We start from the raw sequence: 71,402 nt of genomic DNA, 5'->3' as shown, positions 1-71,402 counted from the left end.
GTCAAGGCATGGAAATCACTTCTTCGACTCGCTTCTTTGGCATGTCCACAAAGATGTGCAAAAGCTGAAAAATTTTTCTCCTTTGGTTTTCCGTGGTGGAGATGACAGTGTTTCATGCATTATCTCTGGTATCCGTTTTCTGAGATGTTTATGAAAGACATCTACAGCACCTTGTACACCGTCTTCATTCTCTATTGCCTTGGAGAGCTCTATGGCTTTCTTCTTCACCTGCTCACCAGATTGTCCAACCATTTCAAGGGCAGTGCCAACGTCACTGTCAGAACAGAGGTTTGGTTGCTTTGAAGAGTAGGCAAGGCAGTAAAAGTAACTACTGAGTACAGATAGCAATACTGCAAAGTTAAGGAGAATAGAAGTCATAAATTACGTAATCTGCCGTATTTTACGATGGGTGTAGCGTCATCGGCATCCAAGTAATGTACTTATGGAAGGACATGATAAGACATACCTCAGGTTTCACCATGAAATTGATGGCATCAACAAGCTTCTCAACAGAGAAATAGTCGACTGGAATAGGCTCTGGCCCCACACCTCTCGCATGAATCTGTTTCCCCCAAAAAGGCTGGTCCCCAAAAAATGGCACCACTGTTGTTGGACACTGCATTCAGTCACCAGGGGTGTTATTCTCATCATCTATCCGCTTGATTATTGCCTAAGATGCGAAAACAAAATTCCCTTCACAGGTTTTCAGCTACGTTAATTAACTGCCTTCCATATGACTCATCTCAAATAAGAATTCCCTTGTGAATGACCATTAAAAAAGAAAAGAAAAAGAAGAAGGAGCTAGAAACAGCGTTTCTGTTAATAGAGAGCTCAAACAAGATAACAAACATCTGTTGAAGTATAGAAGATGGTGACGGAGAGTATGGTTACCGCAGCTTTCAGACCTGCTGCCACTGTACCCGCACCACCGTGGTGAACCTGTCAACCCCGCCCAGGAGAAAAATATAACCATTAACACTTCAAACTTTACATATGATCTCATCATCCAAAAAATCCATTAGATGTATGACAAAGGTAATAGAGGAGTTCTTAAATCACTCATTAAAAGGAGACGCACCACAGCTGCGCACCGAGGGAAAAGCCAATCATGGGGACAATCCTTCACAAGATACACGAAGTCCAGATGTTCATCCACTGGAAGAGAAATGGAAGGGCATTGTCAGCGAAATTGCAACCTAGTCGATTCAAAATCTGTAAGTATAATATATATTCTTGCGATCGCGAGATAAAAGCTTGTACATAATCATTTATTATTACTTCAACACGCGATAGCTCAGAATACATCCCACCAAGTCAAAGCTACTCGATGCACAAAGTAGAAATAAAATAGCATTTTAAGCTACGAAACTAAAGTTTTCATAGTTGGAAATTCAATGTGAAAAGAATAATTACTAGCTTTTACAACCACAGCGTCAAAGACGTACCATTGCCCAAGCCGCCCCATCCTTCGTTGATTATTCCACGCTGTTTCGTTTGTCTAAGTGATTCAATGATACTCCTCGTCATCCCTTTTGGATCTCCGAGAGGCTGAAACAACAAAAAAAAGACACATTGCCCCATTTTACCCAAAGCAAAGCCAACATCAGTTTCCTTTCAAAGTCTCACATTGGAAGAGAGAAAGAAGAAAAGAACATGGACAAGATATCTGGTTACCACGAAGTTACGTACATTAGTGCTCTACTCATTTCTGAGCTTGTAGTATTCCGAAGCGAGAAATGAAAAACAAGGAAAAGTATCCAGCACTGAAGGTCTCAAAACGAAATAAACCTTAACGTCGAACATTCAGCTGATGGATCGTTAGGTATGATATAATTCTGAGGAAAGCTGTAGACATCTCAAAAAATTGACAACTTACAAGACTTCCAAAGCCGATATAAATCGGTGCTGGTCCTGCTTCAAGCCACTTCACCAAGTCTTCGGGAGGCTTGTATTCATCAGCTTGATGATAGAAGCAGAATCCTACTACATCAATTAGAGGACCCCAATCTGCGAAAACAAAGTTGAAGTGTGGCGTTAGTACAATACTTCACTTTGTTATGGTGGTTCATATCCAATTGATGTTCTAAAATTTTGTACCAAATCGGAGAACTATTGGAATAGTTACTAATCCTCCCCGTAACTAGCAACTTTACAAATATTTCTTCCTGTTCCAATTTACACGACGAATCACTGTGAACTTCATCACAAAAAAACCCCAAAGGATTCTCAGTCCGAAATTGGGGATTTAAGGTAAATAAATCATGATATTCACGGACGCGCTGGTCCAATTTTTTCATAAAACCGCAAAGAAAATAGTTGTAGAATATCAAGGGTCTGAGGTTGTAACATACCGTCAGGTTTTGGTACAAGTGCTGGACTCCACAGGTAACCTGTTGGTAAATCGGTCACAGAACCTTGGGAGCTAAAATAGGGAATGGGGTGAAGCTTCAACTTCTTCTTGCGAAAGTCATTGATGATGCTTCTAATTCCCAACCAAATCGCTGAGTCTACCACTTGATACGATAACTGCAGCTCAATTAGAACCCAATTATTATCTGATTGAACAATGTTTTGTATGTTATTATCGAGGTACAGCATAAACCTGTGTACGAACTCATAAACTCCAGGTTTGCAAAGAGGAACTAAAATATTTAAAGAAAGGAAAGGAAAAAGATAAAACATTTCACTTACTTTGAAACCAGCTGGTTTGTTTATACGTGATAAGGGGTGTGGAAATGCCGAAGTTGGTCTGTTTAAGTAAAACAAAAGAAAAAGAAAAAGAAAAAGTTATCATTGAAGAGTTTATTGGTGGAAAGGCAAAGACAATCAAGAGTATGCTAAATCATCTTCTAAGAACAACTGAAAACCAAGGAAAAATTGTCATCTGCATCACACTCCGACAAATGAAAACCGTGCGAGTGATACATATCGACTATGATCTCCCAAGAGGACAACCTCAACATTTTTCAAGCAAGAAAATTATCAAGTTGACAGAAATATTGATAAATGAAATAAATATTGATAAAATAAAATAAAAGGAGTCAAAAAGTATACGCACGTCCACGGCATTGTGAAAAAAATGTGCAAAGGAACCTTGAGATACTCTGCAACGTGCACATGACCTGTGTGATACCACGCACAGATTATAATGATGACACAGTCAAGATTACTTCATCTGTTCCTTGAAACATTCTGATGACAAATCTACTTCAATTTCTTCAAAGTCCTGCATTGATGTTTTTCCTGTATGAAATGAAAGGGTTGAAATGCACCATAAGCTGGAGGATTGGCGATGATCACTTGCGCCTTGAAGGGAACACCAGAATCCATATCTGGCTCTATGCATGGTGCCAGGAGAGAATTGACGATTGATTTTATCTGTTTTCTTTGTGTTCTGACTTCCTTGGGTCCTGTAGACAGAAAGCCCTTGTTCTTCACCATATCTGATGTCAAAAATAATATCTCAGAACATGCGTGTGCAATCACTAATCTAAATAAACAAAACAGCAAACCCAATGCTTAGCATAGAAACTTTACACGGCTCAATAGAAGTAGACGTCGAATAAATGAAATATTAATGCGAAATATATTTACAAAAAGTACCCACAAGGTTAGCCATAAGAGTAACAATATAACCATGCCGCAAAAATATTGATTAATAGAAGAATATGGGAGCAAGCAGAGCAGGTCTGAAAATCGGCAAGAACATACATGCAGCGAGAACCTTTGAATCACCTCCCAGGGGGAAAAACTCTAAGCCTGCTGATTTAACAAATTCTTTAAAATTAGCATGCGTCGCTAGCCTCACTTGATGTCCATACTCCTGTAAAACATACCCACGTCAACGTGAAATAGAAATTCATGCACTAGACACACAAACTAAAATAATTCAACTGTGAGGATTCCGGGCACTAACCAATATCATAATCAACAGGATAATTCAAACAAACACAAATTTAATGAGTAACACCTAGTACTATTGGTAATTCTACTGTATGTGAGTCACAAAGAGCTGACCAAAGAGCAAGACTTTATGACGTCAACAGGTTCACGAAAGATCTCAAAGAGAGGACCTGCATCTTCCTTCCAATGGCCAGAAATGGCTGAACATCACCCCGAGTGCCAACAATTAACATCACAACCTTCAGTGAGGGAATTTGCTCCCATATTCCATCGTCTTCATCCTCTAAGTACTCGTCTTCAGCTGGCCCTCGTGCCTCAGGCGCAAACACACCCTCAGCAATTCTACTACTTTCGTCAACATCAAAGGCCAACGTACCATCGTCCTGAACCCTAGTTAATTTCTTCATGAGCCTTTTCTGTCACATACATGATAGCACGTGAGAGTCAATACATCATGAAATATTACATTATAGACTGCTATATCCTCAAAAGACGTATGGTTCTAATCAACTCGTACTGCGTACTGTTTAGTTTTTCCGCAGCATCTTAAGTTGCCGTGTAATCATGAACTTCATATATTAGGAACATAGGTTCCGGAAGAAGGGAACCTCAATGTGTTACTCATGTGATACAACTAAACGTAAATAACCCCCAAATGTTGCAGATGTTTGACTTTCTTTCACAAAGTTTAACTCATAGACTACTGATAAGATCTTGTTTGAAATAGTACCTTCTTCCTATGTGAAATTTTATTACCAGCATTGCGAATATTGGAATTCTCGGTGTTCTTCTTTTCTCGCCTCTGAGTATCATTGTTGTACGGAAGACGATGAGCGGCGTCAGGAGATGACACGCTATTCAAAGACTTAGTTGCACTGAGCTTGTTATCTGTGCTCACAAAATCCACAAAATTTCAGAACATCGTTTGGCTTACAGGTAAATTTTCCAACCTTCAATCTTCTTGTATAAGGGCGAACTTATATGAATTCAACATCCCACAAACCTTCTCAAGAGTTGGATTTCGAAAGATTAGTCGAGTCACAAAATGGGTATGGGTCAAATATTCAGAGCTCATTTAATTGCATGTCCAACCATGCCAACCAGTGCAGTAATTAGTCAGACAAATAAAAGCAAGAATGTCATTCTAAAACAATGGTAAAAATCCCGTACTCGGTGGACTGTAGGCCTTGTCAACGTCATCCCTGAGCTTATGCAAAGATATATCTCCCATTTTTTCCAATACTTGCTCCTCGGCATCCTCACTGATCGTTGTTGCAACCACCGACGGCATCCATACGGGCATGGATTGAGTATTTTGCAGTGGGTGATGTTGATTGTCGCTGATTTTAGCATTATCAGACAACCTCGGATTCAGGGACTGAAAATTTGATGCAGCATCATCAGCTTCTGTCTTGGGCAGGCTTGCGTAATTAGCGTCGGTAGAGTTTCTAGCAACCATCGTCCTCAAATCGGGAGGCGACAGTCTGCCTGTGATCTCTTCAGGGCTGTTGTTCTTGAATCCTGTTACGGCGCTTCTTTCAGATTGCAACCAGGATGGTATCTTACTTATCGCATGCAAATCAACCTTATTCTTGTGCCCAGGAATATCTCCATTTTCTTGACCAAAACTGCACAATCCCGAAGATTGAGTTTCGAGCTATTCAAATGTAAACAGTCATTACAAATGGGAGAGTAAAATTCGATCAGAGTCATTTCTCTAGAATGTGCTCAAATAGACAATAGCAACAACATTTACAGTTACAAATCCATTCCTAATTTGAATCCACTCGCCCCAGAATTCAAAAAGAACGTATGCCAATTCCAAGACGAGGAGGCACCAGCACACCTTGAATCGGTGTCGCTCCCCATTTGTAATTCCAAAAGTGACTATCAATCCTGCTTTGTTTCAATCAAAGGCTCAACAGATCGGCTCGGGATACCACTGACATCAAATTCTAGCGTCTATGGTTGCACACCTGTCGCAAGGGGTACCACTTGCCAATGTCAAAATTCAATCCCAACGACGCAACCCTCGCAATTCAACACATTGTTTCTGTGCCTTGAATACGTCTACTGCATAATGCTCGACGATTTCAACGATGCTCTCTATTAGTATACACCCTCCGAAACTAGTCTTTAGCAGATTCGATCATGACTATTTTACCATCTTTCCACAAAATTGCAACGAATACCCTCTGCGGCGCCCTAGCCATTACGTGGTTTGAAAGTGAAGCTTCCGCAGACCAGATGTTACCCCCATGTGAATCTAAATACGAAATTAGGTTGCTATCGTAAGAACTGATGATAGCTCAAGAATGAAAACCAAGCCGTTCTTGAGGGTTCAAGAGAACGAAAGTGCAACACACAATCGCACACAGAAGCGAACGCATTACAACTCGAAAAAACACATGTGCGCAAAGACATGCACATTAGCAGCTCTAGATACAGTCAATTGCGACACCCTCGACACACAACCCACAAAGCGAATTATCGAAACAGAGAAGCGAGAAAGTGCTAAGAGCCCAGTGTCTATCCGACGTAATGGAGCATCGACGACGGGCCCAATGCAAAACACGCTACACCGGTAGATATCATTCGCATATCCTCACGATAAAACTTGTTTCAAAGCTCATAACCCCCCCTCCCCTCCCCCTCCAGAAAATCACGTAAAAACAGTAAAACATTCTCCCTCAAAACCACGCCCCTACTTCCCCCCCATCATCTGACAAGCACTCCGACCCACCGTCAATCTCTCGAGAGCTGCTGCAGCTGCTGCTTCCACGCGGATACGTCGATCCTGCAACGCAAGGACGTGCTGCTGCATGGAGAAAGCATAATTTTGTGGCGGTCACGAGCAATTCCAGACGATGAATCTCAACAATATGGAAATGGGGTTGGTGTTGTTCTCAGCCAGTGGAGGGCACCCCCAAGTAAGGGCGACGCCATCCTACATGAATAAATCTTTTCTGTCGTTATGTCGAAATCCAACAAAATCCCTGTTTTGTTGTGGGCATTCAACGATCTATCGAAGCAGCAGAAGCATTCTTTGAGCGACTTCGGCAAAAAGGCTCCGTGCAGTGGCATTCTCCGTGTTGCGATTTTGGAGGGAACTGTCAGACAAGTGGCGGAACATCCGTGGTGAAGACCATGCGGTTCCACGTGGCGTTTCAGCAAGGAGTCTGAAATGCTGACCTGTCAAATACCGTACCGTGCCGTCGTGGCAGAGCCTTTTCAATTTTTTTTTTTGCATGGGAGTCGTTTTCATGGGGGAAACATTTTGTGTGTTTGCATTTTTTCTATCTACGGAAATGTATATATATACGTTTGGATGAGTGTATGTACACACATATATATATATATAAATATATATATATTCTTGGAGATTTCTTTTCAAGCAAATAGAATATAATTTTGTCGATAGATTGACATGTGTGTTTGAACATTCTTTTGATGTGATCTTGGGACATGTTTCGGATTCTTTGGTTTAAACCTACCAATAACTGCATGTATTGGAAAAACTTAGAAATAGAAGATGTAGTTTTAAAACAGGGTTTATCAAGCAAGAAATAAATTGAAAATGGGTGTGGCTTTCAACAAACAAGTGCGGTTTTTCGTAACGGGAATTCCAAAAACAAGTTCATGGGAATGAGTGGCTTTGAATAATGTGTGGGTTTTATAAATTATTGTCTGAAATCCTGAGAGTATACACTAGAATACAGTGGGGTTTGTGCTGACAAGTCGTCTTAAGTCCCTTTCTGGTTTAGGCCTAAAGACACTTCACTACTATCATATGAGCTTAAAGCTACAGATCTTCAAATTTGACCAATAAAAAGTTGAATGAATAGCAGGAGTGAGCCATCCTGATTCAAGAACCGTTTTATCGTTTAAGGATCCGCACAAGTCGTAACACGGTCTGCAACCATTCGACAAGGATAATGAGTTTACACATGATTTACATGCCATGCAATTTACAGTAGTACTTTGTAGTAATAGGATTGACTGTGTTCAAGGGCTTGATGATCTACACTACTACAGGAATTCCTTAAATTGGGTCCAGGGTTTCATCTCACAGTGGACCGACTTCAAGGATCTAAACAGTTGTCTAATCCAGAGGCTTTGACTGGTACAAAACAGTCAGCTCATCTCAGTGTCAACATAGCCTTGAATTTCCTACAAACCCATATCGTCTATAGCATCAAACTCTTCTCATTATGCTTAACTAATTATTCCGAGTGCATAAAGTAAGACCCTTATTTATTCTACAATCTTAAGGGTTGTGGTTTCAAGTTGTAAAACCGATCACAATCAGCAATAGTTTCGAACGTTCTTAACTACACTAGTACCCTATGAATGAATCAGATGCCACTTCTAAGCATGGAATGACAGGGAAAATGCAATTGATATCACCACCTAACCGTGACAAGATGCTGTTGAAAAACTCAGAATCTGCTCCAAGATCAATCAGCAAAACCTACCTGCATTACAAACCAAGACTTTCAGTGTAAACAACGTCTCAACATTTACGTGCATGATGCAGCCCGAAATTCTACCACTGATGACACTCCACAAGCATCCAACTCCTCATATGATAGTAGTGAAGTGTGGTAAGACCTAAGACCTGATGATAACTTCCAAGTGCCTGTTCCGTTCCGGTGATAGGAACAAGCTTCTGAGTCTTAAGTGGGCGTACCTAATTCGAGTTGATAATGACTACATCATGCAGCAGAACTTGTAGAACGTGGTTGTTAACTGATACTCACGCTTACACAAGCAGGAAGATTAACAACCTTAGTATATGGGTCAAAGCAACGAACAGCAACAATACAGAGAGCAAATACTGCATACAATAATAGAGTCCAGTATATTGGTGAACCACGCAAAGTCAGTGTTTGGCAAACCTCTTGCACTAAATGAGTGAAACTAATGTTTTATGATCTAGCATCTATCGATCTGCATTGAACTTGAGAGCCAACCTAAACCTGGATTGCTCATACGAATCTTCTGAATACTTGTTACTTCTTGTCGCCCAAGCATTGATCTTGGAACAGTTACTTCGTCATTGCAGCCTCTATATTGAGTTTCCTTAGTTCCAGAACCAGATAATCCTACGACCGCGAAGGCCTCAATTACACTATCTAAAACATTTAGCACCTTATTTTTCCTTTTACTGCTATTTTTCTGAATAAGAGTCTCATTTGTAATTACATTCATGGTCTCTTTTGACGGACTAGTTTCACCATGTGGTGAACATGTATTGTTGGAGGTCCTTGGACTTACTAGTTCTGGATCTGGAAGGCGCATAGGCATGTCCTTTGCGTCAATGGGGGAATTGAAATAACTTTGATCATTGTCATCCTCATCAATTTCTCCCGCCAAGCTTGAGGCCACTTCTGCGCATTTCAATCCAGGAACCTCAGATAATTAAACATATAATTCACTAAGTCTTATACGGTGCTACTTGGATGGAATCACTGGGTGTTGCACGGGAAAAACATTTGTGGGGTTGCAAGGTGAAGTTACCGCTAAATTTAACAGTCGGAAACTAATTTTAGATGACATCCTGTAGAACATGATACTTAACAGCCCTTGTAAATTCCAGGTTCTAGCCTCGTGCTGGCCTTTGACAAAGGTCAGCATGATGCTAGAACTAAGATCTGCAATGATTAAGAGATGTTTTTGCCAGCGTTGCTTTCTCGAAGAACTCCATAGATCTTAAGTAATTTTGGCCCGAAGTAATTTCGGAGCAATTGATCTAATGACAATGAAAAGATTAAGTGGGAGAGTGCTGAAATTGGAGGATTAAACGATACACTGCACAGTCTACTATTGTTAAAAAATGGAAGTTGACTTACCACTAGTGCAGCTACACGGTTTTTGCTCACCGCAACTATTAGAGCTATTTTCACACAATCGAAAGCTTTTTTTTCGCGCCGGGCAGAACGTGTCAGCCTGAGACAATAGCGAAATGCTGTACAGTTAGATTAAAATGGGAACTTAGTGCAGAAATTAAGAATGTTCAAAGATGAAACTGGGCTTCTCACAGCTGTTCAGCAGTTCTTTAGAAATACAGAACTATTATCTGTAATGGTGGCGAATTACTCTGCATGAATTAGACATCCCCGAGGCAAATTATGCTCAAGATGATGAAACAACATAACTAGCAGTGCAAAGATTGTTCGGCACGGGAAAAAACACTCAAACGTCACCTCTTTGACTTCTGGGTTCGCGGAAGAATCTCTTCTGAAAGTTGGGGATACATCTTCCAGAAGAAAAGGAGTGTTCCCTCCAGATAAAAGTGGAGTTTCTCCTGGCAATAGTGGATCATCTGTTGCTCTGTACATCCTTAGCCTGCATGCGCTGTCAACCTGTCGCTCGAAAGCCATACCTGCTGCGAAAAACATAGCTGCCATAACCTCTGGTCTGGTCGGAACTTCATTTCTATATTGTCCTGGTGTACCCAAGGAGAAAACCCACAAATTCAGTGTTCCAGAATAATGATTACAGAGCTCTAGCAACGTTTTAATAATTCGATCCCACAGACGCTGACTACAGATTGGAATGATGACAAGGCTAAATGTCAAATGATGCATGGTGATTGTCAACGTTTTCTCTCAACACCCAGACCAGCCTTGTGAGCAGAAACGCATAACCAACACACCAGGTGCATATTTCTCCAAGCTGTGACCTGCTACATATTTGTTCAACTTCGAATTTAGTTCAATGAGGTCACCTTCCATCTCCTTCAACATTTCAATCTGTCCAGCAATCAAGATCAAAGTAAATATCAGAGAGAAACCCTATCAAGGATGAAGGTGATGAGGAGGTGAGAGAAGGAGGAATATTGAAAGTTCTAAAAGAAACATCTCTACACAGCGTCATTGCCTCACCTCTCTATCAACCTTTACTAAGGATAGATTTGTAGCTGAAACCTGCATGCATTTATGCCACAAATGATGCCGTCAAATCGGTTTAAGTCATCAATTCTTACTTCTAAGGGAGCAGATATTGACCCCTGATCTACTTACAAAATTCATCGTCTTCACAAGACGCCATCCAAAAGCCACTGATTTTTACATCATCGTAAATGGAAATGGAGTAAAAAGTATTCCAACTGTATTTGAAGTAACTTATCTACCTTCCGCAGTTTAAACTTCAAGACTCCAGGCGGATATGAAAATCTACACTGGAGAAAACCATTACGTGTAGATGTTAACTCGCCTGTTTGGAATCGCCTTCCAGAAGCAATGGTGGAGCATCATGACTGCTTTCGGTATCCAACCGGACCGGTGGGTACCAATGATCATCTAATGAAGGTCTTGGTTCACTGCAACAATTTTTTTATATTTATATTTTGCATTTTGAAAAACAAAAGAAAAAGAAAAAGGAAAAGAAAAATCATAATCAGAACATCCTTAGTACGATTCAAAAACACGATATTAAACAGAAAATGTAACCATCTTGACAACTTCGAAAATCATCTGATAGCTGACATCTGCACGAATTATGCTCAGCTATGCAGACAAAACTCATTAGTGCAGATTCTACATGTGTTTCATATATTTGATTACAATCACTTTGTATTAGCAAATTGTTTATAGGGACTATTTTGCTGCTACCTTAGATCTTCAAAATACATATATTCTTGGTTAGGATCAATTAGATCAGGAAAATCGTTTGTCTTTGTCGAACAGGTACACAATACTGACATCTGCACGAATTAAAATTGCATAAATGAATTAAGCCACATTTGACTACGAATAAAAATCAAAGGGTGCAATGTAACAACCTTACAACGACATCGTTCTCTATGTAATCTGCATAATAACTATGTTCCTTGAACTGATGTCAGTCTAATGAACATGAGCGTTGAAGTTTATTACCTCCAACTTGGATGTTCTTCGAACATGAGATGATCCACTTGAAAACAAAGGGTACTCAAGATAGATTTCAACATCGTCGTCCTCAAAGAACTGGAGCACCAAAAATAAGGGTAAGCAACAATGTCCATTATTTTGAAGGTAGCTCCAAAATTACTTCATCCTAAACACAACTGTCATGCCAACAACCATTATTGGTACGGTACTTCAGTAATTTTCTGTTTGATTGTTGTCTAGTATAAGATTTGACACGTAATCAAACATGGTTGCAACAATCTGTTGAAGTTGTGATAATTGTCACTGGTGCGCTTCATGATTTCAGAGTGACTTACCTCCTTGAGATCCAAAGTAATATGTCCAGACAAACCAGCACTCCAGTTCTGAGCAAGAAAAGGACGAGAATCGTTACCAGTCGATTAAACTTCTGATAGTTCTCACCCGATGCCCGAGAGCAAATGGACAGCTCAACACACACAGAATTGATTGATCGAGTAAAAATTACCTGGTCTGAAGAAGACCCCACCCAATCGTCGCCATTCCATCGAAAGACCAGAAATAGAGTCAATACCACTAAGTTGTTGAAAAACGGGAATTGAATGCTTTCAATAAAATTGTGTGCAAAATAACTGAATTGAAATACTGCATGCACTCATCAGCCAGGGACCGTCGGTCTCAACCGACCTAAAGTAGTGCTAATGAATCCAACATTAAATGATTTCTCCACATTGTTTCAATGTGTACACGCTAATGAAATTAGGTCTCAAGGGTAAGGTAACGATTGAACGTACCTATGTATACATGAAGCTTATCTGGTCTACCATACTTAATCTCGCATGAGAGCTGCTGGTTGATAACACATTCATCACCAATCACTTCAAATTCTCCAATATTCTGTTGTTCGATTCCGTGTAAGATAGTGATCTTCAAAAAATATCTCTGACTATTCTTAGAAGAGCTGGCTCCAGAAATTGGTGGGATAGGGAGACGTATTCCTGTTATCCTTAAAAACTTGATACAGAAGAAATATGCATGAGGTTTCTGTGGCGAAGATCTTTGTGAGGTTTCACATGCTTCCATTTTTGCAGATCATTATTTCACTTTGTTATGCGAAACGTCACAAGTCGATACAGTAGGCATCAGATTCCATCATAGAACCTCCAAATACCAGCCTTCCCTCACTAATCGAAAGTGGTTTCAAATGCCTGCCATAGCAGAATGAAGAAATCAGAATATGGGAGTCATACAGAACAAGTAGATCAAGGAGCATACTTGTGACAACTACGACAACGATAAAACTTGAGGACAGAAAAACTACCAAACATCTTCCCATGCAAATTCAGCACTTGGCAGACCTCATCAGATTCCCAACCGATATTTATTAAACATAATAATTCTTCGATTTACAAAATTCTTAAACACGAGCTCATGAAGCTCGTTGGGCAACTATGATATCTGCGAAGCAAAAGACTCCAAAGCTATGTGGAGAATTGCGGCTTCGACCAAAGCATCGAAAAGCCTGTGAGAGCGGAGCGAATTTCTGGAATTCACACGATCAAAGGTGTTCCAAAATATGAGAAGCAAAAATATTGGTAACTAGGATAGTAGCAGAGAAAAGTCTGCATCAAAAATCTGTCTAAAAACGATGCCAACACCTAATCAGTCCTCTTGACATCCATCAAACCTGAAAGGCACAATTTATGAAAGATACAGTGAAGAAGACGATCCCTTCTCGACATGAATGTTAATTAACAACACCAACGACATTGGCAAGCACCAAAATAAAGTCCAGTATGGTCCTTAATTTCCTCACAGCCAGATTTACCTAAGATGGCAATTAGCGAGCAGTAGTCCAAAGAGACTGCATTTTGATTGAGGTTCGTCCGGATATTACATCCAAGACAAATATCACATTCCTGCGTCCAAGTACGTCTATTAAGGCCTGTTCAACAAGTTTCTTCTATCTACCAATAACTTGCTGAATTTCTTACTATTAGCCACCTTTCCTATTATTGCTGAGAAAACAGCTCCACTGAAAAAGCCGACCTACACCAAACTGGCCTAAAACTCACCAAGCATTTGCCCCTTCATAGATAGGCGCACAAGCAGTGTGAACCCTAACTCACTCCCCAATTTCAGTCTCCTCCAAACTCCCGCACATAATACAAATTGAATGCTCCGCAGATGCTTCACCATGCGAAACGGAAAAAACATGACCACTACGGCAAGAATCAAATTATATCAAAGCAAATCAAGGAAGTGGTATAAGCGGCCTACTTTTCTCACCAGGAAAGTTGTGGAGACGCTGATGAGGCGCAAATGACTAAAGGGAAATGTAAGATTCAACTCTGTAGATTTTTGCCTCACAACTATCCTGTGAGCTTGACTTTTTAATAGTAGTCTCTCCACCCCACGACTCTGTTCAACAAAAGAAAGTCGAGGATGCACGCCGGATTGTTGAGAACAGCAGACTTCCAGGAGATTGACTACTTGCCATACTGACGATCCAGAATCTCAAGAACTGAATCTCTACGACGAGAGTGGCGACGAAAGTTGTCCCGAGGTAGTCCGAATTTGTAAAGCATCCGGGGGAGCATGTTACGAACCCGCGAATTCTACCTGGTCTACCGAAATGTAGAACAGCATAGGAATTTTTTTGTCACGACAAGGACAAACAATATGCACTGTTCGTGTGATCGTTGGAATCAGTAATTCTCTTGCACTTTATCCATTTCGATCGCAACTCGTCATGCTCATCTACAAGTTGACAAGCGTAGAGATTCTAACTCCATGAACGTAACTGACTCCGGCAAAGCTATTGTTAAAAGAGGTGGCGCTTCAAGCTGCTGAAACAGGAGAGAAAAAGAAAAGCTGAAGCGACTAATGCAGCTGAATGCTTCTTGCACTGAAGGAAGTCGATGCAAATTGAAGCCTGGATAGTTTGAAAAGAATGAAATCACGTCCTGAGAAACGCAAGGATCTTGGCTTTAAGCCATGAGTGATGATCACGAATTCACAAATGCCTGTACACTAATAACGTCCAACACGAGCGAAAGAAACAACCACTCCGTTCTCGCACGCAGAACTGACGATCTAACGAAACAAATTACGACGTCTCCCACGCAGATTTTCCAATCCATTCCGTCGTCGGCTCCAAATTCTTCAAAATCCCTCCAAATCCACAGAAACCGCTCCTACGACCAAAAATTGAAACGAAACCTTTAACTACTGCACGGAAGTGCACAACAGCGTCCCGCTCTCTACGACAGCGACATAAGAGCATTCACGAGGACATTGCAAACGGTAAGACGTACTCAAAACAATGATAATCGACCGCACCAGCTTCCCTGCGATGACGACAATCCTTCCGCGGAATTCCCCTCCCTTCCTCACAAGCCTGCCACTGAAAATTGCACTTCCACAAAACCGCGCACCAGAACATCGGAACCTTCAATACCTTCAATTCGCAACCAAGCTGCTCCAACAATCTCTTCTTCTGCTTCTGCTTCTTCTTATTCCCACGGAACAACAACAACAATCATCGCATGTTCACGCCAACCTCTCCCCGAAACGATGCAGCAAGCCGTCCTCACGACACTCTTCCCAAGCTCCTCCTCCTCCCGATTTCTTCCATTGCCACTGAGGCAGGGAGCCACGAGTACGGCAGCCGGCGTGAGGCTGGTTCCAAGGCATTGAGGCTGGACCCAACTCGTGGCCGTTGGATCGTAGCAGGTTCATGACATGGCGTGGTGGGAACGGCGCCGACGACCACCACAACGACAACAACAACAACAACAAGAACGACGACGACGACGACGAAGAAGACGAAGAGGAAGAAGAAGAAAGGGGAGGGGGCTTCAAATCACCGTCGTTACAACTCTGTCTCTCTCTCGCGCTCTCTATTTTCCTCCCCAAATTTAGAGGCTTTCCCCCCCAAATTTAGTGGGAACTCGACGTCTTCCTGGTCAACTCTACACCCCCCCCCCAAATAAAAATAAGAATAAAAATCCCAAGACGGGCCAAATGTGTCACCCACAGCCCAGAATGCTGCTGCTGCTGGCTAATAATAATAAGTAATAAATAATTCCTACAACTAAGTTGGCTAAGCGGGCTTCCTTTCCTTCTTTCTTTCTCCATAGTTTTCAGTTAAGGAAGCTGTTGTGCTTAATTACACACACACACACATCTCTCTCTTTCTTTCACTTTCTCTATCAATTGTCTTTCCTCATACAAAAAGGGCTTCTGTGGAGATGGGCTAGCAAGCTAGCTGGGGGGGGGGGGGGGTCAGAATTGGGTTCCTGGACAAAAGCAACCCCGGAGATCTTTTTATGGCAACAAGAGATCTTTTTTCTTTTTTCTTTTTTGTTAGTCCATTTAAGCAAGCAAAATCTCATGGCAAGACAATTGGCACTGTGTTCATGTCAGCACTGGTTGTGAGTGTGTGGCACATGGACACATGGAGTGTTATCACAGAATCTGTGTGCATTTTAGTATATACACACACACACACACATAAAAATATATAAAAATATATATATATATATATATATATAAATATATATAAATATATAAATAAATATATATATATATATATATACATATGTATGTGTGTGTTTTTATAGCCCAAGAATGTGTTTCAAGTAACTAAGGGTAAGAATGGAAGAGACAAGGGGGAATGAATATGAATATGAATATGGGGTATATATATATATATTAGTTATGGTTCAAGGATGGCCAGGACTGCCCAAGTGCAGCCAGCCAGCTTTTGACTGAGTGTGTTATGGGTTGTGTTGTGTTGGGTAGTGTTGAGTTGTGGATGAGTTTGGGGGATCAGCATCCAAGACTTGACTTGGTGGTGGTGGGGCAATGGACGGTGGTGTGCTCACATCCCCCCACCTTCCTTTTTTCTCTCATGATCAACTCACCCCAAGTATGTATATGTTCATACCATTCACATTGCAAGTCCACTACAATTGCATCCTTTTTAACTTTTTCACTCTTCCTTTTCTTTTAGGGGAATCATAAATAAGTGTGTTCTTTCTTCTTTTCTTTTCTATTCTTTTCTTTGTTTTTATTAGTTTTTATTAGTTTTGAAAGTGAAGGGGGCATGTTCTAGTGCCAAGTGTTGTCAGAGGGCAAGTGCCCACTTGTGATGAGCCAGCCTCCTGCCACTCAACAAATGGTCAAAGCTCAGACATCCCTATCCAGCACTTAATTTTGTATACAAAAATACTCTATCCAATTTTTTATTTTTTACTTTGTATTTTTATTTCATGTCTGTCTCTTATATCTCTCTCCTCCATAATAATGATCTCCCTCTTTTGTCCTCAGTGATTTGCAACTCCATGTGCAGACAAGGAATTGTGCTGCATTTCACCAATTCTGCATATGTGTGAGCTCAGTGCCTCACATTGTATGGTGGAAAAGCATGAGCAAAACTGACACCTTTTGGAATTAGGGTTTGAGGAACTTGTTTCAGTGGGGTTAGGTGTAGCCAAAGTTTCTACAGCAAAAACTCTGCTAGTACAGGCATCAGTCATGGCTCAGAATTTTGACATGTGGGTAATGGCTCTCATATACTTTAATGAATAGCTTTATCAATGTCTTTGGTTTTGTAACCATCAAGGTAGTGCTTGATTTTGTAACTGTCATATGTGTATATTAAAAGATACATGTGTACTTATAGGGAGAGTGCAAGAAATGTATTTACTGAGGCTTGTGTGGGAAGCATGAGAGTGTGGATATATAGAAGAAATTTTTGTTGTGCTTGAAGTATCCATTTGGGCATAAAAATATTGAGATAATATCACAACTATTCTTGAAATTTGCCAAAATATCAATAATACCCTTGTATACTTGATAATAGCACACACATTCCCTACTCTTGTGAAAATATCAAATCTACCCTTGATTCTCATAAGTTATCACAATTGCTCCATCTTTAGACTCAAATGGGGCCCAAACAATAGAATGGTCATTTTTTGTAATTTTTGGCCCTTTTGACACTTGTCTCCCTTAATTGTCAACAGTGCATGGATGTAGCAATGCATTCCCTACTCCCACTACCACCATGGATTAGATGCTTGCACCTTTGCACCTGCCTTTTTTTGTGCCTCTTCGCAAGTCTTTGCACAATTCTTTAAAAAAAAAAATGCTTATAATTTCAATAATGTGATTGATCATTTTATTGCTACTTTTTGGCCTTCTCTTGTCGCTTTGATATAAGCATCAAAGATATCCAAGTCATAATTCACTAAAGTAAAAAACATAAAAATATTAGCAAAATTGCTAAGTAAGTAACTCAGTGATTCTCAATATTTGAAGGTATTATTTCTATGATTAAAAGCAAATGTGTCATCATGTACAAAAAATTTGTCAAAGACATAAGCAAACAATTGATTCTTGTAGTGTAATTTATTGTATAATCTACCTCTAATATTTGAAACATAAGATATTTGAAGATAAGTTAAGTATACATGTGATTTGTTCAACAAAATGACTGGCAAGCATCTATACCTCACTATAATGAGATCCATTATTTATTTATTTTGCATGTTTCAAGAAATACACTAATAAGTTATATTTACATTATAAAGGTACATACATACATCCATGCACATATGCAAGCAAATCATAGAGAATTTATGTCTTTAGATCACTTTTGCCTCTTTCATATGAAATCTACAAAGATTAGAATTTGAAATAATTTTGATTAATTAACTAAATAAAATAAAAAAAAGAGTAAAACTATAAGTATGAGTTGATTTCTTATATTCAAATTTTTCTACAAAAAATTAGAAGTAAGTCTAAAGTAATTGAAGTTAAAACTTTTAAATTAGGTTTATTTTTTTGAAAAAAAAATAACTATGTGAATATATTAAAAATATTTCCAGAAATAAATTGATCATAAGAATAAATTTGATTAAATATTAATAATAATGTTAAAATAAAATAAATTACAAAATTTGTATTATGGACAAAGATAGTCCTACAAAAGTAAGTCATCACATCTTTAGACATCACATTGAACAATGCTTTAGCTATGGAATCAAATTTGTTTATTGAAAGTTAAGCAATTATGTCCAATATTCTTGGATTGATTGCATCTAAATACTCTTTTGATTGTTCTCATATCCTCTATACAAATGTAATGATTTTTAGGTGGCCATGTATACATCATATCAAGGATAATAGAATTGGAGCAAAATCAATTTTGTTATTACTGAATTTTGTCCAATACTCAATGGATGATATTGGAATGATGGACATAACATAAATTGCTTGCTTGCCTTAAACAATATGAGAGTAAGTAATGTAGTGTACAACTAATTGTTATAGACAAGTATAACGCTATTTGCATACAAGCATGGAATTTCACGTAGCTGTAATTGATTACAAGTGTATGTGCGGTTCTATAATTTCTCTAATAAACATTTAAAGATAATATCAGATAATGGAATGATGTGGTAGTTACATGCAAATATTTGTGACTATGTAATCTCTTACTCTGTACTAGTTGATAATAGTCAAGTAATTTTATTAGCAATAATATATCACTCATTATATTATGCCTCAAGTTGTTGCCAAATTACTTCCAACATTGGAATTAATGGCATACCATGCGCTTTGAAGATCTTTGGGTTTAGAGATTTTGCAATATTCAAAGTTATGTAGCCAAATTGATTGCTTTCAAACTATGAAAATGCCTAATACTAAGGTCAAGTGCTCATTAAATATTTTGTAGTTTTTTGGATACAACTTGAACTTTTGGGAGTTCAATGTTGAAATCTTGAATAGTTGGTGCTCGTGTTATTGCTCAAAGATATCATATAAGCACAAGATTTTTGAATTGCCATTGTAGATTTTTAGCTAAATGGCACATGCAAAATGCATATTAGCATGTTGGAAATATATGGTTAATAGCACCAATCAAATCTTTTTATTTGTCAAATAAAAATATAAACTTTCCAAGTTTGCAATTCAATGGATGGAATGTAATAATTGATGACTTCAACTTTTTTAAGAATCACAAATAATTGTCATCATTTTTAGCATTCACAATGTTGAATTCAATAGAAAATAATTCTTAGTCTACATTGATTGTAGTAACAATAAGAAATATTCTATGATATTTTTCTTTGAGATGGATGGTGTCTATGCTAATGACAAGTCAACAATATTGCTTGCATTGTGGACAACAAACATTTTAAGAAAGTGATTTTTTCTCATGGATTTCCAATTTTGCAAAGTTCTTAAGATTTATTGTTCTGATTTGGTGACAATAAGCTTTCAAGTTGGTGTAGCTGTCTTTATAAGAGCCAATTAGTTTAGAAATAGCTTTTTCTTTTATGTTCCATACCATCAAGTAGGATAATGCCTTCATCACGTCAAATATCTTTTTAAATATCTACAATTCTATGATATGTTGTCCAACTTGTTCATCACGTTGCTTCCTATCCATCTAGTGCTAGCATGTAGATTGCCCAATACTAATGCATGTATGTTCAAAGACAAATATTCAAATGACAAAAATCTCTTGTACTTGCCAATTGAAATAGTGATGCATACAATCTCCATTTGCAACTCTTCATAGTGTATTATATTTGGTCAAAATTGATAATGGATGCCATCAACAATGGAATTACAAATTCTACCGAATAACTTAGAAGATCCTCTTACTCAAACCGTATAGCATGTCTAAGCTGTTCACGACTTACAATGTCAGGTGCTCCCTTGGCAGCGCTTCAAAATCAGGACGAACGATTATTGATCATGCCTGATCGAACAACTCATGAAAATCAGAAAGAGCCTTTGTTAATCATGCTCGGTTAGGCGGCCCTGCGAAATCAAGAAGAGCGATTATTGATCATGTCCGATTGAGCGGCCCTTGCAAATCAAGAGGAGCAATTACTAATTATGCTCGATCGTACTCATAATCGCGTAAGGTCTTCAAGGTGAACAACCTATAGTCGATAAAATAGTGTAGGTAAGGAAAGTTGGCAAAACAGATTCGTAACTGTGAGAAAAAGATTAGTTTTGAGGGTTAGTCCTAGGGGTTTGTGCCATGTCCCAATAGGGTGTCAAAGGTCTCCCCAAGCTGCTCTTGCGGCAAAGGCGGACCCCTGCGTGCCGAGTAGGCGATGGACAAAGAATGTTGGGGTAGAATTTAACCCCCACACCGAAGAAGGTGAAGTGGAGGAAGTCTATGATAGGTGTTGTACGGCAGACACCACTGGCCATCGTGAAGGCTGTGTGGCTAGAATTAGACACTCTTTAAGGATGCACAAACTTTTTGGAGTTGAGTAGGTTAAATACCCGGGCTAGTGCGCATGCGGTCCAAATGGTCGACCACTTCAAGAGTTCTTATCAAACGGGAGCTCAGTCTTTACCTGACGAGTTCCGAATTAAGGCATGGAAGAAAATATTGCGCCAAATTGTGAACACAGTGGTCAATCGATTAGAAGTAAGCAATTCTAAGCTTGAATTTCCTTGCGTGAGAAACGATGATAACATGAATCAGCTCCAGAGCGCTTGTGAGACATGGGTGCTAGGTTTGGTGTATGACAAGATCATGGGTGCATGTAAGCAGATATTTAGTTGGAGTGACAAGTTTCTGGATGCCAATCTTGCCCATCTTGATAAAGTAGATCTAATTGTACTTCGAGTGCAATCAGAGTTCAAGGAATTTGTACTCGATGAGGCACTCTTGCAGTTCAGGATGATCAACCTATCAGCTATTTCCTACGTACATAGATTATATATGTCAAAACTGCGATGAAATGCAACAGCTTGTGAATTAGATGTGAGAATCCACGTCGGCTTCAACTAGTAGAGATCCATGAAAGAGAACGTTGGCTACAGCAGTCTCAAAGAGCAATTAAGCATATCACAAAACGACATCACTGTTTAATTAGTGACGCACATGAATGGATTAATAAAATTCCCACTGTCCCTATTTATTATCTAGCAAAACCACATTCAAGGGAACTGGCTTGGAAAAATCAACGGGGATAGAAGATGGAAATTCTGTTTCAATTTGCTAGGCTTTTAGTGGATAACAATTGATCTGTTAAGCTTGGTGTATAACTCCTCTGTTTTTGGGTGGAACGCACGGTAAACACAATAAACAGTAAACAACAAACACACAACAAAAAAAAAAAAAAAGAAAAAAAAAAAAAACTCTGGCAATCATGCGGGCTGTGGCAGAAGGGTGATGAGAAGAACCTATCACGAGGAGAAGCAACGCAAAGACGTTGAGAGGAGGAGGAGGCACCGATGATTGTGGAAGAGAAGAAGCGGCTAAATATATATATAAAAGAACAAGAGCTTAAGCCACAACTCAAACCTACCTCGAGCACCGCGGTGAGGCACAGAGGTAGTGGCTGTTGGTGGTGGCAGCGAGCATTGTCGCAACCAAGCGCCCCCGAGAATTGAAGGAGGTGCAAAGGAGTATTGTGCGTAGAATATATCTTTTAACTTGTTAGGTCTTAGACAGAGTGTGCTTCTCTATAATTGTGTGTCTCCAATTTATATTTGCTTATTTTTGGTGTGTTTGTAGCCATGAAGTTTTGAAGCTAGACATGTTCAATATTCTATTTATGTGCTTGGCACTAAGCATTCATATAAATGGAGGTGAGCATTCAAATAAATCATCTTGCTTCTTATTTCAGTCTGTTGAGAAAATCACATGTACACTTAACCTATCTTCAAATATCTTATATTCCAAATATTAGAGGTAGATTATGCATGGATTGTTCAACAAATTACACTACAAAAATCATTTGATTGCTTATGTCTTTGCAAATTGTTCATACATGGTGATGCCTTTGCTTTTAATCATGGAAACAATATCTTCAAGCATTGAAAATCACCATGAGTAGCTCACTTAGTAATTTTGCTAATATTTTTATATTTTTTAAATAGTGGCAGGCTAGCAAATTATTAGTGAGTTTTTTTTACTTTACTGAACTATGACTTAAATGTATCTTTGATAGACAAGAGAAGGCCAAAAAGTAGCAACAAAATGATCTATCACATCGTTGAAATTATAAGTATCATTCTTTGTTAAAGAATTGTGCAAAAGCTTGTGGTGAGGCATAGAAGTGGTAGGTGCAAAGGTGCAAGCATCTAATCCATAGTGGTGGTAGCAACAAGGACTGCAGTAAGGAATGCATTGCTACAGCCATGGACCATTGAGAATTGAAGGAGAAAAATACAAAAGGGCCAAAAATTACAAAAAAAGGCCTTGCTACATGTGGTTTAGACCCATTTGAATCTAAAAACAGAACAATTGTGATAACTTATCAAAATCAAGGATAGATTTGATATTTTCACATAAGTAGGGGATGTGTATGCTATTATTAAAAATACAAGGATATTCTTGATATTTTAACAAATTTTAGGAGTAACTATGATATTTTTGGATTATTTTATTATTATAATGTTGTATCTATGACAAGTTATTAGCATTTATAGCTAATAAGATGCCTATATTATACACTTTTGAAGTACTTACTTTGATAAGAAATAACACATAATAAATCATAAATTACATTTATATAAATTTTTAATTCTAAAAATGAAAATTTAAAGATGTTAGTATAAAAGTATTGATCATTAAAGGTTGTGGTTACTTAAAAGGTAATTTTACTTTTCAAAATTTTAATATTGCATATATATAATTTAGATAAATGAAATAATTCTAAAATAAAACAGTGTAAATGCAACCTGAAAGTGTAAATGTAACTTGAAATTTCGAAGAAGGTAAAAACAAATAATAAATTAAAAAACCTTAAAATTAAAATATTACATTGAGAAAAAATAAAATTTAAATAAATTTAAATAATGTATGTATGAATTTTAAAAATTAAAATTAAAATTAAAATTATTTATCTAATACCAAAAAGTTTAAAATATACAAAGATATTTTCATTATTATTTTTTTAAAAAATAATTTTGTAAATAGAAATTATTTTTCATTTTAATGCATTAAATGTAACAAAAAGAAACGTTACAATATTTCTTGATTTCTATGACAAAGGACTGAAATGCAATTATAATAGCAAGATAAGGATATTCTATTCATAATTATATCTAGTACTTATAATGCTAGGAACAAATTGTTATATACTTAATCTTAATAAATATCAAACCAAGCATGATTTTATTTAAATATACTAATTAAATCAGATTATATGTGAATAAAATTTATCTCAAATTAAGTTAAGAGTAATTTAGTTAGGAAATGATTTTATTTTTTATACTTTATTAAATTTAAAACTAAATTCTAATTGAAATAATTTATAGCTTAAAAATCTAATAGTACTACTAGAAAATACAAACCATAATTGATATGTATAAGATTTATTATGTTTCAATGTTTTCTAAAATTTTGATTTAAAATTCTACAATGATATAATTTTCTCTATTCATTTAATTAAACCTAGTAATTAAATAATTAGAGAATATAAAAAATAAATCATAATAATTTTATCAAAAGAAACATCTAGATTTGCCTTATAAAGACTTGTTTTAAAAAAAAAAATTATCTAGAGTATAAATCATACAAATTAGCTAATAAACTTAAACAATTATATAGAATTTAAAATCAACAACTTAATAAATATGTCTTCTTACATTTATGTAGAAATTTGATTGCATTTTATTATATATTTAGAATAAAACACACTAAAACTTTTACTATGAATAATATGTATGTCACTAATTCTATTCTTTTTAATAACTAATTTTTTAAAATTTAACACATTCAGAATACACTAAAAAAATCTGAAATTTAGCATGAAGAAAAAATATTATTTATTTATAAATATGAATTTTATCAAAATAAAAATAGTTATATATATACATATTTTAAATTATTTTGTTTTTTTTTTAAAAATTCTTTAAAAACCTCAATGTAGCCTAAAAGAAGACTAAGTCAAATAAGCTCTATTAGTTTTCTGGATTTATATATTTTTTGGTAATATTTTCATAGCCCAATGCATGTTTTGTTAGAATTAGAACTAGTCATTATCTGACATGATATTACAATTTCTCTTAGATATTATTATTTTAAATATTCAAGTCATTAAAAATATTATTTAATTTTAGTATATCATTTTATTATTACATAGTACAAGAACATCTTTAATCCTTCAAAATTTTTTAGTTCAAGTAGAAAATTAATCAATTCAAACTTTCTTTACTAAATTTCATATTTCTATATTTATTTTAATATTTTTAAATAAATATTATTTTTAAAGGATTAAGAATAAAAATTCTTTTGAGCCGAATATAATTAACAATGGTAGTAATTAAATTACCATGTGCAAAATTTATATATAAAGATTAAATAATTTTGAAAAATTTATAAATAAACTTTAGAATTATAAAAATAAGAAACTAATAATACCTTAAACTCAAATAAATTAAAAGTTTCAAGAGATTCCAAAAATGAATTTAAAAAGCTCTAGAAAATTAATTTTATAAGATTTTTTTCTTATTCAATCATGATAAAAAAAAATAGAATTATTCATAAGTTTATCAAAATTAATAAAAATACACTTATTAAAGATCTTATGGCCTTTATGTTTCTATTGAAGTATATTAAAACTTTTAATTTATAACATAATACTTAAATTCTAGAGTAAAATTACAAAAATAAAAAATAGATTTAATTTTAAAATTTTAATCAAATTTATATTCATCAGATAAAAAATATATTTTTTTGTGATAAGAAGTTTTTATAAAACTCATTTAAAAAAAATACACACAATTAAATAATTAATGAAAAGATTATTAATATTATATTAATAAAAAATACATGTTTTTTTATTATTGAATAAATTAGGACATAAGTCTTGTACATACTATTTGATGTCAAGAGATTATTTAATCAAATTTAAATGAATTTTATTATATTTTTTATATTAAAGCTCATCCGTATTTTCTTTTTACTGTTAAGATCTTCAACCAATATTCTATTTGGATTATAAAGCCATTAATTATATCTCATTTAATAAAATAATTAGTAATTTTACCAAATCAAATATGTATTAAATTTTTTATTCTTAGCCCTAATATTTTTTTATTATATAATAATGTATGGACAAAACTCAAATTAAATTTAATAACAGTTAGCATATTATGACTTCTAATATTTTGTATATTTTTGAAATTTGATTAACATAATAAATACATGATAGAAATCCATAATTTATTTTTAAGAAAAACTTATTTATAATCGGTAGAAAATTGCTTCAAACTAAAACAATCATCTCTCTAAAAATTTTAGAATCTACAAAATTGTAATCTCTAGTAAAAAGTGTTTTTTTGGTTAGAATTTGGTCACATACTTTGTTGATTTGTGTTTTGCAATAGTAATCTAAGTTATTTTTGTCCTCAACAACAATGTCTTTTATAAAACAATCTTTCTACCACTGCAATTATAAATTTATTATTGTTTCTTCACTAACTCCTATAGCTTAATTCAATCTTTGGTTTCTACTATTGGTGTTGATGATTCTCATGTATGTGCTTAGTTGTTATTATCACTTATTGTTTCACTTTCAACCTCTTACTAAAATATTATATTGATCCAATCATATCTTTATAAATATAATTTAAATTTATTTTTTATAATTATTTCTATTTTTATTATAATTCATACATATTATTGCATATAATAAGCTTCTTATACCCATAATCCTATAAATTTTGTATGTTTGTTACAAAGTTGCTTAATCTTAAATTTTTTATGTTATTATATTATATCATCCTTTATACTAAGCCTTCTAAATATTAAATTTATTTTGGTGGTATCTAAAATCACGTCTCATTTTTTATATGATTTTTTTTAATATATTTTTTAATTTATTTTTATCCTAGTTTTTTTTTTTTTTTTTTTTTTTTTTTTTTTTTTTAACAAATTTTAATAGTCATCAATATTGCTCCTATCTAATGCTAGTTATGGCTATATTTGTCTTATTTTGATAATTATTTATAATATTTTATCAAAGAATTTAGATCACTCTAATATTTACTAAATGGCTTATTTTCAAATCATTATAAATTTACATACTCAAAAAGTTTATTTACCATTACGTCCAAGTTTTGATTTTTGGCTTACATAATAAATCTCTAAATTAGCTTACATGATAAATCTTTCTCTATCACTAATTCCTTGCTTTATAGACTATTATATTTCTAACTTTGACTTATTCTAATCTTTATAATTTCAAAACTATCTTATAGAAGATTTGTAAATTTTTAATAATATTATATAGTTCCATAGTTTTATTAAAAAATCTATTTACTTCAAAAAAAACCAAAATATTTTTTTACCTTTTAAATCTATTATTTCCAATTCATCATATATACTAATATTATTTATAGTAAATTTTATTTTTTTAATTAATAATTTATACTTGAATTAGTAGTAAAATTTACAAAGTAAATAATTTCCTATCTATTACAAGTTACATAGTATCATATTTAATTTTATGATTTCTTATATTTTATATTCAATTAGGATTTGTAATTAAAAATTCATCTCCTAATTAATTTGATTTTAATTTTGTGTTTATATTACCATGACTTCTACTTAATTTTGGACCAATTTTTTTTTGTTACTTATTGTTTAAAATTATTTTATTCTTTTCTTATTGATATTTTATTTTCAAGTATTCAAGTACCATTTTCTTAAATTCTTATTAATTTTCTATGTCTAGTTCTTTTTCATTTTGTTAGATATCTATTTTATCAAAAATATTATCTTATTTTAATAAAATATATCTTTAGCTAAAATTAATCTTTTAATTTTATTTTTTTCATATTTATATAGTAATTTAATTTTTACTTATGTATATTAATATTATTTATAATAATTTTTAATTTTTTTTTTTATAATTTATTATATGTCCTTAATCTCAATGATTTCATGTATATTATTGAGCTTTCTTCTTCTTTTGGAATTACTTAATTCCTACACTATTCTAAAATCATCTATCAATGCAACACTTATTTCTAAATTACATGCAATCACTTTTATAAGGTTTGCTATCACAATACATATTTTTTAGTATTACTATTTTATTCCCTATTATTTTAATATTCAATAAAGGGTCTTTGTTTAGATTGTAGTCTCATCTTCTCTGAATTATATAATTGTTGAAAATATTTTAGAAAAAGAGAGACAAGAGTAGCTAGAAGTATGCACACATATATAAACATACACACATACAAAGTGAGTTTATTGATAGGATTATATCTCTTATACAAAGAGAAGGAGAGAAGATAAATAGTGTCTCTCCACTACATTCCAAACATTGTAGCTACAATAAATAGTATGAAGAGCACCGACTACATTTAATACTTTCAACACTCCTCTTCGCTTGTCATAATATTTATATGCATAGAATTATGATTTATACTTTTTTGTAAACTCGAAAGATCAATAACTGCTGCATCATTAAAATCTTATCTAGAAAAACCTTATTATATTTAAGAACAAAACCATAGATTAAAAAAAAACAGTACAACATTTCTGAAAAATTTATTAACTTTCTTGCTGAAGAAAAGCAAGTTGCCACATGCCAATGCCATAAGAAAGTTGGCAGTAGTTATCCAAAGAAAGAGCTTTGGTGACGAGATCAACAAGATTATTTGCAAATTCAATTTTCTTGATCTTAAGTACTTGATCAATAATCAAGTCATGGATATAAATAAAATACTTTGGATCAATATACTTTGTCCTATTTCCTTTAATGAAACCAATTTGTATCCGTGCAATACAAGTGCTATTATCTTATAAGAATACATAGCCTATTTGAGATTTAGCTCTTGTAATATCAGATTTATATCTCACATTAGAATATCCAACCAATTTTGGATTTGCAGATCGTGTGTAATATAATCTCAAATCTATAATATTTTTAAATAATGTAGTAAATATTTGATACCATTTCAATGTCGTAGTATTGGATGTGCATTGTATCTTGCAAGAACACTAATTACAAATGTAATATCTAGTCTGATAGTTGTGACTAAATATAAAAGTGCTCCAATTGCTACAAAATATGGATATTATTCTCCTAATATTTCCTCTTCTTCCTCGCATAGATGGTATAAATCATGACCATCATTAGTGTGGACAATGGATAAGTATCAATGATATTCAATCTTTGTAAGATTTTTCTAATATACGTTAGTTGGTAGAAAAAAATGCTATCATCTGTGACATGCATAATCTGAAGATTAATGCAAAAGATATTTTTTTTAAGATTTTCATCTCAAATTCACATATAAGTAGGTTAAGATCATCATCCAATACTACAACATTGGAATGATATCATCAACATGATCTAGTACCTACTAGATTAAGATCATCAACACATACAATGATAATCACAAAACTAGTTTTATTTCATTTGATAAATAAACAAGGAATTAATGGATCACTTACAAACTTATTTATAATTAAATAATCTCAATGATATTGATATTACATATATCTAGATTATTTTAGACCATACAAGGCGTTGTGTAATTTAATACCATGATATGATCTTGCAGCATGTGCATTTGGAGTTCTTCTTTCTAAACCACATGGAACTTCTATATAAATATTTACATAAAGTGAACCATATAAATTGTCACGGCCATAATCATGTAAGCTAATAATTACATATAGAAATAGGTAGAAGTAAATAAAAGTAGATAAAAGTAAGTTAATTCTATAGTATTTAATATGGAAGCTTCCTAGAAACTTCCTAGATGCTGCTTGAACTTCATAGGTGTCTTTAATTGACTTTTTGGATTAGAAACGTGGTCAACAAGTTGGCCATGTACCACACATGTTGTTAGCTTGAAGATCAAGCTAACTATGTGGCCCACACGTAGAAAAACTTGCCTTGTAAGTCAAGGCATGTGTTCTACAAAGTCAACACATATTAGAGGTCCTATAGAACGTCGCCACGTAGCCCCTAGTTAGATAGTATATATAGAGACAAGAGTGAAGGTTTCTTCACTCTTGTCAACTCCTTTCTTGCTTCTAGTCTAGTTTCAAGGGTCTTTAGTTTTCTTGTCTTTTGACAATAGCCATTTCAGTTTCTCTTTCAATATATATACTTGTTTATGTATATTTTGTTACCTCTCTTTGAGTGAAGGCTCACTTGTCTAAATTGTTTTTTCATCGAGTTCTTGTCCTTGACAGATTGACAAGCGTACACCTACAATATCAGAGCTTTGTCTAATCTTGATTAAGAGCGGATTACCCCTTTTTTCTTGATAAGATATAAGCGTATTAGAAGTTGTGGATTACCCTCTTCTAAACTGATATTTTCCTTAGTATTTTCTTTGTCCGCAAGTCCTCTCTTCTATTTGTCTTGAGCGATATTAGACATCTTCTCTCTTCTAAGTGTTATCGTGGCAGAACTTCTTGAAATGAAGAGTGCAATGGCACAAATGCAAGAGCAATTGAGGGAGTTAATGCTTGCAATGCATCAACTCAATTTACCACTACAAGGAGCAACAAGATTGGCAGGAAGTGAAGATATAGAAATAGTTGGAGCTGCTTCAACATCTGTACCAAACCATGTCGTTTCTCCTATGGTGGAACGCCCTTCAAATGTTAGAGAACCAAGAATTGCCTTATCCGAGAAGTTTGATGGCACCAGATCTAAGTTTCGAGGATTTATCAATCAAGTGCAACTTGTGATTGAACTTCAATCCCAAAGCTATCCAACTCCAGCATCACAAGTTAGATTCATTGGTATGCTTCTTTCAAGTTCGGCACTATCGTGGTTTTCATCTTTTCTTGAACGACGAGATCCAATATTAGATAATCTAGAGGCTTTTTTGACGGAGTTTCAATCCATGTATGGAGAACATGATGTAATTCGTATTGCAACCAATAAGATCCGTATTTTACGACAAGGCAATCGATCAGTAACGTTATATGCTTCACAATTTTGACAACTTGCAACTGATACCAAGTGGGATGATGCTGCACTTATTAGCCAATTTTTCTACAGATTACAATATGAGGTAAAAAAATTAATGCTCAACTTACCTGATCCTCAAACATTGAGTCAAGCAATTGACTTTGCTTTGAAGTGCGACAATCGTCTTTTTGAATTCCGATCTGAGAACCGTACAAGTGGATCTCAACGTTACTATAATTCAATGGCAACACCAACACCTGTTCAACACATACATTCGAAAGTAGAGGATATGCAAATTGATGCAGTACGTTTCAAACCTTTTACTGAGTAAGAAAAGACTCGTATTCGTCAAGAAGAATTATGTTTATATTGTGGAGAACCAAAGCACACTGCTCAATATTGTCCAAAGAAACGACGCAATCACAAAATGAGGAGTATGGCTGTGAAAGAAGATAATATGTCGGAAAACGAGTTTGTCCAGCTATAATAGAGACCGTGCGGCTGGAACCTTGCACAACATCTAGTAAAGGTTCTATTCTCTCCTCAGAGCCCTCTCCTTGTTTTACATTAAATGTTATTTTACGACCTAAACATTACAAAGTCTCTGCCTTGTTAGATTCAGGAGCCTCAGCGTGTTTTTTAGATGAAGAATTTACTAAAAGACATAGCATATTTTTAGTAAAGAAAACTAAACCTGTTCATGTAGAAGTCATAGATGGTCGTCCATTGTCTTCTGGAGATATTACTCACGAAACCCTTCCTATAGAAGTAATAATCAATGGTCAATATAGTTTTGTAGTATTTAATATCATTAGATCTCCATCTAATCTAGTCATTTTAGGTTTATCATGGTTAGAAAAATACAACCCTCAAATAGACTGGATTTCCCGAACTCTTACTTTCTCTAAAAGTATAACTAACAGTGTAGTTAAGCAAGTAGAGAGTCATAAGTCCAGTTCAATTGAACCCGTATTTATAGGTGCAAAAGCTTTCTTGCATGCTGCTATGAAAGTATCACCATACATTATTTATGCTACACCCGTTTCTACTGGTGAAAAGACTTCAAGTGGCATTCCAAGCCAATATCAAGAATTTCAAGATGTATTTGAAAAAAAGAATGTGGATACACTCCTAGAACATCGTTCCTATGATTGCTCAATTGACCTTCAAGAAGGAGCACAACCGCCATTCGGACCAATCTATAGTTTATCACAAAATGAGTTGGCTGAACTCAAGGAGTATATTGAAGAAAATCTAGCCAAGAATTTCATACGCCATTCTAATCTCCAGCAGGAGCTCCAATTCTATTTGTGAAGAAAAAAAAATGGATCATTGCGGATGTGTGTTGATTATCGAGGACTCAACAAGATTACCATCAAAAACAGGTATCCACTACCTTTAATATTTGGACTTCTTGATCAGCTGAATCAAGCTAAGATCTATACAAAAATAGATCTTCGAGGAGCATACAATCTAGTACACATCAAAGAAGGAGATGAATGGAAGACTGCGTTTCGAACTAAGTATGGACATTTTGAATACAACGTCATGCCTTTTTGACTTATAAATGCACCAGCAGCTTTTCAACATCTAATGAATGATGTTTTTCGAGAGTTTTTGGACGATTTTGTCGTATATTATCTAGACGACATCTTGATCTATTCTAAGAATTCCAAAAGAACATGAACATCATGTTCGTCGTGTGTTACAAAAATTAAGAGATGGAGGACTCTATGCCAAAATAGAAAAGTGTATATTCCACACTACTCAAGTCGATTTCTTAGGTTACATCATTTCAAATGATGGACTTATGATGGATCCTAAGAAAGTTCAAACTATTATAGATTGGAAGATCCCAAAAACGGTAAGAGATGTCCAATGTTTTTTGGGATTTTCCACCTACTATCGGATCTTCATCAAAGACTTCTCTCGAGTTGCAGCTCCACTTACACGTTTGACTTGTAAAGACAAACTCCAATGGAATAAAGAAGCGGAAGTTGCTTTTGAATCTTTGAAGATAGCGTTTGTTTCTGCACCAATCTTGTATCGTGTTGATTTTTCCAAAGCATTCTTTATAGAAACAGATGCATCAGACTTTGCTCTGGGTGCAGTTTTATCACAAATGGGAACAGATGATAAACTTCATCCACTAGCCTTTCATTCAAGAAAATTCTCAACAGCAGAAATCAATTATGAGATCCACAACAAAGAACTTCTTACAATTGTGGATTCTTTTCAAGAATGGCGTCATTATCTAGAAGGCGGTTCTAGCCCAATCACTGTGTATACGGATCACAAGAACCTCAAATATTTTATGTCAGCACACGTATTAAATCGTCGCCAAGCTCGTTGGAGGATGTCTTTATCAAGATTCGAGTTCATCATCACTTATCGGCCAGGAAAACAACAAGATTTATCCGATACCTTGTCTAGACGTTCTTATCTTGCACCAAAAGAAGGAGATGCAGCTTTTGAGCAACAAAGAACGGTTCTCTTGAAGCCGGAACAATTTTATCTTCGAGCAATAAAATCAACATTGACTGTTGATTTAACTTTTTTTAAGTAAGTCCAGTTAAGTATGTCTTCAGATCCTCTTGTTCATGATATCAAGAACAATTCTTTTAAATCTCATGATCCATCTAAATTTGAATTCAAGAACAACCTACTCTATTTCGAAGGACGCCTATATGTTCCAGAAGGAGAAGCTCGTTTACGTGTTCTTCAAGCTCGTCACGACTTCCCAGCAGCAAGACATTTCGGATATAATAAGACTTTGGAGCTGATATCTAGGGATTTCGGGTGGCCTCAAATGTGGAAGGCAGTTAAAGATTTTATACAATCATGTGAAGTTTGCTCAAGATCGAAAACTCCTCATCATCGATCTTTTGGACTTCTTCAGCCATTACCTATTCCAGAACAACCATGGTCTTCTGTTTCTATGGACTTCATCACGGATCTTCCAATCTCAAGTTCTTATGACTCTATATTTGTGATAGTAGATCGTTTTACCAAGATGGCACATTTTGTATTATGTACAAAATCTATCATAGGTGAAGAAACAGCTAAGCTCTTTCTTGACAATATCTATCGCTATCATGGATTACCCAAGGATATTTTATCAGATAGGGGAACTCAATTTGTATCTAGATTTTCGCGGACTCTTTTCAAGATTCTTAAAATGAATATAAAACTATCTTCGGCTTTCCATCCTCAAACTGATGGACAAACAGAGCGTGTTAATCAAGTTTTGGAGCAATATTTAAGATGTACCATTAATTACCAACAAGATGATTGGACAACTCTTTTGCCATTGGCAGAGTTTGCTTACAATAACACGGTACATTCTTCTACAAAACAAACACCTTTCTTTGCTAATTATGGTTATCATCCACGACTTGATACTTTTGACTTTTCAAAAGTTCATAATCCTGCTGCGAAAGATTTGGCAATTCATTTATCAGAGCTACATGCAACGATGAAGGTGCAGTTAAAAGAGGCTCAAGAACAACAAAAGGCCAATGCGGATGTCTATCGAAAGGAACAACCATCATTCGTCTTGGGTGATAAGGTATGGCTACTTCGTCGCAATATCAAGACCACTCGTCCTTGTGACAAGTTGGACTATCGAAGGCTGGGACCATTTTCTATTTCTGCACAAATCAATCCAGTTGCATATCGTTTAGATCTACCAGAGTCAATGAAAATCCATCTAGTATTCCACGTGTCTCTTCTTGAACCATACAAGACAATGGACATACCAATAAGACGACAAGCTCCACCTCATCCTATAGAAGTGGACAATAATGAAGAGTTTGAAGTAGAAGAAATCTTAGATTCAAGGCGGCACCGAAATAAATTAGAATATCTTGTCCATTGGCGCGGATATGGTATTAGTGAATGCACATGGGAGCCAATAAAGAATCTTGCAAATACAGCAAAGGTGGTGGAGGCTTTTCATCGACGACATCCATCAAAATCAAGATGAAAACCTTCTTTATAAAAGAAACAACATCTAGGCAAGATAACATTCTACTTTCAATTCTTGTTCGTAGCTTCGTTGTAGTAGTGGTGCTCAGGAGATGGAGAACCAACAACCAGTGGATTCAACTCAAGAGCCTTCATTTGCTGACCTGCTGGACGAGACATTATGATTGTCACAACCTTCAAGACGACGCAATCGAGATGAAGATCTTCAAGAACGACATGTTCTTCCTCGAATAGATGGTGAGATACTATGCGTTTGGTATCATGATTTGGGAAGGGACTCCCGATGTTTGGTGATTTTGCTAGAGGTAGAAACAACTCCTGATGATGTTCCAAATATTCTATTTGAAAGAAGTTACGAAGGTCTCAACAATGATCAAATAACTGGGTGGTCTTCCCGCCCTGGTATGGGACACTACCGATGGTTGAGAGATCCTATCAATCATCTTTGAAGAGAACAGAGATCAGAGTATGTGGCGAATACAATTCGTCGCATCATAGATTTCCTTAACATATGAAAACCGCTCCTCGTGGAACTCGTCCCTAGAAGGGGGAGTAATGTCACGGCCATAATCATGTAAGCTAATAATTACATATAGAAATAGGTAGAAGTAAATAAAAGTAGATAAAAGTAAGTTAATTCTATAGTATTTAATATGGAAGCTTCCTAGAAACTTCCTAGATGCTGCTTGGACTTCATAGGTGTCTTTAATTGACTTTTTGGATTAGAAACGTGGTCAACAAGTTGGCCATGTACCACACATGTTGTTAGCTTGAAGATCAAGCTAACTATGTGGCCCATACGTAGAAAAACTTGCCTTGTAAGTCAAGGCATGTGTTCTACAAAGTCAACACATATTAGAGGTCCTATAGAACGTCGCCACGTAGCCCCTAGTTAGATAGTATATATAGAGACAAGAGTGAAGGTTTCTTCACTCTTGTCAACTCCTTTCTTGCTTCTAGTCTAGTTTCAAGGGTCTTTAGTTTTTTTGTCTTTTGGCAATAGCCATTTCAGTTTCTCTTTCAATATATATACTTGTTTATGTATATTTTGTTATCTCTCTTTGAGTAAAGGCTCACTTGTCTAAATTGTTTTTTCATCAAGTTCTTGTCTTTGACATAAATATATAGTTACCACATCTATGAGATGCATTTCAAGGGTGGCATGAACTGCCATTCAAATAATATATCAGAATGTAATTGAATCCATGATTGGAAAATATGTGGATTCATAATCAATACCAAACCATTGAGTAATCCTTAAGCAACAAGAAAAGCTTTATAGTGGATTATTTGATCCTTAGCATCTCGCTTGCATATTTATATCATCTTATATTTTATAAGGTAAGAAGTAAGAGTATCCACAATTGGACCAAAGACTTTCTTCTTATGCAAAGAAGCATATTCCTCCTCGATGGCACTTTTCCATTTTAATTAGTTTGAGCAACACATTGCTTCCTAAATGATTTGAGATTTAAGATCTTCTTTCTTATAAGAAAGAATTTTCGCCATCATGAATGTAAATGATTCTTCTATTATAATAGATGGTCTATCCCAAAGGTCATTTGTAGTGAAATATAGAATAGATAATTTTGTACTCAACTTGGTTTTATTCGAGCTAATTTCAAGATTTTCTATTGCATGAGGTGAAGGTATAATGTACATGGACATATTATCATTAATTGATGGTCCTATAAGTTTAATAGGAACTTCTATAGAAATAATACCAGAATCACTACATATTATAGCTTTCTTTTTTTGTGGTTGCTTATTTGGTCCACGATGTCGTGATATAATGCGACTATATAGTGAAGTTGTAATTAAAGTTAAATTTCTAATTAATATCTAATTATCTAAGTTCAATTATAATTTGAGGTATCTAAACATGGCTTTTATAAAAGCCTCTTAGGTTATTTCCTTATCTTAATAGTTAGTAGGTTAAAGGTTAATTAATAATTTTACCTTCTAGGTTCTAGAGACTCTTCTACTACATTAGAAAGACCATAAATTAATAAAATCAGATTAAAAGAGGTAAATAATAAGTATAGTTGGTACTAGAGTTAAGTTGAGAGTAGGGTTGGGCTAAAAACACCTTAGGATAGGTTAGATTGATACTTAGGGGTCGACCATTTGTGAGACACGGTCGAAATCAGACCTCTGGCCATTAAAACGACAGCCTAGGGCAAAATAGGAAATCATTTGAAGATCCGAGGTTAAGATTTGAAAGCTAGCTTGAATTTCTTTTCAAAGACGTAAGAATTGTTTTGAGGGAATTTTCGAAGACTTAGCAATTGTTGTTCAAAGTCAACGTTTTTATTAGTGATTTGGATTTTATATAATATAATTAGGACTAGCAATTTTGGCTAGTTCGTGCAATTGGTGTGACATCTATAGTTGAAAACCTGAAACTATTTGGATTATTGGGTGTGCTAAGTGTATACAAAATTTTGTGATAATCTAATGGTGTGGTTTAGAGATATCTAGTTTTTAGCAAAAGAGGATTTCAGAAGGTGGCAGTTTGAGGTTGGGTAGGATTTCTATGATATCTAAAGATCTATTAGTTAGATTAAGGTGAAAGTTGGCATGGTGTTGAAAGACTTAAAGATCAAGTTACACACTAATTTTGAAATAAAGTTAATAGTTGGAAAATGAAAAATCATTGTTGGAATTTCTACTTCACTTTTCAAGTTGGCGGCCGAGTGATATTAGTGCAATTTTTGGAGGTTTTTTCACAATCTATAAGTTGGATTGGGCTAAAAATTCTTGAGTACATAGAAGACTTACATTGACAATTGCATGCAAAATTCCACATCAAGTGGATGGTCGGATTGGATGTTACAGCTTATTAAAGCCCACTAATTAGGATTGGGACTTACAAGAAAAATCTAAATTACTTGAATATGAAAGTAACAAGGTAATTGGGATTTATGTATGGTTAAGACTACTAAGAAGAGTGTTTTAAGAACTTTTGAATTGAAATTTAGATTATATTCTTCTTGTACGGGTGAAATCTATTAGGATTTTTTAACTACTTGAGAAATACAATCTCACCTTCCACAATTAGGTGTCTGGTGTTTCTTGAGCAAAACAACACGTAATATGACAATGAATCCTTATAATTGTTGATATTTTAATCTGAGATATATTTATTAATAATATTTTAATTTGAGCAAGTTCAATCTGAGCTTCATTAATTGGAATTCTTGTAGTCCAAGTTGCATCATTGAAGTCATTAGGTATTTTATTTGCAACTCGTTTTAGATACAGAATCTTGGCAACTTCACTTTTAGCCAAAGATGTTTTAGGATCAAGATTCATTATAAATGTTTCTAGTGCTCTAAATACAAGTACTTTATTTCTTTGTTGATTGAATATTCTTTCTCAAAGAGATGAAAATATATTCACTTTAGAATGGTAATTTTGAAAATATGCACATAATAATACTGGAACCCAAGTACGGAAATCAAACATCCATAGGTAAAATACATTTGGAACACGACCTCAAATGAGTTCTTGTGGTGTAATAATTTTAAGAGAAGAAGGAAAAAAGCCTATTAATACTGCAACATGCAAAACTTCATGACTCTACATAGATGCAAGTAAATTCGCATGAAGGAGTGGCTAGGTAATGAGTTGTATATACTTTATAAATGACTCTGCAAGTCCATTTTGAGCATGTTCATATCAAACACAATATGTCAACTCAATCTGTATTACAATACAATAGTCTTCAAAGGACTTTTATGCAAATTCTTTTGCATTATTCATATACAATGATTTGATAGGATAATCAAGAAAATATGCTTCAAAACAAATAAGCATAGATATAAGATTAGCAAATACTATGTTTTGAGATAATAATAATGAAACATATGATTTTTTATTTGATGCGTGAACAAAGATAAAAAAATGACAAAATGGTTTTGACATTGGATTAATAGGACCACAAATTTCACTATGAAACTTTTCAAGCATTGGTGGTAATTCTTGTGGGAGTTTTCAAATTAAAGGCCGAGCAATCATCTTGCCTTGCACACATGCATGATATAATTCTATAGAATCTATACTTGTAGGTCTTAAATTATGCCTAGTTATACAAGGAATTATCTTCCAAAATAATGTAAATCTTGGATGTTCTAATCATCCATGCCAAGAGAAACATGACTCTCTGTCATAGATGATGCAAAATTAAATATAATAGGAAGTCGGATTGCAATTCGAAATGAACCACTTGTAGCAGCAAAGGTTTTTTTTACAACTTTATGATTCTATTCAAGAATCAAAACCTCTCTTCTATCTAAAATTAGAGTTGAGAGGTCATAACCATTGATACGTACATCTCGGTAGCTAATCAGACTCTAAAGTGTTGAAGGTGCAAACATTGAATGTTTACATTTTATGATAGAAATCACAAGCAATTTTACCATAATTGTTTCTTCTTGGAAATAAAATGCATGTATTCCAGCCATAGTCATCAAATTTCTAGTTTGCCAAATTGAAGAATTTTTAATAAAAAAAACCATCTATTTCTCAAGATAGTATGTCTTGTTGCAGAATCAATGAGCACATCATTTGATTCATCATTAGAGATTTTGTCTTTGTTTAAGCCTCTAAATCATCAACATCAATTGAATCTATAGATGCATCTATGGTATGAACTTTACAAGCCTCAACTTGAAGTTTCTTATTTTTTTGGAATATTTTAACAAAATATTTTGAAATATCCCATGCATGTGTCAAATATCCAATCATTCCACATTTATGGCAAGAACATATCTTTGATTTTTATTTTTTATTATAATTAGTTGTAGAATGTTTATTCTTTCTATATATATAGATATAGTCACAATTATGACTGACTTAGTACTTATAAGCATTTTTTCCATGTTTGTGTAATTATTTCTTAGACTTTGGAATATTGAATGTATGAGATTTTGGAATCGTGGTTTCAATAGAATAAGCTTTTGCATAATGCAAAAATAGGTCGTTTTGTTTCTCCACAAGAAGTAGATAAGACATGAGATCAAGATGACTCTGGAATTTCATATTCCTATATTGTTGTGCAAGTATAGCAGATGCGAGAGGAAATGTAGAAAGAGTTTTTTCAATCATTTCTTCTTTAGAGATGCTTCGTCTACATAACCATAGTTGTAAGACAATATGATATATTTCACTATTAAAAGTATTTAAATTTAGAAAATCTAAGACACATAAATGTATCCAAGCATGATGTGCACATAGAAGAAAAATGGTCTTTTAATGATCAAACCTAGATTTAAGATTCTCTGAAAGCTTGGTTGGATCTTCTATTTCTAAATATTGATATTATAATGCATATATAAGATATTGATGAAAGAAAAGAAGTGCTTTCCGATGGATAGCAATAAGAATTGAAGTACTTATAGTTGGAGATTCTTCAAATAGAATTACATCTAATAGTTGTTATGCAAATAAATTTATGTTTGCCAATTTTGTCCATAATAGATAATTATTTCTATTAGCAACCAATGGTGGAAATAGAAGCGCTTAAAAATATTGGGATGGAATGGTGATAGTTGGAAACATAGTAGAGGCAATTGAAGATGTTGAAGTACTCATTATAAATAAATTTGTGAACAAAAATATAAGTTCAAATAGAAAAGGTTGAGTAAAATGCACCTTAAAATATAAAGCCAAATAGAATGATAAAGTTAAAACTCAAAATCAAAAATGCTAAAAAAAAATTAAGATTTTTTTTTTTTTTTTTTCACAAAAATAAGAGTTTGCAGTGGATTGCAATAGGGTGCAGCAATTTGGTGGTAGGATATGTTAGTTGGTGGTAGTTTGGTGGCAGGGTGCATCAATCAACAGCAGTTAGCAGCAAGGTGCAGTATTTGATAGCAGTCAACAGTAAGGTACGTCAGTCAACAATAGTCAATGGCAGGGTGCGGCAGTTGGCGGTAGGATGCGACATTTGATGGCAGTCAATGGCAGAGTGTATCAATCGATGGCAGTCAAGGACAATTAGTGGCGAGGTACAACAGTTGGCGGTAGGGTGCGTCAATTGATAGCAACGACAACAACACAAGACAATACCAGTAGCACAACAACAACAACAACAATATAGGACAACAACAACAATTGCAACAAGAATAACAGCAACACAACAGTAGTAGCAACACAAGAAGGAAAAAAAAATTGAAGAAAAAACGAAGGAAAAAGTGCACATAAGTTTTTAAGAACCAAGACTAGAGTATAAGAGCAATCGTCTTGATAACGTATTGAGAATGTTTTAGAGAAAGAGAGACAAGAGTAGTTAGAAGTAATATGCACATTTATGTAAATATACACACATAAGAAGTGAGTTTATTGATTGAATTATATCTCTTATATAAAGAGAAGGAGAGAAGATAAATAGTGTCTCTCCACTACATTCTAAACACTAAAGCTACAGTAAATAGTATAGAGAGCGCTGGCTATATTTAATGCTCTCAATAATAATAATTAGTTTTTTTGGCACATCAAAGATCTATTGGAACATCTCTCATGATTACCTTTTAAAATAAAATATTTCTTAATAATAATATTAAAATATATCTTTTTATTAATATTAGAATCATATCTTTGGTTGTATCCTAGTTTCTTCTCAATTCTTATTTGTTACAATTTTTTTGATGTAATTTTTTATATATAAATTAAAATTTTATACATCTTTTTAAATTCTAGGTAAATATTTTAAGTTCTATCTCTAATCTTCTACTTCAATATTTTCTTATTTTTAAATATAAAATATTTCTTTCTATTATAAAGTTGATTTCATTTTGACTATTCTTTGCATTGATTACTAATTATAATTTCTAACTTTGACAAATAGATGTCATTACAACACTTTTAAATGATATTTCTAAAGAAGTAATTCACAATATTTATTCCAAAAGGGTAATAATATCTAACAACGTCATTAAATTATGTTATTCTTAAATATTATTTTATAATTTTGAAAATTCCTATAAATATGATATTATTAATAATTTTTAAAATTTATACTAAATATTCAAATATAAATTTAGATATTAATATTTATTTTCAACATTATTTTTTATCCAAAGTTTATTTTAAATATTAGATAATAATTTTTTTTAAATTAATTAGAATCAAATTATATTTGCTTATTATTTTTAATAAGTACGAAAAAAATAGCTTTATTCTTAGAGTTAATTTATTTACTTAACTCCATTATTAGTAGTTTAATTATCTTTCAAAATAACATGTATTGAATATGCAAAATATTTTTTATTAAATAATTAACATTATATTTTAAATTTCTATTGAGATTGATATATATATATATATATATATATATATATTTTACCTAGAGCACAAATAAAGACATAAAAAGACATAAAAAGATAGGGGGTATTAAATTAAATTATATAACGAGCCTTTATGCCTTAAATTTACTTATAAATATTTGATTTTATGTAAAGAACACTTTACACTAAAGAGACAAGGTGAGTGGCCTCAAACTTTTAAATTTTTTGATTTATTCAAATCAAAAAGCGTCCTCGAATTAGCTTTATACTTCAAAAAAATAAGCCTAAAGGTCCTAAGAGTAAAAAACGAGAAAAATTGTATTTTTTTTCTAAATAGCATAAATAGTGTTGCCCCTCACAGAGAAAACTCGCAGATCAGAGTTGTCTTTCTGCACAGAAATCTGTTGATTAGCAAAGCAACTTTGCTAAAAAATTGTTTGTATCAACGAAGCAGAGTTTCTCACCACTTTCTAGTTTGGTGATGGACTGATGCCGAACTAGCGAGCACTCCCACCCATGCCCAGTTCACGCTCATGTGTGAGTCCAATAGACCCTTAGGTAGAAACTGCCACTGCGAAAACTAAGAACAACATCTGGTGTGAAGATGGAGTTTCTGAGCTTCCTGACAAGCTATTGTTTAACGTAGAAGGCGTAGTCGGCGGTGTAGGGCGCCCTCCTGACGCGCCCCTTGGGAGCGCTCAGTTTGATGCTGGGTGCGATTCCTCCCATGGTGTTTAATCGTTGCACATAACGCACGGCTCCGAAATACCTTCTGCAAGTTATCATAAAGAAACACGCAGTAAGAAACGAACAGTCTATGAGTGAAACGTCGATATCTGATCAGTCCTGGTTTACTAAAAAGTTGTGGAAAACTGCACGAATCGATATAAGAATGGAGAATGGCATTGTGGTGTGGACCTACTTGTCGTATTGAGAGGACGTGGCTTGGAGCAGAACCCAGGGGATGGAGCCCTTGGAGATTGTGGTTTTCGCCACTGGTTTTCATGTCACGATGCTGTAAGGAACACCCTTGGAAGGAATCGTCTCCCAGGTGGGTTGGCCGCCGAGAGCATCTGGATGCGGCAGGTAGAAATGACGTCCAATCTGTTTCTTATCACAATTGTACAGCCTCGCTCTCGCTTTGAAATTCACCCAGTCCGTGCCGTTAAATCGATAGTGTTGATATCCCTTCCCGCTCAGCGTTATAGCTAACCTGTATCCCGGAGGCACCTCGATACTAGTGGCTTCCTGTAAGTCTTGTGCAGCATGCACACACAGAGCAAGTGACACAAGCATGAAAATTCTCGCAGCTAACTCCATCGTCGTCGCCATTTTGTTCTTAGTTTGGTACGTTTCGACGGTTATCCAACTGACATGACCCCCCCCCCCCCAGAGAATATGAACCTCAGAAAACTGATTGTCTTACACGTACTGGTGCAATTCTTCACCTCCTGTAACTGAGCAGTTTGGATGGCTTGAACTTGTGTCCAATGAATTCTGCTAAGGTCCAGCTCTCAAAATCTATTGCTATTCATGCGTGCGTTCGCATTCAACATGTGTTGCTGGTGCCGCAACCGTTGCCCTGTACGCGTACCGTGGCGTAAAATTATGTAACAGATGACTCAGGTGTCGAGTCTATTAAATGCAACCCCTGCCTAGACCTTTTCTCAGGACGCGGTTATCAACGCTAAATGATTGGCCACGTCGTTAGATACTTGCAAAACATTATTATCAGAAGATCCCTAAGCGTCCTCACATGATGCAAACAGTAATTGGGATTCCCAAGTTGCTTTCTTATTTCTTTCTTGTTGACTAATCTGTCCCGAATTTTGGATATTTCGTCTGAAGCGAGCATAAAAGAGAAGGATTCAAGCCTCGGAGGACTCCACTTCCGGAAGTCCTTTCCCAGTGATGATGAGCACACAAGAACATGGTGCTGGATGCTCCTCCTCAAAAACATTGCTTTTGACGCCTCTTTAGAAAACCAAGTGAAATTGCGGCACTCTTTTGCATAATAATTTATGAATGTCGCAGTGGAAGTCGTGGAGGTCCCAACTACATCAAACTTTCTTTTCTTTACAATGAACTTGGGTTCAACCTGGTCAGCATCCTGGTACACAATGGGTTGCTACGGAAAGGACACACTCATGGCCACTGTGACGCGGGCACGTGAAACCTACGAACATATTTCTTGGCATATGCTAGCCAGCAAAGCCTTCGGCAGAATGTGCGGTGAAGTCCATCAAAAGCATTAGCAACATGGTAGCCCCATCTTACCCTAGCTAGATTGTTGGTTTTCTGATCCAGAGATGTCTATTTTCTTAACCTCGGATTATTCAGCAATACCATCAATCTTGCATGTGGGGCTCTTCGCTGGAAGCTGTCAGCCATTTGACTTGACCCGCACTTTGGGGTTATAATAGCATCCGAGATCTCATCAGTGATTTCAACTATTAGTTTAGTTGAAAGACGACTTTGTGAGAGTAGTTTTCACACCTCGGGGCCATGCTTGGGTGCGGTAGCCTCATCGCTTGCTTCATGAGCCAAAAATAATCAAACTCATTGAGCCAACTGACACATTTTTGCTTCAGGACTCAAATTTACTAACAGCGCAGATAGTGGATTTTAATGTCCTATGAGCTGAAACAAGTTACAACTATTCGTGCACCTTTTTTCTAGCGAGTCATGCACACCCAACTTCGGAAGCGGGACCACCATTGGCTTTTCATCTCAACTGCCAATTTGGACAGATCTATTGTGGTTTCCAAAGTTTCTACAATGAATTAGAAATCTGCAATATCTCTTGCAGCCCAGGTACGGAGATTCTCAGATCAATAAAAAAATCATTTTATCATTGGAGTAGATTTTATCATGGTATCAAAGCGGGACTGGTGTTCCACTAGTGAGGATTGCTCCTAGGACAGACTGTACCTGTTCCTTCTTGCATAGACAATAGCATATTAGATTTGGAGGAGACTTGCATGCATAGAAAATCAATAGTATTTTTTGGTTTTTATTTGCATTAGGCAGCATGTCGAGTAAACAACCCTCCATGATCACCATCAGTTGAGTAACAAACTGGAAGGGTCTGCAAATTATAGCATGTGGAAACTGAAGATGAAAGCACTAGTGAACTAAAATAAACCCCCACTAGTTGGAAGCCTATTCCACTTATCAACTATTAATTGTCCAACAATTCCCCACTAGCATTTGATTTGTGTCCAATAATCCCAATAACTCTCTAATTGTGAGCTGGATAAAACCCCTAGTGGGTGATTTACTTTAGCCCATAACTACTAATTAACTCCAAAAATGATCAAATAAAATTGCTTCCTATTTCTTACCAAAGAATTTAATTTCTTTATCTAACTAAATTCACACTCACATTCACAACACCACAATGCAACCACTTAATAACCTTAAAAAAACACACATTTGAAAGAGAATTTTTTACATGATTTTATCTTATTTTAATATATATATATATATATATATATATATATATATATTCTTGTATTAATTATCATCTAGAGTTAATTTTTAATCTTCGGAAAATTCTCATCTACAAATGAGAATTCATCCGTTTTAATCAACATTCATATATAAATTTTCATCCATTCAAACCTTAATTCATCCGCACAAGACCTAATTTTATCCAAGTGATTTAAATAATACAATTGATTTTTTTATTCAATCTAAATTCTTAATGACAACAAATTGATAGTCTTGCCTACTTCTTGTGATACACTTGGCCTTTGGAATCCGGTCTGTTGAAGGGTTGGATTTGAAAAAGACCTCCCTGTGTGCTGCCTTTGTCCTCTCTCTTCCATCGATCTGGTGGTACTGGTCTTAATGATGTGTCCTCGGTGCATTTCAACCTTTTGGTTAAGATCCTCGTGTCCTCTTCTCTTCACAGCAACTAGGGTTGTAAAGAACAACAAGTTCGTGGTTCTGATGATAAATTCGAAGGAATCGATGATGAGCTTGCCCAAATGATGGAGGGCGCCTCCACTCTTGCTCACTCTCGGAACTTCACTGAGCGGCTGACGCTGAACACTAACAACTAGCCAACTAATGTAAAGCACCGGAGGAAAAGTCCTTGCAAATCTGCAATACAACTTCGAACCGATGACCTTAGTTTCGTTGCCGATAAAACTTCAATCTTCACAGACTATGAACATGTAACCTTCGATGTGTCCCGCACAAGGCGCTTGTCTAAGGAAGCGATTGCATCTGATACATCTTTGAGCATCCACCTCTCTCGTCGCACTAGTCGACACCCAATTGAATTCCGACAACAATCCCGACTGCAAGCGTTGTTCAACATTTCTAACACCTCTCAGCACGGCACATCCAGTATAGTTACACCCACGTGGACACCCAAGGGCTCCTTTTCTGCATACACGCTCTAAGGCTGATCAATGTGGCAGAAGTAAGTCACACTCCGATATGCACAACAGCAAAATGTCGACGCACCATAACCCTCTATGAATTGCGTTACAAGCACATAAAATTATACGAGTTGGACTTGTTGTAAGAAGCTGGAGAATTAGTTGATCTTAAGTTTTTTCCCCACCAATTTCGATGACCAAGGGCTCTTTAGCAAAATGAACTACGTGCTACAGCTCAATGAGTAACTCCTTCTGTAAATAAGGCAACCAGAGCAACGGGAATGGCAAGAACTTGACGTGCACAGAGCTTAGAATTGATGAGCCAAGTCTTCCCTTCTTCAACTTGACTCAGCGACAGAAGACCCAGATTTGACCTCCAAGCTAATTTATAGTTGCAGTAAGAAATTGACAATCAGCAAGGAGGCAGAATGAACCACTACTGAGACAAAGAAGATCTTCATGACTTTGCCGCACAAAACAAAAACACGAAGGAGTCGACCAGTCGATGGAGGCAACAATTCCCTCTTGACGCAGCTGAATCCAGTGGCGCTTCAACCTCGAATTCACTTCGTCATAGAAAAAAAACGACTGCACTGACTAGCACTTCGGCGCTCCATACAAGAAGGGAAACAAAAAAAACAAAAACAAAACAAAACAAAAAATGACTCTTTGTCGGAATTGAAGTCCGTACGCCGCACCTTTGAGCTCCACCCCAGGGAGCAAGAGTCACCGCCACCCACCAAGTCCAGCAGGGGGCACGAAGAAAAGGAAAAAATAAAACAAAACCAAAAAAAAACGTGATCAACCTCCGTCGCACCACCTAGTCGTCAATAATCAATGGAGCGACGAAGGTTGAACTACGACTGCTATACACCAAAGTCGATCAGTATGCCCTTGTAGAGGCTCTGGCTCCTCCCTCACAACAACACTGTTGCAATGAGGTCCGCAATTTGTGGAGCTCTAAGTCAAGAACGCAAGCCTCCTCCTTAGTAGAACACAAGATACTTCATTACAAGTGGGTTGTAAGAAGTATTGTTGGCTAATTGAACTCAAATATAAAAAAGATAGCTCAAACGCAGAGTAAGAATTTTACATTAATTTCTTTCTTATTCCAAGATGTATCCAATTCTTTAATCTAATCTTGAACTCAAACCTCTTTTTACTAAAATATCTATAATTCACTTATTATTAACTCAATCTAGGCAAAGTTAAGCTCATTGAGCTTAACTCAAGTTACAAACTTCAAATTGTCAAAGTTAATAAACAAAATTTTGAAAAAATGAGTGCCAAACCAATGAAAAAAAGTTGGCCTCTTATTGTAGCCACTACCCTCAAAACCCTCATCTACAAATTAGCTTGGATCTCCATCATTAAAGCTCTTCTTCTTGGGTGCTAAAACTTATTGGAAAACTAACAACAAAATCTAGCTTTCTTTAAATTCTCAAATCAAAAAGAAGAAAATACAAGAAATGGCATAGAAAATCTTGAATTGGTCTTGAATCACACCACCTCAAAAACTCCAACAATCTTCCTTCCATAAACTCATATGAATCTCCCTTGTCATAGCTCTTCTTCTTATATGCTAAAGCTTCTTAAAAAGCTAATAACAAGATCTAATTCTCTTCCAAATCTCAACACAAAAACATGAAAATTTTATAAATGGCATTGAAAACCTTGAACCAATCTTGAAACTTGCTCCTTCAAAATTCTAGCAATTCTCTTCCCAAATACTCTTATCTAAGCAAAAAGAAAAAAGAAATCCTATTTGATGCAAAAATTCTCATCCTAATTCTCTCTTAATACCTACCTCAAACCATTTTAGAGTTGGATATATATCCTAAAATATAATACCTTCAAAGCTTGAACAATCCATTCAAAGCAATAATTTCATATTTTAAATCTTATTCAAATTATAAATATATTAATATTATATTCTTCTTCTTTGTAAGTGAAATTAATTACTTTCTAAATATCTTTGATGCACTTAAATTAAATGCATCTTGACACTCACCCTATTAAGGATATGAATCTTGAAGAACTAAAAGATTAAAATACTCTTGTGTCACTCAAAAAGATTAGATAATGACTCAAAGATGATATAATATTAAACTAGAATGGCTATTGTCAAAGATAAGAATATTAAAAAGTCTAGAAAACAAGTCTAAGGACTAGAAAGGTGTTAACAAGAGTGAAGAAGTTTTCACTCTTGCCTCTATATATATTCTTAACTAGGAGCTACATAACAATGTCCTATAGGACCTCCAAAACATATTGACTTTATAAGATACATATATTAACTTACAATGCAAATTTTCTATATGTACGCCATATAGTTAGCTTATTCAATAAGCTATTAATATAAGGTTAATTTATTGACCAAATTTCTAACCTATCAATCAATTACAAACACATGTAAAGTTAAAACAACATCTATAAAGCTTCTAAGAAGCTTTTTTATAAAATATTATGAAATAAATTTATTTTTATTTACTTCTACTTAATCATATAAGAAAATATTAGAATTAATATATATATGTTCATGATATTATTCTCTCTTCTAAAGACAAATTCTATGCATAATAATTATTATATTTTAAAAAAAATCCAAGATGCAATAAATTATATTTGCCACATACTATGATCTATGTTCTCTTTGAAGATGGTTGATAGGTCCTCACAGCCATCAATAGTATCTTATACTAGGGAGGAAAGACCACCTTGTTATTTGATTGTTGTTGAGGTCTTTGTAACTCCCTTCAAATAAAACATTTGGAACATCATCAAGAGTTGTTCTTACTTCTAATAAAATCATCAAATATTGACAGTTTCTTCCAAGGTCGTGACATTAAACACGTAGTATTTTTCTATCTATTTGAGGAAGGACATGTTGTTCTTGAGGATCTTTATCTTAATTACATCAACTTAAAAGTTGTGATAGTTACAATATCTTATTAGGTAAATTAGCAAGTGATAGCTCTTTAAATGAATTTGTTGGTTGTTGGTTCTCCATTTGCTAAATGTCACAAATACACAAAAACTACAAATAAGAGTAGTAGATAGAATGCTATTTTTTGTAAATCTTATTTTTTTTATAGCAAAGATTTGCTATTCTTCATCTTAATTTTAATAGATATCATTAATGAAAAGCTTCAACTTTCTTTTTTGTATTTGTAAGATTTTTTGCTCGCTTTTATGTACATTTACTAATATCATATCTGTGTCAATGAATAAGACATTTTAATCTATTTTGGTGCAGCCTTAAATCTAAGACTTCTTTTATCTGAAATTCTTAATTATTATGTATTTCTTGTCTTCTTCCTAAGATATTCATTGTCTTATATGGTTCAAAAAGACATACATAGAATATATGATGGACTTTATAGACTCCGGTAGATGTAATTGATAAGTAACAGGATTGACTTATTCACAAATAGCATAAGATCCAAGCCTACAATAATCTAACTTATCATAAGAACAAGTAGTCTTGATATTACAACAAAATAACTATACATTTTCATCTATGTTAAATTGTGATTATTCCTTGTAATACATATTTGCATTTATCTTTTGTCATTCTTTGGCTTCTTTTAATTGTGCCATTTTATGTAGCTCTAATAAATGATTTGTTAAATCTTTTATATAAGATTATCAGTTTTCTCAGAAGTCAAAAGTATTAAATCATAGATGGTAATCATAATTGGCAAAGAAAAGTATTTGTTGAATAGAAAAATGTATCAAATTATTGTATGCAAACTTAGTAAATAGCAAAAGATTTTTTCAATCATCTTGATAATAGTTGATGGTATACCTCAAATATTTCTCTAAAACTTGATTCATCCATTTTTTTTGTCCATTAGTTTGAAGATGAAAAGTCAAAGAGAGCTTTATATCCACCTTTAAAATCTTCAAAAGTTTTCTCCAAAATCTAGATATAAATTGAATCATCCTATCTAATATAATATCCTTGAATAATCCATGATAGCGATAGATGTTGTCAAAAAAAAACTTAGCTATTTCTTCACATGTGATAGAATTTGTACATGGTACAAAATATGCCATCTTTGTAAAATGGTTTGCTACCATAAATATAGAATTTTATAAACCTAAGACAAGAAGATCAATGATGAAATCCATAAAAACAAAAGATCATGGTTGTTTTAGAATAGATAATGGCTGAAGAAGTCTCTAAGGGCAATAGCAAAGAGTTTTGGATCTTGAATAAATATTACATGATTGTATAAAGTCTTTAACTACCTTCTATATTTGAAGCCACTAAAAACCTCTTGATATTAGGTCCAAAGTCTTATTGTATCCATAATGTTTGAGTGTAGGAAAGTCATGAGGAGTTTAAAGAATATGTAATTGTACTTTGCCTTCAGAAATATATAATCATCCCTCAAAATAGAGTAGATTATTTTTGAACTCAAACATAGAAGTATCATGAGATTTAAAAGAATTATTCTTGATATCGTGAACAAGAAGATGAAAGGACATATTTGATTGAATTTGCTTGATAAAGATTGAAGAAACATATTGCTCAAAGATAAAAATGTTTCAACTTCAAGAGAATTGTTCTTTGTTGATTAAAAGTTGCATCTCTTTTTTTTTTGTACAAGCCAAGAACATCTAAAAAGGGCATGTGATAAACCTCATTGTTGTATCTCTAGCATCAATAATATAGTCATCTTTGCATTTTAGGCTTGAGGATATTACAAGTAGGTGATATGATTATTCATTTGAACTTGGAAAGGACACTAAGTTAGAATTTTGTTTTTCAAATTGATAATAAAATTTTAAAGATTATAATTATTATAATTAATAATTTTAAGAAATATCATTATTAATTATTATAAGAATATAATTTTTTAAATAAATAAAATTAGATTCCAAAACTATTATTTTAATTTTTTGATTGAGAAGTGAAAAATCTTATATGACTCTAAAATAAATAAAAGACTCTAAAATTATAAATATTTCTAATAGAAAAGTACAATGTAATATTTATTAAATTATTTTAGTATAAATCAAAATAATCAAATATATGACAAAGAATTTGTAAATATTTTTATATAGTATGATAATTTATCTGCAAAAAATTAGGTACATATTTATTTTAAAATCTTAAAATAATTAAAATAAAACCTTAATATTAAAATATGTGAAGTAGAGTATAATTTGGTTTTAAATTGTTAACATTGTTGAGAGTTAGAAAAAATACATTGTTATAACATATCATGTTCATGCTCATAACAAAGTTTATGAAGCCCTTGTTTATTATAAAATAAATTATTAAGAATGAGTAAAAATCAGATTTTTTTTTCTAATCAATTTTTTATTTTATGTTAATATACATATAAATACGTTTTTTCCATTCAATAATAATGCATTGTAATCAGAATACAAGATTACAAGAATAATTCTCCATTGATTTTATGCAGATTTTATTCATTCTCCCTGGTAAACAATTTCCCGATGGTTTTCACATACAGCACACGTACAATACTATAAACCATTGCAGCTGCCTATGAAGTTAGAGAAAGGGGCACATTGCACTGCTTGCGTGATCTGCTGAGGCAAACATGTTTTGCAGACTGGGTACCATTCCAGCACTAATAATCTCGATGGATATGATTTTACACAGAAAATGAAGAGAGAGTTGGGTATGGAGAAGAAGAAGTCGAGGTCTATCCGGAGCCCACTTCCTTTCCAAGAGCATATGCTAAATTAAGTATTCCAAGTTTATACTGTCTAGTAGAAGAAGCAAAAGCATGAGAATCATGAGGTATGAACTTCTACACAACGATATATTACCCACATGTGAGACTAGCGAAACCAAGAGAAGATTATGAATTCAGCAGCAGTGTGAGTTTGTTCTTTGGTTGTTTCATGCACCAGATTAACACTAAGTATATTGATGCAGTTGTCCACGATTTCTAGTATATAAAAGTTCAGTTGAGCTCATGGGAAAACTTGTTCACAACCATGCAACGGTTCAAGAAGCGAATTAACTCGATCCAGTTAAGATGTGATTCTTGAAGGTTGTTGTACCCAAAATGAACTATGTTGAGCTGTGAAGCTGTGGTACAAACAAGATGGACTCACAACTTCCTGAAGTATATAACACTTTCATGTGCGAAATCTTTCGTAGTTAGACTGGCAAAATGCTCTGCCTGGGATCAAATGTAAATAAGGTAAACCTACAATGAAATGACGTGAAACGTCTTCAGATGAATCGACTACAATCTAGAAACAGACATGGACCGCCACACTGTACCTACGCAACCATGTGAACCAAACCTCACCTTTGAATCGCATTAGCGTTACCGAATTTCTTACCATACCAAAGGTAGCTTGAGCTAGTTTGGAGCTATCGACACTACCAAGGTTTTTAAGGTTTGGGGTGTGCTGCAGGAACAGTTCCGCATGAGCTGCTTCAAACGCACCAATCCTCCCTCCTCGGAAGAGATGGAATTATCTATCTCCAACAGCAAAAGGCTCACATGTGCTCAAGAATTGCCTCTGGATGACCTCCTGCCCTTCAACCCTAACTTGACCTAGCTCCTTTAAATGCAATAAACTCACTGGTATGATTCATTTCCACGCATCTGCACTCTACCAACCACACTGGGTTACGATGGGCTCAAAATTCATCCAGAATGAGGACCTGCTTAGCGAAAGCCTGATCAATTTTGATGCTGCGGAAGACTCACCACACCTGATTGAAGAATCCATTTGGATACTGGGAATTGGTGTATGCCTGCGCATGATGGTGAGCCTGATGCCAGTTGGAAGCGCCGGTACTTCCATGCGCCTGCTCAGATTGGTTGGTGAAAGTTTCAGCAGTTCCTTCTGCAGCTGCTCCACTGCTGCTTGACGACGCAAAACCCATCGTAGCTTCTAGCTTAGCTTTCTTCTGCGAGTCTTCGAACTGACCACCAGGCTGCTCTAATGCCATATCGTGTATCGACAAGCCCCTGTTCGATCCCACAAGATGGCCTATCTGCCCCAGGTTGTGTAGATTCGACTGGGATGCTGCACCTGGAAAGAAATGGTTGCCCGTTGGGCTCGCTTCACCGTTGCCTACAACTAATTCCCTGCAAGACAAAAGAAAAAAGAGCAGCTCTCTGTCACTCTCAATTCCACCAAAAAAACAAAGAAATTCTCATTTACACAAGTGAGCCAAGTTAGTCCTGGAGACCCATAAACAAGACAATGTATACCTTGTCATCTGCGCAGGCACGATTGCCTGACTAGGGTTAGATTGTTGCTCCATGAAATCCTGCAGCGTGGCTTCGTTCCGCTCAGGCATATTCCATTGCAAGAATGGCGATGGCGTTCCTGCAATACCTGCCTGGTGCTGGTGATGATGCTGCTGCTGCTGCTGCTGCTGCTGTTGCTGTTGCTGGCGTAGTGCAACCATCTGTTCAATATACAGTAAGCGCGTGGGTTACACATCTAATATTCTTAAATAATTAGAATTGTACCAAAGTTCATGCTGACGAATACACTAAGTCAAATAATGTTGAGATTGGTACACAAAATAAAAACATATTCTCGTTTCATACCTGTTGGTAACTGTTGCCCAGAAACTCATGTTGCTGCGAGATGAACACACTTTCAATTTAGTGACGCGACGCAACTGGAACTCAAGTTTATAGCACCAATTCTTGATCGAGAAACAAGCGCTTTGTAAATCCCATTGAAAAACTATACGAAACCCTAAACACAAGATGAACCTCAGTGAACCACGGTTGAGATCAGGCACCTGTCGGTGAATTGCACTCGCAGCTTGATATGCACTGCTCACGTAACTCTGCAGGAAAATGTCGCCATAACCACCCAAAAGAAAATTAATGTCTTCACAACTCGAGAGTACGCATTGACATTGAAAATGTGAGGGAGGAGTTACAAAAATATTTCGCAGATATGAGAAATCACAAACGTACCTTCCTAGCACGCACGCGTTCAAGTGCCTGCTCCAACTCAGTTTCCATATTCGCAAGCTGTTGGACAGAAGTGATGTTCTGTAAAAGGTGCTCATCCGCCAAATACAACCTTGCCCTTTGTTGCACCAGTTCCTTTTCCTGTTGAGATTTCTTTAACTCCTCTTGTAATAACTGATCAAAGATTACACAACGCGGTTAGTCAGACGCGTAATCTAGCATGCGAAGTGAAGGGGATCTACCTTCTACAGTTCACGTGAAAACAAATAAATAAATGAAGATAAAAGCAAATGGCAAATTGTGAAGCAAGGAACAAGCCCAAAGATAGCTGACATGAGGAAGAACTTACTCCGACTTCGTAGCTCTTACTGTTGTCGTCCAGACGTAGAGCACATGCCAACATAAGCGTCAGTTAGTAAGGTCACAAAGTGCGACCAAATGACGTAACCACGATCCCCCATAATGAACTGATAAACAAACCTTAAACCCTATATAGTAAGAAGCCTTCGGAAACGTCACCAGATGCTAGTTCACGCAGGAGCAAACCAGTTACTTGAATAAGAATAAGTTCACTTACTTTCCGGTGAGGAGTTGATGATTTGCTGCGAGATCCTTTTCTCCATTTAACTTTTTCAGCGCCCTGTGTAGATACTGTATTCACACCACCAACACTTTTGTCAATGCGACACCCTAGCTTTACGAACAGGCTTGTGAATGTAGCTATTCAGAAGGTGCGCATTATCAATTCTTTTCAATCTGATGAGAGGTATTTGATTGTGAAGATCATAAAAAAGGTGTGAATTCAGATTCGTGCTGACCTCCAGATTTTCAGGTTTTCTGAGTCGACATCCGAGAATACACATGACCCACAGCACAGATGCAAACAAGTTAAACAAGAAACTTGAACCATTGGATCCTATTGATTTGGTGCATTAAATGGAAATGACAATCAGGAAAGAAATGTCGGGATGAAAGAATCGCCCTTACCTAGTATACTTGCTACGATCGTGAATCATGTGATAATTTGCGAAGCGCGTGAGCATATCCTCAAAACTGCTCCCATCAAACCCAGAACCCCAACCAAAAGAATTCTCAACATGCATCAAGTTTGCCAAAAACCCTTTTCAGTGCGTTCCACTGGGAAAGACCGACAGACAGTGATGGACAAGAATGAGGAGGAGGATGCACACCTTTTGTTTCGCTCATGCATTGGCAGGTTAGCGAACCGAGTGATAACGTCCTCAATGCTGCTTGCACAACCCCCAACACACCACGAAGCCACATCAAGATGTGCAAACTCATAACGTCGCGACCAGTACAGCGACCTACCGCTTCAAGCAAAACCTTGAGTTTCTCGGTAAAGTTCCAAGTTATATCTAGAGATAGATCTCAAGCCCACACTGGTTGAATGCAATCGAACTGCCACATGATCAATTACCGAGATCCAATCTGCTCGCCATCAAAAGCTTTTGACACTAAACTACTCCTGGTCCGGCGTTGCGCCGCTGGATTTGTGCATTAGGTAGCATTTCGAAACACGGAAAAACTACGTGAAGTTTATTGTTAGTAGGTAACTAGCCACACTTTCATCGGCGTCAAAGATCGAGGACCGCACCTGCAATTACTATATTGTGTGAGCTTTCCGGAGGGAGAAAACATGATGAGTGCGACGTCAATGTCACAAAGCACTGACAACTCGTAGGCTTTTTTGATGAGACCATTGCGCCGCTTCGAGTACGTCACTTGCCTGTTGGTAGGATTCTCAATCTTCTTAATCTCTAACTTGACCCTACCCATCCCTGCTTAGCTATTTTCTTCCCGCGATGCCGCAGCTGAGACGCCAAGGCTTCGGACACTCTCAGTCGCCGACTTTCCGCAGAGAGACCCAGCCCAAGCTACACTGTTTTGTAGTCGATACGAAATTCCTGCGCTGATTTGTGAACGCAACAAGCTGGCCAAGTGTAGGACAGTAGCAAAAATCTACAGCGTGGCGCTGCCCAGCAACTCCGTTGTAAATCCACTCCAGGATCTCTCATGCTTCCGGCCTCCTCGCTATCACAGATCCTTCCGACGATCTGATGAGAGATCACTACCGAAGCCTCGCCAGCCCAACCTAGACACACAGACCTGCGCCGCTCGTGCAACGGTACAACAAAAATCTAGTCATTCTAGTCACAGATAACTTGTGATCATGTGTCTACGAACAAACACAGATGATTCAATCTTTTAGTGCTACTCCGCTCAACACAAAACTCGACGAGCCAAGGACCAGCCGCCGAGTCTAAACGTTGTGGTGATCTCGCTCACCCTCGCAAAGGCAAGATTGTTCGTAACTCCCGCTCTCTTTCTCTCGATCGATCGTCACTCGCCAGAGACGCGCTGGTCCCTCCCCCCCTACTCCCTCCCCCCCTACTCCCTCACTCCAGGTGAACCCACCAGCCAACCTACGCAGCCTAGGCGCGCACGGCCTGCCGCGCCGAGCCCTCCATTGACCCTCGACGCTCCTGGTTTCACTCACTTACCACTCTCCTGGATCACTCCAGATTCATCTCCACTCCACCGCTTAGCAGTCCACCCAATCAGTTTTTACGTGGATCCGCAGCACAATTTTTCGTGTGAATCAGCAGTGCCCAACTGCAAAATCTCGCTACGATCACGTGTGCAAGATGAGTCAGCCTCTCTAGGGCTACAATTGCCGGGCACGTCGCCAGCATCACAATACTTCATCCCCAACTGTCCGTTCATAGTCACGTAAATCCCCTTTTGAACTCTCTTTCTCTCACTTTCGCGCTCTGTCTCCCCATTTCACCCTCTCGCTTTTGCCTCTCTTTCCAGCAACTGCGAATCCATCACCGCCTCCGATTCTGCAGTGTCCTGATCCCTAGACGCAATACATCATGTAGCTGCTCCAGTACACGCCCTCGCAGGCTACGGACCTTTGTTCTTAGTAAAGTTGCTGGACAAAACCTGAATTTGGTAGATTGGGCGATGAGAGTGACGATGAGCATGAGAAGACGGAGACTGGGAGCTAATACAGGAACGGATAGTCGCAGCAACAGCGGGTCCATGACACCATGAAGGATGATATTTGGGCCAAGTGCTTTTGCAGCAATGGCATGGCCCCACTCCACTACTGATGCTGCTGTTGCTACTCTCCCCATCTCTCTCGCTCTATCTCGCTCTTCCTTCGTTGCTGCTGTGAAACGGCACAATCCTTCCTTGCTTGCTTGCTTCCGCATCGCACGGCAAGTTATTCCACGAGATCCGGTTCTTCGTGGGGGTTTTGTCTGGTTTCGGAGAGTTGTTTTTGTTGTTGATCCTCTTCTTCGTGGGATGGATCGATCGTCGACGCCGTATCATCCTACTTCTTCTCCGTCCTCCTTTTCTTCATCTTGTGCTTTCCGACTACACTGTGAATGTGCGATGGCGATGATGCTTCATTCTCCTTCTTATGCTCCCTCCCTCCCTCCCTCCCTTGATACACTTTACTTTAATCTCACTTTTTCTATATATACGTGTGTGTATTTATTTATAATTATGATTAGTCGAAGTTTACACATATCAAATGAGTAGATTTAATGCAAAGAGCTCTTGCAGTGAATTTTAGTAGTTATATTAAGTTCATTATTATTTGCTTATAGATAAACAATGGTTTGTAGTAGTGTTTTTAATATGGGAGTGAGCTTTCATGTCTATTTATACATTACAGGAATCCTTGGTATTGTATGGCACAAAAGAAGTCGAATTCAACTTGAAAAAACTTCATTCATAGTGTGTAGAGCTTGAAAAATAAAATGATGACTTGAATATGTGTATTAATTTATTTGCATTGTGATTTATTCTTCTCTTAACTATATATATTTATATTTATATATGTATAATTGAAGCATGAGTATTGAGAATTTGTTGTTAAATTAAACTTGCAAAGGCAACTAGATTTATGTATAATTCAAAATTATTTGATTGGTTACAACTCTATTAGAGGCTAGAATAAAAAAATATAATAAAAAGGTAATTAGATTAAAAGTAGTTGTTATAAAAAACTAATTAATATTGGTAATATATATTTGAGTATTGTCTTAGATATATTATTTTTATATGTTTATATGAAATACATATATATATATATATATATATTCGTACATACAAGTAAACTCAATAAATTTTCAAATGTTAAATTTATAAACCTACATAATCAATCAACATTGAATATTTTTGGATTCATTTAAATTTTTTGTATAAGCAATATTATTTGTGTTAATTGTTAGAGGTCAAGTCACTTATTTCCCAAGATTCAATTGATCAATCTTTGAAGTACCCTAATGTTCAATTTTGTTTATTATATTATATTTTGATCTATTTATCTATTGCTATATAATTAATTTTATCTATATGAAAACATTATTATTATAATTGAAGTATTAAGTTATGTGCTTAAAAGATTTAAAGGATTTTCAATTATGGTTTTAAAACTAAGTACTTTGTAATAAAATAAGAGTAAATCATCTTTGTTTGGATTAAGATCATTCAATGTATATATATTTATATTTATATGCAATTCAATACTATTTACAACAAATATAATTTTAGTCCCAACCACTTGGTTATTTTTTTTTTTTTTATGTACACATTTATTCTTCTTAAAAAAACTAAAAATATATTTAAAAATAAAATTATACCTCAACAAATAGATTGAAACCAAAACTAACTCACACTACAAATTATCAGTAATTTACTCACAACCTTGGTTATAACAATGAGGAGTTCATATCTTGTTTTTGTTACTACCTAAGAGATGATGTGTAGGACTTGAAGGACTGTTGGATTATTTTTATTATTGTGTTTTCATCTGGATATGTATGTTAGCGCTTATATTAACAAACATTGGTCTCGTATTTAAATCCTCCACAACACATAAACAAACATTTTGGACAGTATCTGTTTCTTCCAACAACTGTTTTAATACAGTCACGTTTTGCAGTATAACATGAACAAAAAGTGTGTGACGTTAACGGTTGTGTGAAAATTACAGTCAGGCGTTTGGCTGGATTGCTTACAGAAAACATTCCTTGAAAGTGCTGGACCTATTTTTGTAAGAGATATTGTCTGCTTTAAACTAAATCGACTGGAAGTGAAAAATTGCCATGCGAATAAACAAGATAGGGTCATTTGAATAAACTATCATGCCTTGTTGCCCCAATTTCCCACAAAAAGATTCCATTTTCCCAAACCATGTTGGTAAGTTCTGTCGCTCATGGACAATAGCCAAATGGGTTCTGACAGTATTGACCAATATATTCATATTTGGAGGAGACCTTTAAACTACTTCCAATTCGAAGAGTTGTGAAGAGTCATCGATCTAATAGAGGTTTAGAGTGATATTAATGATTTTTTGAGAAAACCCATTCCAGTTACACAAACTGTTGTACGTTTCATTGCAAATATATAGAAACAAAATAAAATATTACAAATAATTCCAAATCCACATAGATACTATGAAAATAATTTCCCTACCGCACACTATTTAAGCAAGGCAACGTTGCATAGTCAATACAAGCACTGATCTCAGAACGCCTTCGTACATCCTTGAGAAAGAAGATATTTGGAGCACAAACGTCTTCACCTTCAGCAGAAATATGAGAGGCGCAATGAAGGAAGACTACGAGGTAGCCCAAGGAGTACTCATCCTAGATGACAGCAGACTTACGTTGCTTAATACAACATTGTTGCCTGCATTATGACAATAGCCTAAAAACTCAGGAATCTGTACTTCGAACGGAGGTAAACAATATCCAAAATCGAGGAGTTTCAAGATGAATAATAAACAACTGCAAGGTTAAAGCTGAAACTATCAGATCACCTCCAGTTCTTTAAAGTTTCTAAAGAAATAAAACAAGAAAGTCGAGATTGATAATTTTTTAGTACAGTGTCCGTGAGAAAGATGTCCTTTCAAAACCATGAGCACGTAGAAACTCTTGCCAAGCTATAATGAGGGAATAAGGATTAGCACCTGTAGGTGTGTCAACGAATGACTACGATCGTCTTCTCCGCATGAATGTCCGGGCCTGACAGTCATCGTTAGCATCAATCAATCTCCATTCCACATTTTAAAAGAGTAATCACTTCGAAGCCTGTCACCTCAGAAGGCAGTAATGTCAAATTCTCACCCAAACTGTTCGAATCCATCACTGAAATTTTAAAATACAAGGGAAAAAACAGCCATTAATATTCTACATAAAAAAACTGCTCACAAACCAGCTTATGAATTGCTGAGAGACAAGAAAGGCATTGAAATATCCCAAACCAATACGTCACCGAAATGCTAACCTGATCCGCTTGAAGTTTGTAGTTAATGACTCCCGAAGTAATGCATATCACGGATGGAGTCATCAAATTGGACTGCAGTATGCTAAGCAAGACAAAACAGGATCACGGAATATTAGTGCAAGAGACTCAAATGCTAACATGGATTAGATGATAAGTATTGCAGAATAATCAACAACTTGACTATAGTCCACCAAAAGAAGATAAAGAAGTTAGGTGGTCTACTGTAACCTAAAGAGACAGTAAAATTATTACCAAGCAGATTGCTCGAGCTTTCTTGCTGCAACCAAAAAAGGGACTTAAGATATCTTGCTTGCACGGCCCACAAAGCCTGTTCAAGTCAAATTTCAGAAAACCAGAGTCGTCTCGCCTTCAAATGTCTCCACCTTGCGTATATCAGCTTTCCTACAAATACTAACACATGGCACTAGGGGTAATCTAAGTAGAAGTAGGACACGATTGATATTGCTACCCATTGGCGCATAAAATGTGCAATGTGGCACCTAAACCTAGCACAGTTCGCCAGCTGCACTCTAACAACATTCCTTGATCTTCAGTATATTGTCGTGGTCGAAGGCAAACCTTCCGGAATGAATCATGCAAGAATTCTGGGCCAGATTATGTGTCTACAACTACCTAGTGCATCGCTAACTCTACTACCCCTAGTGCTTGCCTGCGCCTTCCCTGCCACCCTTCAAGATATTACTTTAATCCGCAGATGTGCCAACCTTTTATCCGGCTATTATCACCACTGGATGGGGTTGTACATTAGGGTGGCAGGGGCAGGCTGCGTCCGGCGCTCAACGGCGCCGGGCCTGATTGACACTTGTGTCACGCTGCTGCTGTGTATGTAGTTGCTGTATCCGTCATCAACATATACAACAAAACATGTTAGTACCAACTGAAATTTTCTCAAGCTCCACAAATCAGGGTTTTGTAAAAACAAAATGAAGTGATGTTTTCAGCAGCGTTTCCGAACATACATCCTGAAAAGCACTCAACCCATCAAACTGTTTACACATTGTAATGAATACTAGGTACAAAGAACGTGCAATACCTGAGTTTGCTGGAAATGATCTGGATGCTGCATGTAGCTCATGGCGTGCCCAGGGTAGGCAAACTGGGGAGCTCGCATGTACATAGCCATCGGAGCCATTTGAGCGGGATTGTAAGGCCCAATCATTGAATCAGAAGATCGATACCCCATAGCATTAACAGGTGGTACCCAGGGTGCTCGAAGATGTTGTGGGCCAAGGGATTGAGGTTGGGGGGAATCCATGTGCAACTGGCCCCTTGGAGGAACCCCTAGCTGCGGGAATTCAGTATTGTAGTTCACCACTGGTGCATACAATGCTTGGCCCCCATACGGTCCCATACTGACACCAAATCCAGGATCAAACCGCTGTGCATACCTTGCAGTGCTCCGGTCATAATCAGGATCCCTCCTGTCTTTCTCTCGGTCACGAAATATGGCTACTCGACTCCCACCGTTTCCGATACTGCCCAAGCTATTACAACTCACCAACTTTCCCCTACCAGAAGAGTCCTTTTCTCTATTATCTTTGAGGGTACCATTGGGTGGAGATACGGAATCTCTTTTGGGTGGAGATACAGAAGCACTTTTTGATGTGATAACTCTAGACTTCTTAGCGCTGTCCTCCTGAACGAATTCTCCATGTCGAGGGGCATCGGCACTGTAGCTAGCCACTCCGAAACCATTCTCTGGCTCAGGCTCCTCTTCGCCACTTTTTCCTGTCAATTCGCAACAGAAGATGCGTGCACGTGCCTAAGGAAATACAAAAGGACAGATCAGAAAAAGAACTACGGTATCCAAAATCTCCTGAACTTCAGACAAACGCAAACTAATTGTAAATCTCAGAACCATCACTTGTAGCTATATTCGACCACAACGTACCAAGACGAATCCGCAGTAAAATAATCTTTCAAAAATCTAAATACAAAATCACACTGACAACAGTTACCTTGTTATACTCTTCTTTTCTTTCCTCAACGCTCTTCGACGGGTTCAGCTTGCCGGAGCTCCCACCTGGCCCAAACCCATTACTGCGACCCCCCTTCAATGGTCTCTGCTTGATGGCGACCTTAGAAGGCACGGCAGGTGCCACCACTACCTTCTCTTCTTGATCACCTGCTAGGGGAACAACAGGTATATCAACAAGGCGGAGACTCGGAAAGCGTGTTTCACTTGTCTTTTTGGCGACAATCCGCGTCCCTTCAGCGGAACCTCCATCAACTACCATTGATTGGAGGTTATAGTGCTGAGCCACACGATGTGCAGCCAATCGAAGATATGACGACGGCATAGGCTGGAACTCAAGGATCTGCAAGCTGGGATTACGAATGAATCGCTCAACCTCTTGTTCCAACCTTAGAACTGCACAAAAAAATTGACATATCACAAATCGCATGTTAAATCGCAATAAAAACAGTAACACCCACTCACTTCAACAAAAAGAAAGTTGATAAATCTGAGAAAACACAACAACAAAGCATCATATTAAATCTGGAAATATCCACATTGCGAGAGAGCACTCCTGCCCATGGAGTTCAGGTAGTACCAAGTGTAAAATCACTGGAATAACAAGCGTCTAAAGGAGTCACAATTCCTACATTAAAAAAGTGCATACGTAACTTAATGTGTACATCCAAGTACGTGAGCCACAAGAAACTTGACCTCATAGTTGCTGAATGCATTATCGCAGTACGACGAATTAGAGCCAGAGAATCAACCCACAGAAAGCTGTGCGTCTCTCCTTGTCCGATACTAAAATGGTGGATCGAATGATATGTAGTACGAATAAAATAGGAAACAAGAAAACCCTGATGGGACCCAAAAACCTACTGAACAGTGCCTCTACACGAAGCGGCCAAGAATAAAAATAGAACTTTACTTGTGAGACGATCTCGAGGGTTCTGAAGAGCTTCCTTTAGGAAGCCATCCACTTGGTCAGGGCCACTGGCAGCGTCTATGGAATCAGTTCGGAAAGGCAACAGCTCCGTAGTCAATCCATTACTCTCACTGGCGATGCAAGCCTCCGCAGAAACTTGAGATGAAGCAACTTGGGAAGTCGACAGCAACTTCTTCATGTTCACCTTCAAATCCACCATCTCCCACGACTCCACGGCGAAGCTCTCCACCTCAGGCGCCGCCTTCCTCACGTCTTCCGAATCCGCCATCAGTTCTGGCACGATCAAACCCATAAACAAGAGCCGGACACCCTCAGCTCCCCTTGGATTGATACGAACTACCTCATTAGTAAACGCATAATAACTCCACTTGCCTCCACCTTCGAAACGCCCGCAACAACATCAAACCCCACCACGCACTCCCACGCAGACCAACTACAGCACCATTCTCTCCATCCTCGTTCGGTCGCACATGCAACTCTCCATGCCCTCTCTCAAACCCTAACACACCAAACCCTAATCGCCAAAACCCACTAACCCAAAGCACCGCAGCAGCAAGAATTCCCACCACCCTCCTAACTATGCAACGCCAGCGCTCAACGGCGTGAGCGGAATCGAGGCGGCAGTGCTCCGTAGCAAAGTGGTGGTCAACGTAGCAAAGAACTCCCTCTTTCAGGAATTCTATCCCCCTCCCCCCCCCCCTGCCCCTTCTTCTGCTTCTCAGAGAGAGAGCACCGAGCGAGGAGCTCCCTCCATTCCCCCTGAGCGCGACCCGCTGCGTTCGCCCGCGCCAGCCAATGCTCATCCTCCTGCTCCCAATTGGCGAACAGGTACAGGGCCTTCAAGCCTCACAGGAAGGGTCGCGGGCGGGCGGGCGGGGGGCCAGGGGTGCGCCGAGGGTGTTCCTGGCGTTTGCTGGGTTCGCCCGGGCTAGGTTTGAATATATGAGAACGCGAGATCGCATGGAGAACGCCGAGGGAACAAATGGTTTGTGTGGGTGGCGTTCACACGGAGTTGGCGAGGGCAGGAAGCTGGATTGTTCTGGAAGGGAGGTGGGTTGCCTCCCTCCCTCCCTCCGTGACCATTCCCAACTCTCACGCTTCGCTCAGTAGAAAACTCTTTGTTGCAAACCAAAGAAAACACAGAAACGTATGTAAAACAAATTACGAATACCCTTATGAAAAGTAATTCAAGGAAAAAAAAACAAAAACAAAACAAATGATTACAAGGTTTCAACTTTGTACTCAACCTGAATCAAAAGGTATTAGCTTTGTTCATTTTAAAACAAGAATTTTTGCAAGTATTCTTTCTTCAAATCCAAACTTGCAAGCTTTGAAATTTCAAATTTATGTAAAGCTATTAAATTATATCAGTAATAAAATAAATAAATAAATAAAACATGCACAAATTTCTTCAAAACTTTTAATAGACTTCTCCATATACAAATATATGTACACACACACACTCTATCAATTTAATATATGTAGGAAGTTGTTAAAGCATATTTCAATGTTGTTAAAGGCACACCTCCCTTGCCATCTCATAATTGATTTTTTTTTATTCCAGTCTCCGTCTTCTATCTCCAATCATATGTCTTTATTTTCCTTCCTTGTCCATGTCCATGTTTCCTTCCTTCATCCCATATTTATGTTCCTTTCCATCATTCTCTATCCTTCATCCTTCTTCTTGTCCATCATTACTTATCTCCTAGTGTTTTTTGCAAGCAATCAATATAAATTAGCACACTTTGTCTCCTATTCTTCTAGGTCCTTTGTATCATAATATATTGACTAATTTCATTTTTCATATTCTAACTTAGAAAAATATGACTCCTCAATCTACTATCAAAGACATGAATCTCATAGAATTAAAAGATCAAATCAAGTTTCTTATATGCACGCCACATTGTTAGCTTGTATTACAAGTTATCCACACATGCAACACATGGCTAACTTATTGGCCAAGTTTTTAATCTATTAATCAACTATAATCATGTATAAAATTAAATACACATTTATAAAGCTTCTAAGAAGCTTTACTATAATATAATATCAAATCTACATCTATCTATCTTCTCTTCAATACTTCTTCTTTAGATAAATATATATGTCTGTGATATTATTTTTTTTTTCTAGAAATGAGTTCCATAAGGATGAGTCATTATATGTTGAGGAAGTTCAAGATTTAGTAAATTATGTTTATTACATACTTTGATCTTTGTTTCTTTCAAAGATGGTTGATAAGTCATCTCAGCCATTAATAGTATTTCATACTGAGACAAAAAGTTCACCTTGTTATTTAATCATTGTTAAGGCTTTTATAGCTCTTTTCAAATAAAACATTTAAAACATTGTTAAGAATTTTTCTTACTTCTAATAAAATCACCAAATATAGGAATTCTTTTCTAAAGTCATGATATCAAACGTAATGTATCTTGCCATCTATTTGAGGATGGACATGTTAATTTTGAAAATCTTCATCTCTATTATGTCATCTTGAAGGCTATGACAATTGTAATGTCTTGTGCAATAAGTCAGTAAAAAATAGCTCTTGAATTGAATTTGTTGGTTGTTGATTTTCCATCTTTTTAGTACCAAAAATATACAAAAAACTAAAAACAATAATAGAAGATAGAATATATTTTTTTATATCTTTTATAAAAAAGATTTAATATTTTTATTTTGATTTTAATAGATGTATTCAATAAAAAGCTTCAATCTTCTTAGCTGCATTTGTAAGATTCTTTGCTAGCTTTCATGTGTATTCATTAATAGCATATTTATATCAATGAATAACATATTTTAATCTATTTTGGTACCACCATGAGTTTAAAACTTCTTCCACCTCAAACTCTTGATTATTATCTACTTCTACAAAAAAAAAAGTGACACTTATCTTCTTTCCAAGATATTGACTATTTTATATAATTTAAAAAAATATATATGTAGAATATGAGATAAATCTTCATAAACTATAGTAGATATAATCGATAAGCAATTAGATTGATTTGTTCACAAATAAGAAATAATTCAAGCTTATAATAATCCAACTTGTCTCAAGGACAATTAATCTTGATATTCTAATAAAATAATCATACCTTGTCGCTAAGATAGAAATGAGGTTATTTCTTGTAATAGGCATTTGTGTTGGTCTTTTGTTATTTTTGAGTTTTTTTTAATTATACTTTCATAATTATATGTAGTTCAAATAAATGATTTGTCAAATCTTTTATTGTAAGATTATTAACTTTTGTAAAGTTATAAGTATTAAGTTGTGGATAATAATTAGGATGAAAAGCTATTTTTTACATTGAAGAATATATCTTATTATTATAAATAAATTTTTTCAATGGCAAGAAAGTTGTCTATTCATCTTATTAGTAATTAATGGTACACCTCAAATATTACTTCAAAATTTGATTTATTCACTCTATTTGTCTATCAATTTGAGAATAAAAATTCAAAGATAACTTTATATCCACCTTTAAAATCTTAAAAAGAATTTTTCAAAATCTTGATACAAATTGAATCTCTTTATTTGATATAATATCCTTGAGTAATCCATAATAGCAATAGATATTGTAAAGAAAAAATTCAGTTGTTTCTTCATAGATGATAGATTTTGTACATGATATAAAATATACCATTTTGATAAAATGATCTATTACCATAAATATAGAATCATAAGAATATGAGACTAGAAGATCTATGATAAAATCCATAGAAATAAAAGACCATGATTGTTTTGGAATAAATAATGGCTGAAGAAGTTCATAAGATCAATAATAAAGAGTTTTTGATCTTAAACAAACATCACATGATTGTATAAAGTTTTTTACTACATTTTATATTTGAAACAACTAAAAAACTTTGGATATTAGCTCTAAAGTCTTATTGTATCCAAAATATCCAATTATTAGAAAGTTATGATGAACTTAAAAAATACATAATTATGCTTCATCTTTAGAATACATAATTATTTCTTAAAATAGACTAGATTATTTTCAATTCACACTTAGAAGTATCATAAGTTTGAAAAGAATTATTTTTAATACTATGAAGAAGAGTATTAAAGAACATATTTAATTGAACTTACTTAAGAAAGGTTGAATCAACAGTCAATGTTGATTTTATTTTTTAAAGTTGAAAATGTACTAACTTCAAGACAATCATTCTTTATTGATCAAAAGATACATCTTCATCTTTTGATACAAGATAAGAATATTTAGAAACGGTGTTTGAAAAACTTTATTGATTTCTTAGTCAACAATTGATCTTAAAATCAAATCTTGATAAAGACATGATCCAATAAGCTTGGCAATGATTCAAAACATGTACTTCCATAAAATACTTGAGGTTCTTATAATCTGTATATATAGTGATTAGAGTAAAAGTGTCTTCTAGACAATGATGTCATTTTTAAAATGAATCCATGATTGCAAAAAGTTTTTTTTTGTAGATCTTGTAGTTAATCTTAGTTGAAGGAATTTTTTTAGAATGGAATGCTACTGAGAAGAGCTTATCATTTGCTCCCATTAGTAACTATACAATGACTATATAATAATTTTTATCATCTTTCAATTTTTGTAATCTTTTTTCAAGTTGCAAAAAACTTATAAAATTTGTGTAGTCATCATGTAATATTTTTGCATTCAAATTAAAAAAATTTAGTAAGTAAGATCAAGATAAACAAAGATCATACAATAAAAATTGAAGATATTAATATTCTTCTTTTAAAAATATCTTAATAATCTTAATATTAGCTTAAAATACTACTTGAAGTCTTTTCTATATCAAAATTAATTCTTGCATATATAGCAAAAGCTGACTCTTTTTTAGTAACATGTATGAAAGCTCTTATACATATCAATAAAAGTTTAGTTATAATGGACTTACAGATTTTTATTTGTCTAGTAGAATCATAGATTAAACTATGAAAAAAATGAAGGTTATGTTAAGGACCATATACAAGACAAGGATTCAAGATCAAGAAATGAAATTAGTTTGACATTAAAACAATAACTAGATACAAGGCAAGAAGGTCCTAGCTAGACCATAAGAAGTGAATTGTCGAGATTGAAGATCCCTTCAACCTCGAGTCCTATATATACTAGGTCTTAGGAAGCTTCTTGAGAAGTTTTTATAAGGCTTAGGATCAAAGGAAGCCTAAGATCCTTCCTCCACAACTTCCTAAATCATCTAAAGCCTCCTAGAGCCTTTTAGGATCTCCTATGACCTTCTAGAACTTCTTTAGAATCTACTAGAACCTTTTGGAACTTTCTTAGAGCCTATTAGAACCTTTTGGAACCTTCTAGGATCTACAAGAAGCTTCTTAGAACCTTCTAAAAGCTCTTAGAATCTTCTCGACTTTTCTTTAGTTGTATATCAGTGAGATCACCTCTTCCTCTAGCATCGAGGTCTTCAAAAAGCAATGTTGCTACAAGTTAATATATGCGCAAGAAGTTAAAGATCTATCGCAAGATGTTTGCTATATATTCCAGTTGTTTTTTGCAATGCATAGGGTAATAGATCCTTGTAGCTATCGATAGTGCTCCAAGCCTTCTACTTGTGACCAAGCATAAAATTCAATATCTTTATTATGGAATTGTCCTACAAACACTCCTTCTGGACGTTCTTCATAAGTAGGTGTCAAGGATAAGAACTCGATGAAAAAGTAATTTAGCCAAGTGAGCCTTCACTCAAAGAAAGGTAACAAAATATAAATAAACAAATATATATATTGAAAGAGAAACTGGAATGGCTATTGCCAAAAGACAAAGAAACTAGAGACCCTTGAAACTAGACTAGAAGCAAGAAAGGAGTTGACAAGAGTGAAGAAGGCTTCACTCTTATCTCTATATATACTATCTAACTAGGGGCTATATGGCGACATTCTATAGGACCTCCAATATGTATTGACTTTGTAGGATACATGCCTTAACTTACAAGAAAAGTTTTTCTACGTGTGGACTACATAATTAGCTTGGTCTTCAAGCTAACAACATGTGTGGCACATGGCCAACTTATTGACCACGTTTCTAATCCAAAAAGTCAAATAAAGATACCTATGAAGTCAAAGTAATGTCTATAAAGCTTCTAGAAAGCTTTCATATCAAATACAATAGAATTAACTTACTTTTATCTACTTTTATTTACTTCTATATATTTGTATATGTAATTATGAATATGTCCGTGACATTACCCCCCCTTCTAAGAACGAGTTCTACGAGGAGCGGTCATCATATGTTGAAGAAATCTATGATATGACGAATTGTATTCACCACATACTCTGATCTTTATTCTCTTCAAAGATGATTGACACGGCCTCTCAACCATCGGTAGTGTCCCATACCAGGGCAGGAAGACCACCCAGTTATTTGATCATTGTTGAGGCCTTCATAACTTCCTTCGAATAGAATATTTGGAACACCATCAAGAGTTGTTCCTACCTCTAGCAAAATCACCAAACATCGGGAGTCCCTTCCCAAGTCGTGATACAAAATGCGTTGTATCTCACCATCTATTTGAGGAAGGACATGTCGTTCTTGAAGATCTTCATTTCAATTGCATCGTCTTGAAGATTGTGACAATCATAATATCTCGTCTGGTAGTTCAGCAAATGAAGGCTCTTGAATCAAATCCGCTGGTTGTTGATTCTCCATCTCTTTAGCATCACAACTACAAAGAAGCTATAAACAAGGATTGAAAGTAGAATGTTATCTTGCCTAGATGTTGTTTCTTTTATAAAGAAGGTTATCATCTTGGTTTTGATGGATGTCATCGATGAAAAGCCTCCACCGCCTTTGTTATATTTGTAAGATTCTTTACTAGCTTCCATGTGCGTTCACTAATATCATATCCGCACCAATGGATAAGATATTCTAATTTATTTCAGCGTCTCCTTGAATCTAAGACTTCTACTACTTCAAACTCTTTATTATTATCCACTTCTATAAGAAGAGGTGGAGCTTGTCGTCTTCTTGGTATGTCCACTGTCTTCTTTGGTTCAAGAAGAGACACGTGGAATATTGGATGGATTTTCATTGACTCCGATAGATGTAAACGATGTGCAACTGGATTAGTTTCTGCAGAAATAAAAAATGGTCCCAACCTTCGACAGTCCAACTTGTCACAAATACGAGTGGTCTTGATATTGCGATGAAGTAGCCATACCTTATCACCCATGTGGAATGGTGGTTGTTCCTTTCGATAGACATCCGCATTGATTTTTTGTTGTTCTTGAGCCTCTTTTCACTACGCCTTCATTGTTGTATGCAGCTCTGACAAATGAATTGCCAAATCTTTCGCAACACGATTATCAACTTTTGAAAAGTCAAAAGTATCAAGTCATAGATGATAACCATAATTAGCAAAGAAAGGTTTTTATTTTCTAGAAGAATGTATTGTATTATTATAAGCAAACTCTGCTAATGGCAAAAAAATTGTCCAATCATCTTGTTGATAGTTGATGATATATCTTAAATATTGCTCCAAAACTGGATTAACACACTCCGTTTGTCCATCAGTTTGGGGATGGAATGTCGAAGATAGTTTTATATCCATTTTTAGAATCTTGAAAAGAGTCCGCCAAAATCTTGATACAAATTGAGTTCCCCTATCAGATAAAATATCCTTGGGTAATCCATGATAGCGATAGATATTGTCAAGAAAGAGCTTAGCTATTTCTTCACTTGTGATAGATTTTATACATAGTACAAAATATGCCATCTTAATAAGATGATCTACTATCACGATGTCGTGTTGTGGTTCGGCTACTATATGAAAATAATGTAATTATGTTCTTAATATATAACTTATTAAGT

At 35.6% G+C, this 71,402-nt stretch overlaps 5 protein-coding genes and 1 long non-coding RNA gene across 48 annotated transcripts in view; all 6 read right to left on the bottom strand.

The window, feature by feature from the left end:
- The window catches only part of LOC112286603 (sterol 3-beta-glucosyltransferase UGT80A2), a 7,272-nt gene extending 313 nt beyond the window's left edge, over positions 1–6,959 (bottom strand). Inside the window, exons 1-16 of one of the 5 annotated variants that reach the window (XM_024528622.3) lie at positions 6,647–6,810; positions 5,750–5,879; positions 5,074–5,531; positions 4,634–4,791; positions 4,074–4,319; positions 3,712–3,823; positions 3,273–3,443; positions 3,059–3,122; positions 2,692–2,749; positions 2,352–2,526; positions 1,877–2,007; positions 1,446–1,548; positions 1,079–1,155; positions 892–939; positions 467–616; positions 1–228 (exon numbers count right to left, since the gene is read on the bottom strand). The exon at positions 1–228 is cut by the window's left edge and continues 313 nt beyond it. In XM_024528622.3, the coding sequence (XP_024384390.1) occupies positions 16–228; positions 467–616; positions 892–939; positions 1,079–1,155; positions 1,446–1,548; positions 1,877–2,007; positions 2,352–2,526; positions 2,692–2,749; positions 3,059–3,122; positions 3,273–3,443; positions 3,712–3,823; positions 4,074–4,319; positions 4,634–4,791; positions 5,074–5,531; positions 5,750–5,772 (2,187 nt within the window). In that variant the 5' untranslated portion in view covers positions 5,773–5,879; positions 6,647–6,810 and the 3' untranslated portion in view covers positions 1–15. Of the gene's footprint in view, positions 263–466; positions 617–891; positions 940–1,078; positions 1,156–1,445; positions 1,549–1,876; positions 2,008–2,351; positions 2,527–2,691; positions 2,750–3,058; positions 3,123–3,272; positions 3,444–3,711; positions 3,824–4,073; positions 4,320–4,633; positions 4,792–5,073; positions 5,532–5,749; positions 5,904–6,067; positions 6,182–6,646 lie in introns of those variants that run through there. The other 4 variants (XM_090252848.1, XM_024528625.3, XM_090252849.1 and 1 more) reach the window with 4 other exon arrangements.
- A 594-nt stretch (positions 6,960–7,553) lies between these two features.
- Positions 7,554–15,676, bottom strand: LOC112286811 (uncharacterized). 33 transcript variants are annotated; one of them, XR_016504641.1, is made up of 17 exons: positions 15,117–15,414; positions 14,064–14,971; positions 13,603–13,693; positions 12,569–12,982; positions 12,283–12,287; positions 12,113–12,160; positions 11,784–11,873; positions 11,520–11,611; positions 11,122–11,227; positions 10,791–10,832; positions 10,562–10,658; positions 10,110–10,351; positions 9,756–9,852; positions 9,181–9,293; positions 8,594–8,664; positions 8,314–8,378; positions 7,554–7,816 (listed from the first exon to the last, which is right to left on the bottom strand). XR_016504641.1 is itself a non-coding variant. In XM_090252832.1 (16 exons), the coding sequence occupies exons 4-15, from the start codon at positions 12,855–12,857 to the stop codon at positions 8,614–8,616; spliced, it is 1,272 nt and encodes a 423-aa protein (XP_090108958.1). In that variant the 5' UTR covers positions 12,858–12,982; positions 13,603–13,693; positions 14,064–14,971; positions 15,117–15,414; the 3' UTR covers positions 7,554–7,816; positions 8,594–8,613. The 33 variants fall into 33 exon arrangements, 29 of the variants coding, with proteins under 29 accessions (XP_090108958.1, XP_090108959.1, XP_090108957.1 ...); XR_016504642.1 differs by having other exon boundaries at positions 8,319–8,378; XR_016504644.1 differs by having other exon boundaries at positions 7,742–7,816; positions 8,522–8,664.
- Positions 15,677–42,137: 26,461 nt separating this feature from the next.
- On the bottom strand, positions 42,138–43,606 carry LOC112286545 (uncharacterized). Its single transcript, XM_073536170.2, has 2 exons — positions 42,917–43,606; positions 42,138–42,766 (listed from the first exon to the last, which is right to left on the bottom strand). The coding sequence occupies exon 1, from the start codon at positions 43,324–43,326 to the stop codon at positions 42,997–42,999; it is 330 nt and encodes a 109-aa protein (XP_073392271.1). The 5' UTR covers positions 43,327–43,606; the 3' UTR covers positions 42,138–42,766; positions 42,917–42,996.
- A 2,051-nt stretch (positions 43,607–45,657) lies between these two features.
- Positions 45,658–47,241, bottom strand: LOC149988322 (uncharacterized). The gene is made up of 2 exons (XR_016504640.1): positions 47,084–47,241; positions 45,658–46,101 (listed from the first exon to the last, which is right to left on the bottom strand). It is a non-coding gene; the product is annotated as an uncharacterized LOC149988322 (long non-coding RNA).
- Positions 47,242–52,411: 5,170 nt separating this feature from the next.
- On the bottom strand, positions 52,412–56,796 carry LOC112286346 (uncharacterized). 4 transcript variants are annotated; one of them, XM_024528139.3, is made up of 12 exons: positions 55,944–56,715; positions 55,519–55,575; positions 55,316–55,381; positions 55,147–55,165; positions 54,906–54,979; positions 54,678–54,696; positions 54,332–54,502; positions 54,151–54,198; positions 53,951–53,983; positions 53,606–53,805; positions 53,096–53,479; positions 52,412–52,997 (listed from the first exon to the last, which is right to left on the bottom strand). In XM_024528139.3, coding segments are annotated over exons 1-12 (1,254 nt in total). In that variant the 5' UTR covers positions 56,126–56,715; the 3' UTR covers positions 52,412–52,996. The 4 variants fall into 4 exon arrangements, with proteins under 4 accessions (XP_024383907.1, XP_024383906.1, XP_024383905.1 ...); XM_024528138.3 differs by having other exon boundaries at positions 53,101–53,479; XM_024528137.3 differs by having other exon boundaries at positions 52,412–52,990; positions 53,101–53,479.
- A 2,943-nt stretch (positions 56,797–59,739) lies between these two features.
- Positions 59,740–64,367, bottom strand: LOC112286785 (uncharacterized). 4 transcript variants are annotated; one of them, XM_024529050.3, is made up of 7 exons: positions 63,565–64,367; positions 62,635–63,047; positions 61,710–62,438; positions 60,908–61,509; positions 60,656–60,737; positions 60,339–60,459; positions 59,740–60,058 (listed from the first exon to the last, which is right to left on the bottom strand). In XM_024529050.3, exons 1-4 carry the CDS (start codon positions 63,872–63,874, stop codon positions 61,453–61,455), a joined length of 1,509 nt encoding a protein of 502 aa, XP_024384818.1. In that variant the 5' UTR covers positions 63,875–64,367; the 3' UTR covers positions 59,740–60,058; positions 60,339–60,459; positions 60,656–60,737; positions 60,908–61,452. The 4 variants fall into 4 exon arrangements, with proteins under 4 accessions (XP_024384818.1, XP_090108946.1, XP_024384820.1 ...); XM_090252820.1 differs by having other exon boundaries at positions 60,339–60,393; positions 60,656–60,727; XM_024529052.3 differs by having other exon boundaries at positions 60,339–60,393; positions 63,565–64,365.
- Between the last annotated feature and the right edge of the window lie 7,035 nt (positions 64,368–71,402).

Source organism: Physcomitrium patens, chromosome 9 (assembly GCF_059467195.1).
Source record: "Physcomitrium patens ecotype Gransden chromosome 9, ASM5946719v1, whole genome shotgun sequence".
In the NCBI taxonomy this organism is placed as follows: domain Eukaryota; kingdom Viridiplantae; phylum Streptophyta; class Bryopsida; order Funariales; family Funariaceae; genus Physcomitrium; species Physcomitrium patens.
The sequence above is the reverse complement of the archived record's forward strand: the minus strand, read 5'-3'. Positions and strand labels throughout refer to the sequence as shown.

What these genes read in the sequence shown, in the direction of transcription:
- LOC112286346 (XM_024528137.3), bottom strand. Translation starts at nt 56,125, where the DNA reads ATGGGTAGGGTCAAGTTAGAGATTAAGAAGATTGAGAATCCTACCAAC. An exon ending in ATGCATGAGCGAAACAAAAG is followed by an intron (nt 55,382 to 55,518) that starts GTGTGCATCCTC and finishes TGATGGGAGCAG; the next exon opens with TTTTGAGGATATGCTCACGC. An exon ending in GTGCCTGCGCAGATGACAAG is followed by an intron (nt 53,480 to 53,605) that starts GTATACATTGTC and finishes TTTGTCTTGCAG; the next exon opens with GGAATTAGTTGTAGGCAACG.
- LOC112286811 (XM_090252821.1), bottom strand. Translation starts at nt 12,857, where the DNA reads ATGGAAGCATGTGAAACCTCACAAAGATCTTCGCCACAGAAACCTCAT. An exon ending in CTTGGAGAAATATGCACCTG is followed by an intron (nt 10,352 to 10,561) that starts GTGTGTTGGTTA and finishes TGGGTACACCAG; the next exon opens with GACAATATAGAAATGAAGTT. An exon ending in ACCGTGTAGCTGCACTAGTG is followed by an intron (nt 9,294 to 9,755) that starts GTAAGTCAACTT and finishes TGAAATGCGCAG; the next exon opens with AAGTGGCCTCAAGCTTGGCG.
- LOC112286545 (XM_073536170.2), bottom strand. Translation starts at nt 43,326, where the DNA reads ATGGCGACGACGATGGAGTTAGCTGCGAGAATTTTCATGCTTGTGTCA.
- LOC112286785 (XM_024529050.3), bottom strand. Translation starts at nt 63,874, where the DNA reads ATGGGTTTGATCGTGCCAGAACTGATGGCGGATTCGGAAGACGTGAGG. An exon ending in GAAAAGAAGAGTATAACAAG is followed by an intron (nt 62,439 to 62,634) that starts GTAACTGTTGTC and finishes GTATTTCCTTAG; the next exon opens with GCACGTGCACGCATCTTCTG. An exon ending in ATCATTTCCAGCAAACTCAG is followed by an intron (nt 61,510 to 61,709) that starts GTATTGCACGTT and finishes TGACGGATACAG; the next exon opens with CAACTACATACACAGCAGCA.